The sequence below is a fragment of the Pocillopora verrucosa genome, chromosome 13, assembly GCF_036669915.1.
Source record: "Pocillopora verrucosa isolate sample1 chromosome 13, ASM3666991v2, whole genome shotgun sequence".
Classification (NCBI taxonomy): Eukaryota; Metazoa; Cnidaria; class Anthozoa; order Scleractinia; family Pocilloporidae; genus Pocillopora; species Pocillopora verrucosa.
Genome location: NC_089324.1, coordinates 16,615,430 through 16,676,922, shown reverse-complemented (window position 1 = coordinate 16,676,922; position 61,493 = coordinate 16,615,430). Strand labels below are relative to the sequence as shown.

Here is a 61,493-nt window from a genome sequence, read left to right as displayed (position 1 = left end):
TGTGAGTGCGACGATCGTCGAGATAGAACTAGAGTCTATCTTGCGACAATAATAGGAATGTGGTTTCCATATGATAGTAACGATTGCTGAATATTTCTGCAGCGATCTCAGCGATCATATCTTAAAAGCTTTTACAGTTTTTTTAAGCATTGTCTCGTTACCACCTCAATTTCAATACTAATTAGGCGGCGTGTGCGCGATTGTTTGCGGAGGCGGAGCTTAACATACCTTGATATTCTCGCGAGAAGTTTAAAATAGGTCACTTGTATTCTCGTGGGGGTCTCCAAAGGACAAATTTGGATAGAATGTTACGATGCTTAGCAAACGTTTTCGAAATTCGCGTTTTGCGACTACTTCCAAAGTTTGGAATCCCTTGAAAATTTCTATGACGCTTTCTAGAATGTCAAATAAAAATAACCATATGGTAAAAGAGAAATCTAGCAATTGAGTGAAGGTAAATTACGCCTGAAAGTGCGCTGAGATCGACTTCTCATACAAGCAGGATGCTAACATAGTCAATTTTCAAGGCAAATTTGCGACCTCTTCTGAAAGCGCAAGAACAAAGTGAGAATGATACACTATTCAATTGAACTTTCTTCTTTAAAAGCCATATGGTAAAAGTAGCATTTGAAAAGTAGTTTATCCGTAAACGAAGAGAACGTAAGCCTTCTTCGACATTTTCAGCCCTTTTCCTTTATTGTTTGACAATCATTTTCTAATTAGCTTTTAAATTTAGCGCCAGCGTCTCAATGAAAGTCCCGGATATGTCGCTGAATTCTGGGCGATGAGATGCTAGAGAAAAGCCATTTCTGCCTAGGCAATGTCTTGATATAACATTAAGCGCCCATTGGCTCTTTACGACTGGCGTCATCAGTTTCTATGCTTTGGGTCATTCCTTTGAGTCAATCATTGAGATTTGTTCGTGTCACCGCGTGTGGCCATTTACTCGTCACGCCCTGGACTTATGTATATCATGTGATAACTAGTCAAGAACTGTATTAGGGCTCATTTGGTTAAAGATTCTAACTGTATAAAACAGCCCATACAACAGATGTATTCCCACCAACCAGTTCACATAGTCTCATGTAAAAGATTCCTTAAAATGTCTCAATTATAACGTTACTTCATGGTCGCGTGACTTAAGAATCATTCCATACGTTCAACCAATCAGGAAGAGGATGCTTTTCTCGGAATCGCAGATGCTCGTCGCAAAATTTAACAGAATGCTCCGAGAGAAGGTGGCGTACTGTGATGTTTACGGCTTTTTCATCTTATTTTTTTCAATTTTCTTTACAAGCAATGAACCATGTGAGACTTATGTACGTACGAATTATTAATATTGTTGAATTTTTAATTAACTCTCGGACAAATGAAGCTTAACGCATTTAGCAAGCATGTGCTAATGTATGGAGTACAGTATTTGGTAATATGCTGATGCTTGTTATTGGAAAGAATTCTCACGACTCTAGTTTTAAAATCGAGCTGATCTTACCAGGAAAGTGCGTCAACTTGTCACAGAATAGGAATATGAGCGTTCTCAAAACAAATCTGAAACGGTAGGTTTTTATTCTGAATAGCTAATTTCGAAAGCGTACATAATATATCTGGTGGGTTAAATTTGTAATCTTTACTTTAATTCACTACTTTATCAACAAATCCTCGCTGCCACAAGACAGCAGCACTTCAAAAACTGAAAACTCGATGAATAGTTTGCTTAGTTGATAATACTGATGCCGTCCTCGCAACTTGTGGCATTCTGATAGTTACTAGCTTGCTCTCTACTGATGTTCGTGTTTCAACGCTCATGACAGCAAAAGAAAAGCGGTTTGCGCTTTTTTTCATTACTAAGGCTCAGATGTGTCATATATTTAATACTGTTGATGACAAAACAAAGTCTTCAGCGAAAAGCCAGCCATGATAAATATTAACAGATCATCCGCTAGACTGTGAAGTCTAAACTCCTTAAGAAGGCATTATAATTACGTGACCATTTGAAGTTCTTATATTTTCCATAACTTGAGTCCTTAGACGCGATTTTTATTCTTAACAATGTTTTGAGACAATCAGCTTGTCAAGAGTAGTTTTGAGCAAAAACGTTTCCACTGAAGTCTGGAAAGATCTTGCAGTCTTCTTCTTCTCACAAGAATTTGGTTTAAGCGTACTTGCTTCTCAACAAATTTTCTTATCATGAAAGCACAAGCACTGCTATGCTGTCCCTGACCAACGTTAGCTAATCAGTAAACAATTTTTCAGTTATTTCATTCTTTACTACAGCTTGAACAAGCGCCAAACATGATTACGAATTTGCTAGCTAACAGACCGAAGGACATTCGCTGCTTGGGTTAAAATGCTAATGACATCACGGCAAAACTGACTAATCAGCTTTAGGTACCAGACCATCTCGACTGACAAGTGAGACCTCAGGTGACTCGGAGGATGACTTCCACTCAATCGCTCTGACGAAGGGCTAACGCTCGAAACGTCAGCTTTTTTACCCTCTACGGTGGCTAATTTACGTTTTTGTTAACACTAAATTACCTGCTATACTCTCCCACCGACGCAGCATCACAGTTTCTTTAGAAACTTACCCCTTTATTCCGCTCAGGTTGTCTGTCACCTAAGTCATTGTCAAGTGTACTCTCACAAGGACTGTTAGACCAACGATCAATGACTAACGCATATGATAACTAGTCAAGAACTAATTATTGCCGGGATAATTCTTTTGCTTTTTCTTTTCCCATTTTTTTAAGTATTTAGGTTAAGTCTTCCATGCCTCTGGTAAAGTAACTTCCAAATTCAGAGAAAATGAAGAGAATCGTAACAGTGATAGGAAATAAAAGATCCTTCAGCGAAGAGGGTCATGATTCATTGAGATCAAAGAGACTGCGCATGTCTGTTGAAGGACAAGGATTCATCGAAAGAAATGAGGGTGGAACATGGCAGTCACGTGGGCTTTCCCCGGAGAGAAGACGAGAAATTGATAGAAATGGAAGAGAAAGTCATGGGGAGGCTGGACTTCAACAAAAAAAAGATCCTGAGCCTCTCAATTACATGGCATTGGATAAAATCTGCAATTCAAACTCTCCTGATGAAGGCATATTGGATCTCTTCAACAATTCTAAACGATTTGAGGCTCTGCTAAAGACAGAAACAATACGACCCGATCTGATGAAGCTTGTTATTCGAGCCATACACGTGTGCTGCTCACCAAATGATAAGAAAGAGATTGCTAACAAAATGCTACGTATGGTAATTAAAACAAATTTCCTGCAATTGCATCTTACCAAGTTTATCAGCCAAATGTCCGACGTCTCAGAGCTTGGTGACAATCGCCAGCTTGATAAACTGGTCTTGCTGTTAGCAGAGGTTTTCCTGGAGTTGTTGCAGAGATTTGAACAGAACATTATTCACCTCGTTCCCAGTGCCCAATTGAATGAGACGGTGGGAGATCTGAAGAGTAAGGGTCTCCTTGAAGACGCAGAGACGTTGGAGAAGAAGCTTCAACAGGTCAAGGAGTACAAAGATGAAATAAATCGCCGGAAAACAACTCACCCAGACGAGTCTCAGCTAACTCCACCCGAGGATTTTCGCAATATGAGCGTGATCCCAGGAGTAGCTGATTTAGAACCCCATAACAAGCCGTTTCTTCGTAAAAACGTTGTTGATGGAAGGTACTTAAACCAGGAGCACTATTTAGACGTGCAATTTCGACTTTTAAGAGAAGACTTCATCTTACCTCTTCGCAATGGAATAAAACAGCTTAAACGGGACCGCAGTCCCACGGCAGCAAATGACCCAAGCCACGACAAACGTACGCGAGACGTTCCTGTGTACCGCGACGTCACAATCTTATACCCCGTATGTAGTGGAAAGGGAATGGTTTACAGAATCCGGTTCGACTCGTTTCACCCGGATGTACGTCGCGTGAAATGGGAGAAGAAGAGCAAGCTTTTTAAGTTTGGCTCCCTCCTTTGCCTTTCAGCCGATGGATTTCGCAATCTTTTATTTGCGACCGTGGAGAATCGAGATTCACGCGACCTTTGTGTTGGCGAGCTTGAAGTGCGATTTGAAAAAGCTAATCTTGAAATTCTGAATCAATTCATCGAAGATAAAAAGAAATTTGATATGGTAGAATCCCCTGCGTTCTTCGAAGCCTACAGACACGTTTTAGAAGGCTTGCAAGGAATTAAGGACGGTGAACTTCCGTTTGCAGAGCATATCGTTCAATGCAACCAAGATGTGAAGCCACCTGCTTATGAAAACAAAACCAGTGGTTTTTTCGACATGAGTGGAATAATAGAAAAGGGAGTGGACTTGACAATATCCCAAGCAAGTAACACCATGGAAAGCATGGAAACTGAGTCAGTTTCCTGGGAAGACAATGTCATCTCCGATTATCGTGAATTAGTAAATCGTGATTGGGAGTCGAATACCGAAGATGCCGAGTGGAGTACGCCTGATCTTGAGTTGCTGTCCGAAGAAAATTCAGCTAGTTCGGGCCGCGATTTCGACTACGTTACCCCAGATGAGCTTTTAATTGATGATAACGAAGGTTCCAGTGAAGGAACTCCAGCAGACGACCGACCTGCTGGTGTCTTGAATATCTACGACTTGGAACTTAATCCAGAAGACCTGGGCTTTAATAGGTCGCAAATGAGCGCGTTCAAAATGGCACTGACCAAAAATTTTGCGGTCATACAAGGCCCACCAGGTACTGGGAAGACGTACGTTGGTCAGAAGATAGCGCGTGTTTTGCTACAAAGCAGCACCTTGCGGCAGAACGAAAATGAACCGTCGCCAATTTTGATGGTGTCTTACACGAATCACGCCTTGGACGATTTCTTGAGTGGTCTTCCGAGAGAAGGTAAGGAAGTAAACATTTTTGTAATCTGCGATCCTCTTCTTCTCTGAAAAAATGCCGAAATATAATATATCAACTCTTCTCGAATCTTTACGGCGGTAATTTAAAATTTAATAGAGAAGTCTCGATTGAAGGTCGAAAGTAATCTAGAATTGCATTGACTCTGTCTTAAAGCACAAAACCAATATAATCAGAAACCAATCCTAACTCATCATGACTCGGTCGTTTGCACCTTTAGATCTGTTGCAATTGTTTTCTTGAAGTTCCCATTGGTTCTTTGTGATCTTTACCTTTTTGATTAAATGTTGTTGATAATCTGATTTTTGTTTTGCAACACTCGAGGGGAGAGCGCCCCAATCAACAAGGAGTTTCTCTCTCCCCCCCTACCAGCCCTTTGATTTCTTTCAGAACTGATCACTTTACCCTCGCGCATTTTGATCGAGTGTTTTTTTGATAGGACTGTTGTTCTTCTAAATAGGAGATTGTTGCGAGAAAAATATATGTATTTTTACCTAGGCGTTTGATGAACGTGCATTAATGATGATAATTCTAAGACCTTGATCTGGAATGTCTGCTCCCAACAGGTATCGTGCGTGTTGGTGGACGCAGCAGTAAAACGTTGAAAGACTGCACCCTGAGGGACCGGCGCGAGCAAGCGGCTTCCAACAAGCTTACTCCATTAGAAATATACAGGGCAAGAAAAAACGCTCAATGGGAGATCAAAGAGCTAAACAAAGATGGATCCCTGGATCTCTGTGTTGCTGTCCTGAAGTACTCCAGAAGGAAGATTCTGGCCTTTCGCATACTGGAGAAGTTCATGTCACCTCGTCATGCCAAGTGGTTTACAGAGTCGCAAGAAAACAAGGATTCACTGTTGTGTAAATGGTTAGACTTGCAGTACGAAATCAAGCGGAAGGGTTCCAAGAGCAATGGACATGATATGGACAGGTACAAAGATTTTCATCTGCGGGAGTCAGCTCGGAATTTCTCGAACGAAGAGGATTACGAAGACATCGAGGAAGACGAAGAGGTGAAGCCATCAGAGGCGACTATCAGCACAACTGAAGACACTACTGCACCGCTTCAACTTCGCAGAAAACTTCTAAGGGAAGAAGCCATGAGTGAACGCGAAGAGAGAAATAGTCAGTACGACCTCTTAGGATTTTTGCGATTTCAACGATGGAACCTGTACAGGTCGTGGCTTCAAAAAGCAGAGAAATACTACATGGAGAAACTTCAGAGCAAACAGCCAGATTACGAAAGAGCATTGGCGCGTAAGTTTGAAGTGATGCTCGAGGAAGACTTTCATATTCTTCAAAATGCGAAGATCATTGGAATGACTACTACTTGTGCCGCCAAATACCGCCGCACACTTCAGCGGATTCGTCCTAAAATTGTAATTGTTGAGGAAGCCGCTGAAGTACTGGAGGCCCACACAATTACGTCACTGACCAAGGACTGTCAGCATTTGATTTTGATTGGTGATCACAAGCAACTCAGACCTAAGCCGGAAGTTTACGAATCAGCCAAGAAGTACCATCTGGATGTGTCCCTGTTTGAGCGAATGGTGAATGTGGGTCTTCAGTGTGAAACCCTCAACATACAGCATCGTATGAGACCTGAAATTGCCGCCTTGATGAAACATATCTATGACGATCTCGAGAATCACGAGTCGGTAGAGAAATATGAAGACATCAAAGGAATCAAGAAGAACATGTTCTTCATCAATCACAGTCATTTGGAGAATCCTTGTGAAGATTCCCACAGTCACGTGAATGACTACGAGGTTAAGTTTGTGGTGGCCTTGTGTCGTTATCTGTTACAGCAAGGTTATGAAGCCCATCAAATTACCCTTTTGACAACATATACGGGACAAATGTTTGCCATCAGAGACTGCATTCAAGAAAAAGGAATTGAAGAGCTCAACCAAGTGCGCCTGACAACAGTCGACAACTTTCAAGGTGAAGAAAACGACGTCATTCTTCTCTCGCTCGTGCGGAGCAACAAAGATGACCAGGCTGGCTTCATCAAGATGGAAAACCGTGCATGCGTGGCGCTCTCTCGTGCTAGAAAAGGCTTTTACTGTATTGCAAACTTCACCCTTCTCTGCAAACACAGTGAAGTCTGGAGCAAGATTATTGAGGATTTGAAAGCGAGTGATAGCTTTGGCGCGTCCTTACCCCTTATCTGTCAAAGCCACAATGAAGAGATCACAGCAGAAACAGCCGAAGATTTCGAAGAGAAATCTCCTAACGGGGGATGTCAGCGTCCTTGCGAAGTGCGCCTGGATTGCGGTCATGCCTGCAAACGATCATGTCACCCATATGATGTCGATCACTTGGAGTATCAGTGTGGAGAGCTGTGCGTCAAGAAAATCGTTGGCTGTGACCACACGTGTTCAAAGTTTTGCTGGCAGAAATGTGACACATTCTGTCAAAATGTGGTTGAGAAGACTCTGCCTTCCTGTGGGCATAAGACAACAGTGAGATGTGGCAAGGATTTGAACAAGGTCCAGTGCAAAGAACAATGCGAAAAAATTCTACCCTGTTCCCACCGCTGTCAGAGCCACTGTGGTCAACCTTGCACAAGAAACTGCCAAGAGCTCGTCAAGAGAACAGATTGGCCATGTGGACATGAAGTCAGTATTGCTTGCTCGGCAACACCGGCAGATTGCACAACCCTTTGTCAGGACGTTTTGGAATGCGGCCACCAGTGCCCTGGAACCTGTGGCCAGTGTCGCATGGGTCGAGTTCACGTGCGTTGCAAGAACAGGTACAAGCAAGTACTGGTTTGTTCTCATGAGTACACGTCATCATGCACAAAATCCTGCCCGCCATGTACGTTGCCGTGCGAAAACCGATGCAGCCATTCGGCTTGCAAAATGCGCCTTTGTGGGGAGGCGTGCAGTTATTGCACCCATAAGTGCGATTGGAATTGTCCCCATTTTAGATGTAACAAGTTATGTGGTGAATTGTGCGATCGCCCAAGATGTAATCAGCCCTGCAAAAAGTTCCTCAAGTGCGGAGGTGGGACTCATCGCTGCCGAGGCTTGTGCGGAGAGAAGTGCATTTGTGCCGTGTGTGACAAAAACAATGGCCGCTCAATCACCGAAATATTTTTCGGTGGAGAAGACGAAAAAGGTGCACGTTTCATTCAGCTTCCGGACTGCGAACATATCTTCGCAGTAGAAGATCTTGATCGGTAAGTATGGTCTACTATATTTGATTTTCTTTCACCCAACGCAGTAATTATTTGTAGACCTAACGAAGCTCAACGAAAGTAGAGCTTTATTTCGTGGAATTATGTGGTAATTAAGAGCCGCTACAAGGGCGGATTCTAAAATTCTGTAGCCTAAATATGATGAGAAGTTTTCTCAAGACAAGAGCATTTTGAATTAATTTATTGATTAGTAACGTGTGTTGCTAGAATTTTGGTGACCCACTAAAAGTGACAAAACCCACAGGTCTGATAAGGGAGGGAGGGGGCTGGTCCTGACCCCTGGACCCTCTTCCTGGATCTGCCATTGCGCCATTAGAACCAATACTGTCAGATCTTGGCCATGGGCTTTGGGAGTCTCAGTGTGTGGGGTTAGCTTAGACATGTTTTGTGGACAATTTTATCTCGTGTGAATTATGCAATGCCCTTAACAGTCTTCATTATCGTTATTTCATAGCTACATGGATACGTCCCATCTCGACGAAGAGAGCTGTGATGTGATTCAACTGAAAACCTGTCCTCTATGTAAGAGGGGGATCCGTAAGAGCCTGCGATACGGTAATATTATTAAACAGCAGTTGCTTGACATTGAAGAAGTCAAGGCCAAGGTCAACGGGAAACCAGTTGAGATTGAGGTTGCAAAGAAAGACTTGGAAACAAGTTTGAGAGCTTTGAAGCCGACACTTGAGTCGGAAGATGAAGAGAGAGACTGGGACATACTAATGAAACGTGTGACCAAATTGTCGAACATGTTTATGGCCACTGTCACCAAAAACCAGGTGATGCTGATGAAGAGATTTGCCGAGATAAACCGGAAGCTGAAGCATGGACTATTTATGAAGACCCAGAGCCAAATGAACGACGAAAGTCGTGTGGAAGGTACGTGCGCAAGTTTTTTTTTCTCATTTTCAGCGTGTGAATGAAATTACCGACAGTAGAGACTAAGATAAGCGCCTCTGTTTGGGGAAAATGGAATCCTCTGTGGTTTATTGTGAAAGTTCCCTTAACATCTTGGCTAACCCTCCACTGACATACTGACATTCCCCCCCCCTCCCCCCGCCACTGCTATAACATTTTCTTTCGCCCCTAGCATGGTATGTGATAAATTTTTATGAGGCACAGGTCTCATTTATCGCCTCGGAGGATGGGTGGCGGAGGATTTTGGTTCTGTCACAATAGAATTTACCTGATCCCCCCCTAAAAAGTAAAATAAAGGCTTTATACAGGCCCAAGTGGCCCATGGGGCCGGCGCTTAACTCCGGTTTCCTTTAACATGAAGCGGCTAGGAGTATTGCAACTCCTCCGTGGATGGGATGCCAGTCCATCGCAGGGTTACTCCCAGCACATTTGCTGGTACCCATTTGTACACCTGGGTGAAGAGAAGCACTGTGAGAGTAAAGTGTCTTGCCTAAGAACACAACACAAAAACCCCGGCCAGGGCTCGAACCCGGACCACTCGATCCGGAGTCGAGCGCACTAACCATGAGGCCACCGCGCCTCCACTAAGGCTCTGTAATATTCTTATAATTTGCACCCTCCTCATTGGCTGTTAATTAGCAATCAATTTTTCCGTGGTCCCCCCCTCCCCAGGTTATAGATAATGACTGATCGTTTAAACCTTTAACTCCCAAGATCTCATTAGTAATTCTCCTAACTGTCTGACATACAATTCTTATGGTGTCAACTTGGAGTATTTCGTATTTGATCAACTAGTAATCCCCTAAGTGATATTTTTCTTTATTCTCATCACTTCTATGCTTGGTATTGTGTTGATATTGTGAGGAGAAATTCTGTCTTGGTCACTCATGGAGGGTAAAAAGTTAAGGAGTTGCGATCTATCGATGATTTTTTTCTTTTAAACGTGAGCCTGCGAGTATTTCCCATAATAATCGTTCGCTTCCTTCAGGGTATCATTGCTTACTTTGGTGTCATTTGGTAGAGTTCTCTTTGCAAGAGGATCTGAAGTATTTGCAGAAACGTGCAAAGTCAGGGGAAGTCACGGAGCGAGAGCTGCAAGACATAAACCTGGAATGTACCAGGGTTAATCTGCGATTGGAGCTGTGTCTGCTGAAACACGACATCGCAAGCGGCAACTTGACTCCGGAGGAATCGCATGGCCAGATGATGAGAGATGTTCGCGATGAGTTATCCAGCGGTAAACTAATTCAAACTGAGAGATTAGACGAGCTGTTAGATATGCTGTCGGGAATCAGGTGTGTTACTTGACAGTGTCTTTTGTCTACGTCTACGGCCGCGCAAGATGCGAGCTAAAGTAAGAAAGGAGGAGAATTAAAGAGCGGCGGTCATATAATAAAATACTTATTGACCTATTGACGCTGCACTCGGTCTGTAAATTATGACATGCCCCTTCAAGCCGTATGGTCCTCTCACCTAGTCAATAATTATATATCACGTGCCGTTTGATCCGTGCACGTTCGAGTTGGGGGGAAAAACCATGATGAGCTGTCTCCTTGCCCACCATGCCTCACACTCTCAAGAAAAAAACTTTTATACCACTAAACAAACGGCCGAGATGCAAATAGCAAGATTTGAATCACTGCCTGTTACTATTTGCGATAACGTTTTCTTAAATCTCTCCATTATTCTCGGTGTCTTCACTTTTGATTACTTAATTTGTGAGCATCCAGGCTCAGAATTGCTACGCAAGTGATCTGTTCGGTCTTTCCGTTTTGAAGGAGACGCAAGAATTTTCTGTCATTTTAGGATTTTTATATTGAAGATAATAACGACGATGACGACTTTGATAGTAAAGGTAATACATTTTGTACTACTTACATTTTAGAAAAGCGTACCCATGTCTGTTACCGTTGACACCAGAAGAAAAACAACAGATCGTGACGGCCATGGGCCTCAAAAAAGGTCATTGGTACAAATGTCCCCAGGGACATATCTATGCCATTACTGAGTGTGGCGGCGCTATGGAGAAAAGCACGTGTCCTGATTGCGGAGCTGTGATTGGTGGAGAAAATCACCGACTAGTAGAAGACAACCAAGTGGCGACTGAGATGGATGGTGCGAGACACCCTGCCTGGTCCGAACAGGCGAACATGGAAAATTACATGATTATGGATGAGGCGTAAAAAAGGTTTAAAACTGAGTTTTTAACGTAATCAGAACCTCACTGACTATACTTTCAGTAGACTCCTTGGACAGTGTAGCGTGAGCGGCAGAGCTAAACCAATTAGGATTTTTTTCTCTCGCGTACCGCGTGCTTAGCAAAGGCTGAGCGGAATAGAGTTTTACTTCGATTTGCATGCAATAGTTTCAGCTTGTTAATTGTACGTTCAGTAGAAAATTTAGGTGGTGTGCCCTGAGAGGCAAAGTTTAACTATCGTGATTTGTTCTTTCGCGTATCGCTGGCTTAGCGAAGGATAAGCGGAATTAATGTTTACGCCGATTTGATTGCATAGCGTCAACTTAAGGAGCGATGCTAATGAATTTGAACTAAGACTTGTTTATTTGGAGTCAAGTTTCATTAGAAATGTATCTTTTTCAGGAAACCTGTGATTAAGCTTTATTTTTTTTACTGTGCATACGAAAGCATGGCAGCAAGCTGTTGGTCAACGGAAACGTACAACAAGCAACACTGGGGAATAACCGCTAAGACGCGCAGTGCGTTGTTACTTGGCGTCCAATCCTCCCGAAGGGGGGGGAGGTTACTTCCTAGTAATTTCGTTTTGGGGATTTGCCACTGGATGGGTCGCATGTTTACTGCTGGGTTGAGGATAAAAAAAGTTTCATTTTTATCAGAGTCGGGGTCGTACGTTTTTGCGGGATTTTGGGGTGAGAAAACTTTGGTTAGTAGGAAATTAGTAATGGAAAAATTTGCGATTGAAAAATGGATTAATATGGTGTCAATAATTGGCCACAAAGTTGGGGCAGGAGCACATAACTTGGACTCCTGAATGGGGTTAGGGGCTCTGAGAGGTCTGCGGCATATAACCAGCAAAAATGGACCTGAGTAATCCTCCGGGCGTCCAAAGCAGTACTTTTGCATTGAAACAAATTGGGAATACTTTTTCTGATCGCAAATAGCTTTCATGTAGAGGGTGACCGATTATTACATCTTAATTTGTACACTGCTTTCTTGGAGCTAGCTCAGTTTAAACCTAATCGAAACTCGAATAAACTAAGAGGGTAAAAGATCAAAATCAGTGTGGTGGGTGTAGACAAGAGAATATTCCCTTGGTGTAAATAATGTCAAAATACCGTTATCAGGAAAGATTGAATCATTTGATTCGTCTCCTCTACTAACTATGATTTGATTGGTTCTTGACACTAAAACATTAATTTTTTTGTTTTTCCCTGACGAGTTTTCTCGAGATTTCTGCTTTCCATTCCCCTTATTTACCCTTAAAGAAAAATTCCAAGAAAATCCCCTCTGAATATGGGATGAAAACCGCCACAAAAATGTAGTGGCGTTTGTCACGTTGGCTTATCTTGCGTGACTTATTTAATCAGTCCTCTCGGAATCCGTCAGTATATTTCGAAAAACAGTGTTAGTCGGTGATGAATAAATTGTATTTGCTTTCCCCGTTTTAGCTCTCTTTGTTGATATAAGAAAGGATCCTAATTACTTCTATAGAGATCCAGACCCTTTAACTCCGATGAGTGACCAAGACAGAAATTCTCCTTACTAAATCAACACAATATCAAAGAGGCAAGGGATGAGAATAAAGAAAAATATCAGTTATGGGATTATTTGTTGATTCGGTACCAAATTCTCAGAACTAACATCACAAGAACTGTATGGCAGACAGTAAGGAGAATTACTAATGAGATCTTGGTAGTTAAAGGGTTGATCCTATTAAAAAATGGGGTCATCCTTTTGAAAAAAACTGTTACGTTACACACTTAAGAAACGGTCTCTTAAGATCCTTTCGCTATAAATCGATCGATCATTTTTCTGTTGTTGTTTTTTTGACGCATTTCCCTCCAGAAACTACTTACCAACAAATCACTTCCTTTCTAAGCGTAATCCTTAGTTAATTGGTTTTGACTGACTCACGGATCACGTCACTGAAATTCGATTCGTTTTTGTGATCAACTCTGAACATTCAACCAATCACAAGGAAGATGCTTTTGCGAAATGTGAACCACAGATGCTGTCCTTATTTTCCATGTCTTTAGCAGAGAAAGATCTTTTCAACGACTCCAAGTGAAGCGAAGGTATGTGGAAATTGTGTATATATTATGAGGATAATTGATGACCGTACCGTGTTGAAAACAACTGATTCAGAACGGCCTTGAGTTTCATTAGTAGCCATTTAAAACGTAAGTATAGTTTTTGACCGATGTAAGGGAGAATTGTTTCGGTTTTGGTTTACTTTATCGTCACGTAGGCTATAATTTTATTACAAAGAATGAATTTAGAAGAATGAGAGCTTGAATGATGTAGCATTTTTTTCGTATATACAATTTCTGAATAACTTGGTACGGTTCTAGAGAAAAATGTTTTGCTTCTATATGCTAATGAGTGCCTTAAATTAGAAATGAATTGTAATATATCTTCAAGAGACAATGGGAAATTTACGTAGAGGGTCTGTGGAAATTCTTTTGAACAAAATCAAATTTATAATGCTTTGTTAATATGCAAATTTTTGGTGATCTCGTTTCTTAACAAAGTTTTTACTGTTCATGGTAAACTTATTAATTTTTTGCTCGAATTTTGTTGCGTCAGTTCGCAAAGTCTAGTGCAATAGATTCGCGAAACTTTCGCAGTTGTATAACATTACTTCTTGGTCGCGTGATTGAATCTCGCTTTTCTTACGTGACACAAGAGTCATTCCATGCGTTCGACCAATCAGGAAGAGGATGCTTTTCCCGGAATCGCTGATACGCTTCGCAGTGTTTCGCAGAATAATCTACTTCGAAAGATGGTAGCGCTCAAGTGACGTTTACATCTTTTCCGCCTCTTTTCCCCTGTTTTCGTGATAAGTGGTACACCAAATCTATTTCGAGAGAGTCTTGGGTATGTATTGATCATAAATATTGCTGAATATTTCAGAAAGTAGTACTAACTCTTAAACAATTGAAACTTAAGGCCTTCAGGATTCCCTGTAGCTCGATTAAATGCAAATATATGGACTTTTGTACTTGGCAATACGCTGATTCTTGTTATTGGAAAGAATTTCCACAACTTTAGTATAGAAATCGATCTGTTACTAAAAGAGAAGTACGTCGACTTCCCAAATGATCTGAGCGTTCTCAAGAAAACTTTCAAACGACATATTTTCATCCTGAATAATTAGATCGAAAAGTGTGTGGAATTCCAAAGTTACCTAGTAGGTTAAAAATGTAGTACTTACCTTTCTTGAAAGATTCTCGATGCTACAGAAAACAGCACTTCTGAACTTAGAGACTTCAGAATATTTCTTTGAGATGAAGACACACTCATTAAAAACGGTATTATATTTAATGTTCGGCTCTGTAGCGAGTGAATTTCTGGTATCTTCTGCGGTTTCTTTTCGCATGTTCATTTTTAGACCAAACAGAATCTTGCTATGGACACGACCATCTTAAAGCTATAAGTTTCCAGGGTTGTTCATCGAATCGGTAAATTCAAGTTGTTTAAGAATGATATGAATCAAGATCTAAAGCACTAGAGTGCATTAACTAGATTATGATAACTGACAACATGTAAATTTGCAATGTCTGTAGCATGCAATAGAAATAGACAAATTGGTAGATACTGCCTCCTTGTCGAGAAAGGTAGTGACCTAAAGTTCAGGCGTCCTATTCAACCGGCCATGTATGATTTGGAAATAGAGGCAGCGGAAGGGGGGGGGGCCCCGAAAGGCGAAATATTTTCCCCATCCCCACCCCTCTCCTTGTTTTTGATCGTCGCTCACCCCATTGGTAAAAATTTCTTTCTCTCCCCAGCTTACCATTGCTATTAACATCAAAGATGGCGGCCATAATTATCGCTGAAAAAATATTGAGTACTCGCTCGCCAAAATTACGCCTGCTTTGTAGGCTAGGAGGATAAGCAAACAAGACGCTCAGTAGGGTTCCCTTGGGATCAATTTTAGTGCCTTCAACGGATAGAGTAATTTTTACATTAGAAAACTTTTAAATAGATCTATCCAAGGAATACCAAGCCGTTGGGTAAAAAACATGAGCAGCTCATCATCCATAGCTTGTTAAAATACAGTTTTCTGTAGAAACGATTTTACTAACTCCTGGAGAGATCTCTAAACTACCTTAATCCTACAAAACTAAGTTCAGGTATACGAGTTTTTAGTCTTATTTTGTTACCCTCAAAAACACAAGCATTGATGCAAATGCTGCTGATCATCGTTAGATGATCAGTAACACTTCTCAAGGTTTATCTATTAGTTACTTTAATTTTGAAAGCTTCAAACACGACTACAAACTTACTAAATTTCTGGCCAACCGACCGACTGACTTTCAAGCGCAAAATTGACCAATCAAATGAACGAACCAGACTCCTTACACTCGACTGAAAGGTAGCTCTTCACTTGACTCTGATAGTGACTTCCGCTGAGGTTGTCGAAACAATAGTAACTGTAAGCAACAACAGTCCTTTTCAGGACTTCTCTAATCAGGAAAATCAAACTACAAGATCGACTACTTACTATCTTACCACCTCTTGTCACGAGAATTGTTGGTAACTCTTTCTTTCTTTCCCTTTTTTTCGAAAGAAGAAAAGAAGTCCTCAGTGATCTTAAGTATGTCAAACACTCGATGGCGCTGCTCCCCTAACTTCAAAATAGAACAAAAATGAAGAGAGCTGTTACAAGAGAAAGAAATCCGCGCGTCTCTTTCAGTGGACAAGGATTAATGGAAAGAAATGGCAGTAGAACACGTCATTCACATGAGTTTTCCCGGGAAAGAAGACCCGCATTTGATAGAAATGGGGCAGGAACACATGTACAACGAGGAAGAGATTCTAATCCTCTCAATTATAAGGCCTTAGAAAAAGTATGTGATTCAAACTCTCCTGACGAGGGAATTTTGGATCTTTTCAACAAATCAAAACGATTTGAAGCTCTACTGGAGGCAGAAGAAATACGACCCGATCTGATGAAGCTTGTTATTCGAGCTATTCACATGTGCTGCTCACCGAATGATAAAAAGGAGATTGCTAATAAACTTCTGCGCATGGTAATTAAAACAAATTTTTTACAGTTGCATCTAACCAAGTTTATCAGCCAGATGTCCGATGTCTCGGCGTTTAGTGACAATTACCAGCTTGATAGACTGGTCTTGCTGTTAGCAGAGGTTTTCCTGGAGTTGCTGCAGAGATTTGAACAAGACGTAATTCACTTCATTCCCAGTGCCCAACTGAATGAGACGGTGGGTAATCTGACGAGTAAGGGTCTCCTTGAAGACGCAGAGACGTTGGAGAAGAAACTTCATCAAGTCAAGGAGTACAAAGATGACATAAATCGCCGGAAAACAGTTCGCCAGAATCAATCTCATCGAACTCCACCCGAGGATTTTCGCAAAATGAGCGTGGTTCCCCAAGCCGCAGATTTAAGACCTTACAGCAAGCCTTTCCTTCGTGAAAACGTTGCAGATGGAAAGTACTTAGACCAGGATCATTATTTAGACGTGCAATTTCGACTTTTAAGAGAAGACTTCATCTTGCCTTTGCGCAATGGGATAGAACAACTTCAGAAGTCCTACAATCCGGGAGCAGGGAATGTAAACCACAACAAACGGGCGCGAAGCGTTCGCGTGTACCATGACGTCACATTAATGTATCCCGTATGCAGCGGAAAGGGTATGGTTTACAGAATCCGGTTCAACTCGTCTCACCCGGATGTAGTTCGCGTGAGATGGGAGAAGAGCAAGCTTCTTAAACTGGGCTCTCTCCTTTGTCTTTCATCAGATGAATTTCGCACTCTTTTATTTGCGATCGTGGAGAATCGAGATTCACGTGACCTCTGTGTTGGCGAGCTTGAAGTGCGATTTGAAGACGTCCAGTTCGAAAACCTGAATCGGTTTATTGAGGAAAAAAAGAAGTTTGATATGGTAGAATCCCCAGCGTTCTTTCAAGCCTACAGACATGTTTTGGAAGGTTTGCAAGAAATTGAGCCGGGTGGACTTCCATTTGAAGAACACATTGTACAATGCAATCAAGATGTGGAGCCACCTGCGTATGAAATTAAGACCGGTGGTTTGTTCGACATGAGTGGAATGACAGGAGAAGGAGTGGACTCAACGGCTTCTCAACCAAGTGCCGGTGATGACAGTTATGAAGCTTCCGAAAATGGCAGCCAAGTAACCAACCGACCCGCTCGTGTCGAGAATATTTACGACTTGGAACTCAATCCAGAAGATCTGGGCTTCAACGAGTCACAGATGAGCGCATTCAAAATGGCACTGACCAAAAAGTTCGCCGTCATTCAAGGACCGCCAGGGACTGGGAAGACGTACGTTGGTCACAAGATAGCACGTGTTCTTCTACAGAGCGCCCCTATGTGGCAGAAGGATAGTGAACCGTCACCAATTTTGATGGTGTCGTACACGAACCACGCCTTAGACGATTTCTTGGCCGGCCTACCGATGGAAGGTAAAGTTACAAAAGGGGGGCATCTTACATGTGTGAGAACTTTTGGGGCTAAAAGTCACTAACAAAGGGCCAAGGACTAAAACTGAGCTTTTCTAGAATCGTTATGTTTGCTCTGAAACACTTCTTGAGTGTTTGAGAGAACTTAGCCTACCCTTTTAACCAGTCAGATGCGATGCAGTGGTTTAGCAGTGTCGATAAGAGTACACACCACACTTAACCAAAGTCGATTTTTTTTATCACAATATGGACGTCAAAACGAGTCTTTCAGTTAGTGACCATTGCATGTCTCGTTGGCGCGAGCGACGTTGTCTGTACTCTTTTCGACAACGGCAAATTGGCCAATCAGATTACGACATTACTGCATACTGTGGTAAAAAAGTAAATACCTGTGTGTATATAAATGCGTTTAATTATATTTTTTCTGGAATGTATTACCCATAATAGGTATTGTGCGCGTTGGTGGACGTTGCAGTGAAAAGTTGGAGCGCTGTTCCCTGAAGGCTCGGCGGAATGAAGCTGCTGACAACAAGGAAACTCCATATACCATCTACAGTGCAAGAAGAAGTGCCCAAGACGAAATCAGAGAACTAAACAAAGAAGGATCCCTCGATCTTTGTGTTACTGTCCTAAAATTTTCCAGAAGAAGGATTCTCACCTTTCAAATTTTAATGAAATTCATGATGGTTCGTCATGTCAAATGGTTCAAAAAATTTCCACACAGCAACGATTATTTGTTATGTGAATGGTTGGGGCTGCACTTCGTTGCTAAGCGAAATGATACCAAGAACAGTGACTATGAAGCAAAAATGGAGAAAATTTTTCAGACGCAGGAGTCAGCTCGGAACTTCGAAGATAACGAGGAGGAAAGAGAAATCCAACCTTCAGATGTAACTATCAGTACAACTGAAGACATCCAAAAACCGGTTTTCCTTCGTAACCATCTTCTTCGAGAGGAAGTCATTAGTGGGCAGAAAAGTAATATTTACAACTTGTTGAAATTGTCGCTACCCGAACGATGGAATCTGTACAGATTGTGGCTTCAGAAAGCAGAGAAATACTACATGAGGAAACTTCAGAGCAAACAGCCAGATTACGAAAGAGCATTGGCGCGTAAGTTTGAAGTGATGCAAGAAGAAGACTTTCATGTTCTCCAAAGTGCGAAGATCATTGGAATGACCACCACTTGTGCCGCCAAATACCGCCGTATACTCCAGCGGATACGCCCTAAAATTGTACTTGTTGAAGAAGCCGCTGAAGTAATGGAGGCCCACATAATTACGTCACTGACCAAAGACTGTCAACACCTGATTTTGATTGGTGATCACAAGCAACTCAGACCTAAACCGGAAGTGTATGTCTTAGCCAAGAAGTACCATCTGGATGTGTCCCTGTTTGAGAGAATGGTGAATGTGGGACTTCAGTGTGAGACCCTCAACGTGCAGCATCGTATGAGACCTGAAATTGCCGCCTTGATGAAACACATTTATGACGATCTTGAGAATCACAAGACAGTGGAGGAATATAAGGATATCAGGGGAATGAAGAAGAACATGTTCTTTATCAACCACAGTCATTTAGAGAATCCCTGCGAAGATTCGTACAGCCATGTGAATGATCACGAAGCTAAGTTTGTGGTGGCCTTGTGTCGGTATCTGTTACAACAAGGTTATAAAGCCTATCAAATTACCCTTCTGACAACCTACACAGGACAAATGTTCGCCATCAGAGACTGCGTCCAAGTGAGACAAAGGGACGACCTCAGCCAAGTGCGTCTTACAACAGTCGACAACTTTCAAGGTGAAGAAAATGACATCATTCTTCTATCGCTCGTGCGTAGTAACAAAGAAGACGAGGCTGGGTTCATCAAGATGGAAAACCGTGCATGCGTGGCGCTTTCTCGTGCTAAAAAGGGATTTTACTGTATTGGAAACTTCACCCTTCTCTGCAAACACAGTGAAGTCTGGAACAAAATTGTCGACGATTTAAAAGCAAGTAATAGCTTTGGAGAGTCTTTAACTCTCATCTGTCAAAGCCACAATGAAGAGATCACAGCAGAAACAGCCGAAGATTTCGAAGGAAAAGCTCCTGAAGGGGGATGTCAGCGTCCCTGTGAAGTGCGCCTGAAATGCGGGCATGCATGCAAACGGTCGTGTCACCCAAATGATGTCGATCACTTGGAATATCGGTGTGGAGAGCCGTGCGTCAAGAAAATCGTTGGCTGTGACCACACGTGTTCAAAGCTTTGCTGGCAGGAATGCGACACATACTGTCAAGTGGTGGTGGAGAAGGCTTTACCATCCTGCGGGCATAAGGCAACCGTGAAATGCGGCGATGATTTGAAGAAAGTCCAGTGCCGAGTAACGTGCGATAAAAAGCTACCCTGTTTCCACCGCTGTCAGAGCTACTGTAGTCAACCTTGCACAAGAAAATGCCAAGAGCTTGTCAAGAGAAAAGATTGGCCTTGTGGTCATGAAGTTGAGATTGCTTGCTCGGCAACTCCGCTAGATTGCCCAGTCCTTTGTGGGACCGCTTTGGAATGTGGTCACCCGTGCCCCGGGAAGTGTGGCGAGTGTCGCATGGGTCGAGTTCATAAGCGCTGCAAACTGAAGTGTAGCCGTGTATTGGTCTGCTCTCATGTCTGCAAGGCGGGGTGCACAAGCTCCTGCCCGCCTTGCACGGTTTCTTGCGAAAACCGTTGCGTGCATTCGGAATGTCCTTACCAGTGTGGGGAGGCTTGCAAGCCTTGCGCTGAAAAGTGCGAATGGGAATGCTCTCATTTCAAGTGTAGCAAGTTGTGTGGTGAATTGTGCGATCGCCCAAGATGTGACAGGCCCTGCAAGAAGTTCCTCAAATGTGGAAAGAAGGGTCGTCGCCATCGCTGTCGAGGTTTGTGTGGAGAGCAATGTATTTGTGCTGTGTGCATGAAGAACGATGGCGACCCGATCACCCAAATTTTTTTAGGTAGAGAAGACAAATCTGGTGCACGTTTTATTCAGCTTCCGGACTGCAAACACATCTTCGCAGTAAAAGATCTTGATTAGTAAGTATGAAGCATTTGTTACCTTTTTGACAAAAATGCTGCATTATGACTTGGTAAGCCCCATTAAGCTTTGACAACATTATGGGATTTTGTTTTGGAACAAACCGGTGCTATTCTTGTCGAAACTGTTATGCTAAGCCCTGGATCTATGACTGAATTAAATTGATGAGGATTAGTGGGCTATAGTTCGGCGGCTCCCATTGAGTCTTTCAGAAACAGTAAAAGGAGGTCCGTAGTTCGGGTAGAAGTAATTGTAAAGCAAGACAGTATAGGAATGATTGAACCTCTTATTTGAAAATTATCTATTTCCTTAGCCCTAGAACTTAACTATATCTTTGTCTTGGATCAAAATGTTTCGTTAAATGTGAAAGTTATACAGACTGGTTCGTTAAATAGATGTTGAAATGAGTGGGTAGCAGAAACAGGCCGTTTCCTCATTACGAACTAGCACAACTACCTCTCAGCTCAGATGTCGATAGGTAAATGGGAGTATAAAGTTTAAATTTGTTTATCGAGCTTTGATTATAACGATTCCGAACAAGCAAGATTAGATAATAATGATATTTTTTACCGTAATTTTTTGTAGCTACATGGACATGCCCATTGACAGCGAAGATAATCGTCACATGATTCAACTGAAAACTTGTCCTCGTTGCAAGACTGCTATCCGAAGGAGCCAGCGATACGGTAATGTTATTAAACAGCAGCTGCTCGACATTGTGAAAGTGAAGGCCAAGGTCAACGGGAATCAGGATGAGATCGAAACCACGAGAGAAGATTTGAAAGAACGTTTGCAAGTTTTACGGTCGAAATTTGCAGCTGAGGAGGAGTGGAGCGTATTGATGAAACGTGTCAACAAAATATCCAACTCAGTAGTGGCAGCTGTAGTCACAAACCAGGTGATGCTGATGGAGCGATTTTTCGCGATAAACCGGAAGCTTAATGCAAAGCTTCCCAACAACAGGAGTCAATCAGAAGGTATGTTTACAAGCGTGTTTTTTCGTTTGGCGCGTTTTGAATCCTTGTATTTAAAAAGAAGCCAGGGAGACACGCCTCTGTTGCGGCAAATTAAGTTGCTGAAGCCGAATGTCTTGCAATACCCCCCCCCCCCCCCCCCCTCCCGACGGACTGACTACCTCGCTGACTGTAACACATCCTCTCTCAAGTAAAGGTGTAAAGGTGAAGGTTTTGAACTTTAAGCTTGAGTTAGTATTAAGATGTATAAGGAAACTGGGGTGGATATAGGGACGGGGGAGGGAGGGGGCGGGGTTTTCTTTTGACGGCGAAGGGATTGACTCGGTTTATCGATTATCCTACTCTGATTAAAGAAAAAAATGGAAGTAAACCCTTTTTGCATTATTTTGTTGCTAGGTTTGACTCTCCAGGAGGAGTTGGAGTATTTAAAAACACGTGCAATATCCGGAACAGTCTCGGAGAGAGAGCTGTGCGACATAAACTTGGAATTTACAAGGATTAATCTGCGATTCGAACTGTGTCTGTTGAAACACAACATTACAAAACTCAACTTGACGCTGATGGAATCGCATAGTAACCTTTTGAGAGATGTGCAGGATGAGCTGTCCAGCGGTAAACTTATACAAACCGAGAGGCTTGACGAACTACTAGAGATGTTATCGGGAATTAGGTGGGTATCAGATGATAACTTTCCTTTTTTAAGACAATCATATCAGACACAACGTGACCTTCTCCCAACCCAGGAGTTTTAAAAGACACTGAAAACTATCAGCAAAGCCCGACGAAATGGTTGGGGTAACTGAAATGAAGTATCTAAAACAAAAAAGAAGTTAGAAAATTTGCTATTCGCTTCTGTCTGTGAAAAATGTTATATTGAAGATAATAACGACGATGACGACTATGATAGTAAAGATAATACATTTTGTACTACTTACATTTTAGAAAAGCGTACCCATGTCTGTTACCGTTGACGCCAGAAGAAAAACAACAGATCGTGACGGCCATGGGCCTCAAAAAAGGTCATTGGTACAAATGTCCCCAGGGACATATCTATGCCATTACTGAGTGTGGCGGCGCTATGGAGAAAAGCACGTGTCCTGATTGCGGAGCTGTGATTGGTGGAGAAAATCACCGACTAGTAGAAGACAACCAAGTGGCGACTGAGATGGATGGTGCGAGATACCCTGCCTGGTCCGAACAGGCGAACATGGAAAATTACATGATCATGGATGAGGCGTAAAAAAGGTTTAAAACTGAGTTTTTAACGTAATCGGAACCTCACTGACTATACTTTCAGTAGACTCCTTGGACAGTGTAGCATGAGCGGCAGAGCTAAACCAATTAGGATTTTTTCTCTCGCGTACCGCGTGCTTAGCAAAGGCTGAGCGGAATAGAGTTTTACTTCGATTTGCATGCAATAGTGTCAGCTTGTTAATTATACATTCAATAGAAAATTTAGGTGGTGTGCCATGAGAGGCAAAGTTATCGTGATTTGTTCTTTCGCGTATCAGAGTCGGGGTCGTACATTTTTTCGGGATTTTGGGGGTGAGAAAACTTTGGTTAGTAGGAAATTAGTAATTTTCGATTGAAAAATGGATTAATATGGTGTCAATAATTGGCCACAAAGTTGGGGCAGGAGCAAATTACTTGGACTCTTGAATGGGGTTAGGGGCTCTGAGAGGTCTGCGGCATATAACCAGCAAAAATAGACCTGAGTAATCCTCCGGGCGTCCAAAGCAGTCCTTTTGCATTGAAACAAATTGGGAATACTTTTTCTGATCGCAAATAGCTTTCATATAGAGGGTGACTGATTATTACATCTTAATTTGTACACAGCTTTCTTGGAGCCAGCTCAGTTTAAACCTAATCGAAACTCGAATAAACTAAGAGGGTAAAAGATCAACATCAGCGTGGTGGGTGTAGACAAGAGAATATTCCCTTGGTGTAGATCATGTCAAAATACCGTTATCAGGAAAAATTGAATCATTTGATTGGTTCTCGACACTAAAACATTAATTTTTTGTTTTTCCCTGACGAGTTTTCTCGAGATTTCTGCTTTCCATTCCCCTTATTTACCCTTAAAGAAAAATTCCAAGAAAATCTCCTGAATATGGGATGAAAACCGCCACAAAAATGTAATGGCGTTTGTCACGTTGGCTTATCTTGCGTGACTTATTTAATCAGTCCTCTCGGAATCAGTCAGTATATTTCGAAAAACAGTGTTAGTCGGTGATGAATAAATTGTATTGGCTTTCCCCATTTTAGCTCTCTTTGTTGATATAAGAAAGGATCCTGATTACTTGTATGGAGAACAGACCCTTTAACTCCGATGAGTGACCAAGACAGAAATTCTCCTTACTAAATCAATACAATATCAAAGAGGCAAAGGATGAGAATAAAGAAAAATATCAGTTGTGGGATTATTTGTTGATTCGGTACCAAATTCTCAGAACTAACATCACAAGAATTGTATGGCAGACAGTAACGAGAATTACTAATGAGATCCTGGGAGTTAAAGGGTTAAGCTTATTAAAAAATGGGGTTATCCTTTTGGAGAAAAAAACTGTTACGTCACACACTTGAGAAACGGTCTCTTAGGATCCTTCCGATATAGATCGATCGATCATTTCTCTGTTGTGGTTTTTTTTGACGCATTTCCCTCCAGAAACTACTTACGAACAAACTACTTCCTTTCCACACATAATCCTTAATTAATTGGTTTTGACTGACTCACGGATCACGTCACTGAAATTCGATTCGTTTTTGTGATCAACTCTGAACATTCAACCAATCACAAGGAAGATGCTTTTCTCAGAATTGCTTCGAGGAAGGTTCTGCGAAATGTGAACCACAGCTGCTGTCCTTATTTTCCTTGTCTTTAGCGGAGAAAGTTCTTCTCAACGGCTCCAAGTGAAGTGAAGGTATGTAGAAATTGTATATATATTATGTGGATAATTGATGACGGTACCGTGTTGAAAACAACTGATTCAGGACGGCCTTGAGTTTCATTAGTAGCCATTTAAAACGTAAATATAGTTTTTGACCGATGTAAGGGAGAATTGTTTTGGTTTACTTTATCGTCACGTAGGCTATAATTTTATTACAAAGAATGAATTTAGAAGAATGAGAGCTTGAATGATATAACATTTTTTCGTTTATACAATTTCTGAATAACTTGTGTACGGTTCTGGAGAAAAATGTTTTGCTTCTATATGCTAATGAGTGCCTTAAATTAGAAATGAGTTGTAATATATCTTCAAGAGACAATGGGACATTTACGTAGTGGGTCTGTGGAAATTCTTTTGAACAAAATCAAATTTATAATGCTTTATAAATATGCAAATGTTTGGTGATCTCGTTTCTTAACAAAGTTTTTACCGTTCATGGTAAACTTATCAATTTTTTGCTCGAATTTTGTTGCGTCAGTTCGCAAAGTCTAGTGCAATAGATTCGCGAAACTTTCGCGGTTGTATAACATTACTTCTTGGTCGCGTGATTGAATCTCGCTTTTCTTACGTGACACAAGAATCATTCCATGCGTTCGACCAATCACGAAGAGGATGCTTTTCCCGGAATTCCTGATACGCTTCGCAGTGTTTCGCAGAATAATCTAGTCCGAAAGATGGTAGCGCTCAAGTGACGTTTACATCTTTTCCATCTTCTTTTTCCTTGTTTTCGTGATAAGTGGTGCACCAAATCTATTTCAAGGGAGTCTTGGGTATGTATTAATCATTAATATTCCTGAATATTTCAGAAAGTAGTACTAACTCTCAGCGACTGAAGCTTAAGGCCTTCAAGATTCCCGGAAATTCGATTACGTGCAAATACATGGACTTTTGTACTTGGTAATGCGCTGATTCTTGTTATTGGAAAGAATTTCCACAACTTTAGTAAAGAAATCGATCTGATAGTAAAAGAGAAGTACGTCGACTTCCCATAGGATCTGAGCGTTCTCAAGAAAACTTATATATAAAACAACATATTTCCATCCTGAATAATTAGATCGAAATGTTTGTGGAATTCCAAATTTACTTAGTAGGTTAAAGTTGAGATACTTACCTTTATCGAAAGATCCTCGATGCTACAGAAAACAGTACTTCTAAACTTGGAGACTTCAGAATATTTCACTGAGATGAAGACACACTCATTGAAAACGGTATTGATGTTTAATGTTCGGCTCTGTAGCGAGTGAATTTCTGGTATCTTCTGCGGTTTCTTTTCGCATGCTCGTTTTTAGACTGAACAGAATCTTTCTATGGACACGACCATCTTGAAGCTACAAGTTTCCGGGGTCGTTCATCTAATCGGTAAACTCAAGCTGTTTAAGAATGATATGAATCAAGGTCTAAAGCACCAGAGTGCATTAACTAGATTATGATAACTGATAACATGTAAATTTGCAATGTCTGTAGCGCGCAGTAGAAACAGACAAATTGGTAGCTGAAGTTCAGGCGTCTTATTAGGGCGAGTTAACTTTAAGAAGCTCGCGATCGCTTTTTTAACCGGCCATATATGATTTGGAATAGAGGCATCGGAAGGGGGAGGGGGGGGGGAGGGGTGAAAGGAGAAATATTTTCCCAATCCCCACCCCTCTCCTTGTTTTGATCGTCACTCACCCCCTTGGTAAAAATTTCTTTCTCTCCCCAGCTCACCACTGCCATTAAAATCAAAGATGGCGGCCATAATTGTCGCTGAAAAAATACTGAGTACTCGCTCGCCAAAATTACGCCTGCTCTGCAGGCTAGGAGGATAAGCAAACAAGACGCTTAGTAGGGTTCCCTTGGGATCAATATTGGAGTGCCTTCAACGGCTAAAGTAATTTTTACATTAGAGAGCCTTTAGATAGATCTATCTAAGGAATACCAAGCTGTTGGGTAAAAAAACATGAGCAGCTCATCACCCATAGCTTGTTAAAATACAGTTTTCTGTAGAAACGATTTTACCAACTCCTGGCGAGATGTCTAAATCACCTTAATCCTACAAAACTAAGTTCAGGTATACCAGTTTTTAGTCTTATTTTGTTACCCTCAAAAACACAAGCATTGATGCAAATGCTGCTGATCAACGTTAGCTGATCAATAACAATTCTCAAGGTTTATCAAATAGTTACTTTAACTTGGAAAGCTTCAAACACGACCACAAACTTGCTTAATGGCTGACCGACCGACCGACTGACTTTCAAGCGCAAAATTGACCGATCAAATTTACGAGCCAGACTCCTTACACTCCACTGAACGGCAGCTCTTCACTTGACTCTGATAGTGACTTCCGCTGAGGTTGTCGAAACAATAGTAACTGTAAGCAACAACAGTCCTTTTCAGGACTCCTCAAATCAGGAAAATCCGACTAACCCTAACCCTAACCACTTACTATCTTACCACCTTTTGTCACGAGAATTTTTGGTAACGTTTTCTTTCTTTCTGTTTTTTCGAAAGAAGAAAAGAAGTCCTCAGTGACCTTAGGTATGCCAAACACTCGATGGCACAGTTCCCCTAACTTCAAAATAGAACAAAAATGAAGAGAGCTGTTACAGGAGAAAGAAATCCGCGCGTCTCTTTCAATGGACAAGGATTAATGGAACGAAATGGCAGTAGAACTCGTCATTCACATGAGTTTTTTCGGGGAAGAAGACCCGCATTTGATAGAAATGGGGCAGGAACACATGTACAACGAGGAAGAGATTCTAATCCTCTCAATTATAAGGCCTTAGAAAAAGTATGTGATTCAAACTCTCCTGACGAGGGAATTTTGGATCTTTTCAACAAATCTAAACGATTTGAAGCTCTACTGAAGGCAGAAGAAATACGACCCGATCTGATGAAGCTTGTTATTCGAGCTATTCACATGTGCTGCTTACCGAATGATAAAAAGGAGATTGCTAATAAACTTCTGCGCATGGTAATTAAAACAAATTTTTTACAGTTGCATCTAACTAAGTTTATCAGCCAGATGTCCAATGTCTCGGCGTTTAGTGACAATTACCAGCCTGATAGACTGGTCTTGCTGTTAGCAGAGGTTTTCTTGGAGTTGCTGCAGAGATTTGAACAGGACGTAATTCACTTCATTCCCAGTGCCCAACTGAATGAGACGGTGGGTAATCTGAAGAGTAAGGGTCTCCTTGAAGACGCAGAGACGTTGGAGAAGAAACTTCATCAAGTCAAGGAGTACAAAGATGACATAAATCGCCGGAAAACAGTTCGCCAGAATCAATCTCATCGAACTCCACCCGAGGATTTTCGAAAAATGAGCGTGATTCCCCAAGCCGCAGATTTAAGACCTTACAGCAAGCCTTTCCTTCGTGAAAACGTTGTAGATGGAAAGTACTTAGACCAGGATCATTATTTAGACGTGCAATTTCGACTTTTAAGAGAAGACTTCATCCTGCCTTTGCGCAATGGAATAGAACAACTTCAAAAGTCTTACAATCCGGGAGCAGGGAACGTGAATCACAGCAAACGCGCGCGAAGCGTTCGCGTGTACCATGACGTCACAATAATGTATCCCGTATGCAGCGGAAAGGGTATGGTTTACAGAATCCGGTTCAACTCGTTTCACCCGGATGTAGTTCGCGTGAGATGGGAGAAGAGCAAGCTTCTCAAACTGGGCTCTCTCCTTTGTCTTTCATCAGATGATTTTCGCACTCTTCTATTTGCGACCGTGGAGAATCGAGATTCACGCGACCTCTGTGTTGGCGAGCTTGAAGTGCGATTTGAAGACGTCCAGTTCGAAAACCTGAATCGGTTTATTGAGGAAAAAAAGAAGTTTGATATGGTAGAATCCCCAGCGTTCTTTCAAGCCTACAGACATGTTTTGGAAGGTTTGCAAGAAATTGAGCCGGGTGGACTTCCATTTGAAGAACACATTGTACAATGCAATCAAGATGTGGAGTCACCTGCCTATGAAATTAACACCGGTGGTTTGTTCGACATGAGTGGAATGATAGGAGAAGGAGTGGACTCAACGGCTTCTCAACCAAGTGCCGGTGATGACAGTAATGAAGTTTCCGAAAATGGCAGCCAAGTAACCAACCGACCCGCTCGTGTCGAGAACATTTACGACTTGGAACTCAATCCAGAAGATCTGGGCTTCAACGAGTCACAGATGAGCGCATTCAAAATGGCACTGACCAAAAAGTTCGCCGTCATTCAAGGACCGCCAGGGACTGGGAAGACATACGTTGGTCACAAGATAGCACGTGTTCTTCTACAGAGCGCCCCTATGTGGCAGAAGGATAGTGAACCGTCACCAATTTTGATGGTGTCGTACACAAACCACGCCTTAGACGATTTCTTGGCCGGCCTACCGATGGAAGGTAAAGTTACAAAAGGGGGGCATCTTACATGTGTGAGAACTTTTGGGGCTCACTAACACTAACAAAGGGCCAAGGACTAAAACTGAGCTTTTCTAGAATCGTTATGTTTGCTCTGAAACACTTCTTGAGTGTTTGAGAGAACTTAGGCTACCCTTTTAACCAATCAGATGCAATGCAGTGGTTTAGCAGTGTCGATAAGAGTACACACCACACTTAACCAAAGTCGATTTTTTTTATCACAATATGGACGTCAAAACGAGTCTTTCAGTTAGTGACCATCGCATGTCTCGTTGGCGCGAGCGACGTTGTCTGTACTCTTTTCGACAACGGCAAATTGGCCAATCAGATTACGACATTACTGCATACTGTGGTAAAAAAGTAAATACCTGTGTGTATATAAATGCGTTTAATTATATTTTTTCTGGAATGTATTACCCATAATAGGTATTGTGCGCGTTGGTGGACGTTGCAGTGAAAAGTTGGAGCGCTGTTCCCTGAAGGCTCGGCGGAATGAAGCTGCTGACAACAAGGAAACTCCATATACAATCTACAGTGCTAGAAGAAGTGCCCAAGACGAAATCAGAGAACTAAACAAAGAAGGATCCCTCGATCTTTGTGTTACTGTCCTAAAATTTTCCAGAAGAAGGATTCTCACCTTTCAAATTTTAATGAAATTCATGATGGTTCGTCATGTCAAATGGTTCAACAAATTTCCACACAGCAACGATTATTTGTTATGTGAATGGTTGGGGCTGCACTTCGTTGCTAAGCGAAATGATACCAAGAACAGTGACTATGAAGCAAAAATGGAGAAAGTTTTTCAGACGCAGGAGTCAGCTCGGAACTTCGAAGATAACGAGGAGGAAAGAGAAATCCAACCTTCAGATGTAACTATCAGTACAACTGAAGACATCCAAAAACCGGTTTTCCTTCGTAACCATCTTCTTCGAGAGGAAGTCATTAGTGGGCAGAAAAGTAATATTTACAACTTGTTGAAATTGTCGCTACCCGAACGATGGAATATGTACAGGTTGTGGCTTCAGAAAGCAGAGAAATACTACATGAGGAAACTTCAGAGCAAACAGCCAGATTACGAAAGAGCATTGGCGCGTAAGTTTGAAGTGATGCAAGAAGAAGACTTTCATGTTCTCCAAAGTGCGAAGATCATTGGAATGACCACCACTTGTGCCGCCAAATACCGCCGTATACTCCAGCGGATACGCCCTAAAATTGTACTTGTTGAAGAAGCCGCTGAAGTAATGGAGGCCCACATAATTACGTCACTGACCAAAGACTGTCAACACCTGATTTTGATTGGTGATCACAAGCAACTCAGACCTAAACCGGAAGTGTATGTCTTAGCCAAGAAGTACCATCTGGATGTGTCCCTGTTTGAGAGAATGGTGAATGTGGGACTTCAGTGTGAGACCCTCAACGTGCAGCATCGTATGAGACCTGAAATTGCCGCCTTGATGAAACACATTTATGACGATCTTGAGAATCACAAGACAGTGGAGGAATATAAAGATATCAGGGGAATGAAGAAGAACATGTTCTTTATCAACCACAGTCATTTAGAGAATCCCTGCGAAGATTCGTACAGCCATGTGAATGATCACGAAGCTAAGTTTGTGGTGGCCTTGTGTCGGTATCTGTTACAACAAGGTTATAAAGCCCATCAAATTACCCTTCTGACAACCTACACAGGACAAATGTTCGCCATCAGAGACTGCGTCCAAGTGAGACAAAGGGACGACCTCAGCCAAGTGGGTCTTACAACAGTCGACAACTTTCAAGGTGAAGAAAATGACATCATTCTTCTATCGCTCGTGCGTAGTAACAAAGAAGACGAGGCTGGGTTCATCAAGATGGAAAACCGTGCATGCGTGGCGCTTTCTCGTGCTAAAAAGGGATTTTACTGTATTGGAAACTTCACCCTTCTCTGCAAACACAGTGAAGTCTGGAACAAAATTGTCGACGATTTAAAAGCAAGTAATAGCTTTGGAGAGTCTTTAACTCTCATCTGTCAAAGCCACAATGAAGAGATCACAGCAGAAACAGCCGAAGATTTCGAAGGAAAAGCTCCTGAAGGGGGATGTCAGCGTCCCTGTGAAGTGCGCCTGAAATGCGGGCATGCATGCAAACGGTCATGTCACCCAAATGATGTCGATCACTTGGAATATCGGTGTGGAGAGCCGTGCGTCAAGAAAATCGTTGGTTGTGACCACACGTGTTCAAAGCTTTGCTGTCAGAAATGCGACACATACTGTCAAGTGGTGGTGGAGAAGGCTTTACCATCCTGCGGGCATAAGGCAACCGTGAAATGCGGCGATGATTTGAAGAAAGTCCAGTGCCGAGTAACGTGCGATAAAACGCTACCCTGTTTCCACCGCTGTCAGAGCTACTGTAGTCAACCTTGCACAAGAAAATGCCAAGAGCTTGTCAAGAGAAAAGATTGGCCTTGTGGTCATGAAGTTGAGATTGCTTGCTCGGCAACTCCGCTAGATTGCCCAGTCCTTTGTGGGGCCGCTTTGGAATGTGGTCACCCGTGCCCCGGGAAGTGTGGCGAGTGTCGCATGGGTCGAGTTCATAAGCGCTGCAAACTGAAGTGTGGCCGTGAATTGGTGTGCTCTCATGTCTGCAAGGCGGGGTGCACAAGCTCTTGCCCGCCTTGCACGGTTTCTTGCGAAAACCGTTGCGTGCATTCGGAATGTCCTTACCAGTGTGGGGAGGCTTGCATGCCTTGCGCTGAAAAGTGCGAATGGGAATGCTCTCATTTCAAGTGTAGCAAGTTGTGTGGTGAATTGTGCGATCGCCCAAGATGTGACAGGCCCTGCAAGAAGCTCCTCAAATGTGGAAAGAACCGTCGTCGCCATCGCTGTCGAGGTTTGTGTGGAGAGCAATGTATTTGTGCTGTGTGTATGACGAACGATGGCGACCCGATCACCCAAATTTTTTTAGGTAGAGAAGACAAATCTGGTGCACGTTTCATTCAGCTTCCGGACTGCAAACACATCTTCGCAGTAAAAGATCTTGATTAGTAAGTATGAAGCATTTGTTACCTTTTTGCCAAAAATGCTGCATTATGACTTGGTAAGCCCCATTAAGCTTTGACAACATTATGGGATTTCGTTTTGGAACAAACCGGTGCTATTCTTGTCAAAACTGTTATGCTAAGCCCTGGATCTATGACTGAATTAAATTGATGAGGATTAGTGGGCTATAGTTCGGCGGCTCCCATTGAGTCTTTCAGAAACAGTAAAAGGAGGTCCGTAGTTCGGGTAGAAGTAATTGTAAAGCAAGACAGTATAGGAATGATTGAACCTCTTATTTGAAAATTATCTATTTCCTTAGCCCTAGAACTAAACTATATCTTTGTCTTGGATCAAAATGTTTCGTTAAATGTGAAAGTTATACAGACTGGTTCGTTAAATAGATGTTGAAATGAGTGGGTAGCAGAAACAGGCCGTTTCCTCATTACGAACTAGCACAACTACCTCTCAGCTCAGATGTCGATAGGTAAATGGGAGTATAAAGTTTAAATTTGTTTATCGAGCTTTGATTATAACGATTCCGAACAAGCAAGATTAGATAATAATGATATTTTTTACCGTAATTTTTTGTAGCTACATGGACATGCCCATTGACAGCGAAGATAATCGTCACATGATTAAACTGAAAACTTGTCCTCGTTGCAGGACTGCTATCCGAAGGAGCCAGCGATACGGTAATGTTATTAAACAGCAGCTGCTCGATATTGTGAAAGTGAAGGCCAAGGTCAACGGGAATCAGGATGAGATCGAAACCACGAGAGAAGATTTGAAAGGACGTTTGCAAGTTTTACGGCCGAAATTTGCAGCTGAGGAGGAGTGGAGCGTATTGATGAAACGTGTCAACAAAATATCCAACTCAGTAGTGGCAGCTGTAGTCACAAACCAGGTGATGCTGATAGAGCGATTTTTCGCGATAAACCAGAAGCTTAATGCAAAGCTTCCCAACAACAGGAGTCAATCAGAAGGTATATTTACAAGCGTGTTTTTTCGTTTGGCGCGTTTTGAATCCTTGTATTTAAAAAGAAGCCAGGGAGACACGCCTCTGTTGCGGCAAATTAAGTTGCTGAAGCCGAATGTCTTGCAATACCCCACCCCCCCCCCCCCCTCCCGACGGACTGACTACCTCGCTGACTGTAACACATCCTCTCTCAAGTAAAGGTGAAGGTTTTGAACTTTAAGCTTGAGTTAGTATTAAGATGTATAAGGAAACTGGGGTGGATATAGGGACGGGGGAGGGAGGGGGCGGGGTTTTCTTTTGACGGCGAAGGGATTGACTCGGTTTATCGATTATCCTACTCTGATTAAAGAAAAAAATGGAAGTAAACCCTTTTTGCATTATTTTGTTGCTAGGTTTGACTCTCCAGGAGGAGTTGGAGTATTTAAAAACACGTGCAATATCCGGAACAGTCTCGGAGAGAGAGCTGTGCGACATAAACTTGGAATTTACAAGGATTAATCTGCGATTCGAACTGTGTCTGTTGAAACACAACATTACAAAACTCAACTTGACGCTGATGGAATCGCATAGTAACCTTTTGAGAGATGTGCAGGATGAGCTGTCCAGCGGTAAACTTATACAAACCGAGAGGCTTGACGAACTACTAGAGATGTTATCGGGAATTAGGTGGGTATCAGATGATAACTTTCGTTTTTAAGACAATCATATCAGACACAACGTGACCTTCTCCCAACCCAGGAGTTTTTAAAGACACTGAAAACTATCAGCAAAGCCCGACGAAATGGTTGGGGTAACTGAAATGAAGTATCTAAAACAAAAAAGAAGTTAGAAAATTTGCTATTCGCTTCTGTCTGTGAAAAATGTTATATTGAAGATAATAACGACGATGACGACTATGATAGTAAAGATAATACATTTTGTACTACTTACATTTTAGAAAAGCGTACCCATGTCTGTTACCGTTGACGCCAGAAGAAAAACAACAGATCGTGACGGCCATGGGCCTCAAACAAGGTCATTGGTACAAATGTCCCCAGGGACATATCTATGCCATTACTGAGTGTGGCGGCGCTATGGAGAAAAGCACGTGTCCTGATTGCGGAGCTGTGATTGGTGGAGAAAATCACCGACTAGTAGAAGACAACCAAGTGGCGACTGAGATGGATGGTGCGAGATACCCTGCCTGGTCCGAACAGGCGAACATGGAAAATTACATGATCATGGATGAGGCGTAAAAAGGTTTAAAACTGAGTTTTTAACGTAATCGGAACCTCACTGACTATACTTTCAGTAGACTCCTTGGACAGTGTAGCATGAGCGGCAGAGCTAAACCAATTAGGATTTTTTCTCTCGCGTACCGCGTGCTTAGCAAAGGCTGAGCGGAATAGAGTTTTACTTCGATTTGCATGCAATAGTTTCAGCTTGTTAATTGTACGTTCAATAGAAAATTTAGGTGGTGTGCCATGAGAGGCAAAGTTTAACTATCGTGATTTGTTCTTTCGCGTATCGCTGGCTTAGCGAAGGATAAGCGGAATTAATTTTTACGCCGATTTGATTGCATAGCGTCAAGTTAAGGTGCGAGGCTAATGAATTTGAACTAAGACTTGTTTATTTGGAGTCAAGTTTCATTAGAAATGTATCTTTTTCAGGAAACCTGTGATTAAGCTTTACTTTTTTTTTCTGTGCATACGAAAGCATGTCAGCAAGCTGTTGGTCAACGGAAACGTACAACAAGCAACACTGGAGAAAAACCGCTAAGACGCGCAGTGAGATTTCTGCTTTCCATTCCCCTTATTTGCCCTTAAAGAAAAATTCCAAGAAAATCCCCTCTGAATATGGGATGAAAACCGCCACAAAAGTGTAGTGGCGTTTGTCACGTTGGCTTATCTTGCGTGACTTAATTAATCAGTCCTCTCGGAATCCGTCAGTATATTTTCTATGATTTCATATATAGTTCAGTGTTAGTCGGTGATGAATAAGTTGTATTTGCTTTCCCCGTTTTAGCTCTCTTGTTGATATAAGAAATGTCAGTGTATCCGTCAGTATATTTCGAAAAACAGTGTTAGTCGGTGATGAATAAGTTGTATTTGCTTTCCCCGTTTTAGCTCTCTAATTGACATAAGAAATGTCAGTATATCCGTCAGTGATGAATAAGTTGTATTTGCTTTCCCCGTTTTAGCTCTCTTGTTGATATAAGAAATGATCCTGATTACTTCTATGGAGATCCAGACCCTTTAACTCCGACGAGTGACCAAGACAGAAATTCTCCTTACCAAATCAATACAATATCAAAGAGACAAAGGATGAGAATAAAGAAAAATATCAGTTATGGGATTATTTGTTGATTCGGTACCAAATTCTCAGAACTAACATCACAAGAACTGTATGGCAGACAGTAACCAGAATTACTAATGAGATCCTGGGAGTTAAAGGGTTAAGCTTATTAAAAAATTGGGGTTATCCTTTTGAAAAAAAAAACTGTTACGTCACACACTTGAGAAACGGTCTCTTAGGATCCTTCCGCTATAGATCGATCGATCATTTCTCTGTTGTCGTTTTTTTTGACGCATTTCCCTCCAGAAACTACTTACCAACAAATCACTTCCTTTCTACGCGTAATCCTTAGTTAATTGGTTTTGACTGACTCACGGATCACGTCACTGAAATTCGATTCGTTTTTGTGATCAACTCTGAACATTCAACCAATCACAAGGAAGATGCTTTTCTCAGAATTGCTTCGAGGAAGGTTCTGCGAAGTGTGAACCACAGCTGCTGTCCTTATTTTCCTTGTCTTTAGCGGAGAAAGTTCTTCTCAACGGCTCCAAGTGAAGTGAAGGTATGTAGAAATTGTGTATATATTATGTGGATAATTGATGACGGTACCGTGTTGAAAACAACTGATTCAGGACGGCCTTGAGTTTCATTAGTAGCCATTTAAAACGTAAGTATAGTTTTTGACCGATGTAAGGGAGAATTGTTTCGGTTTTGGTTTACTTTATCGTCACGTAGGCTATAATTTTATTACAAAGAATGAATTTAGAAGAATGAGAGCTTGAATGATACAACATTTTTTCGTATATACAATTTCTGAATAACTTGTGTACGGTTCTGGAGAAAAATGTTTTGCTTCTATATGCTAATGATTGCCTTAAATTAGAAATGAATTGTAATATATCTTCAAGAGACAATGGGACATTTAGGTAGTGGGTCTGTGGAAATTCTTTTGAACAAAATCAAATTTATAATGCTTTATAAATATGCAAATTTTTGGTGATCTCGTTTCTTAACAAAGTTTGTACCGTTCATGGTAAACTTATCAATTTTTTGCTAGAATTTTGTTGCGTCAGTTCGCAAAGTCTAGCGAATAGATTCGCGAAACTTTCGCCGTTGTATAACATTACTTCTTGGTCGCGTGATTGAATCTCGCTTTTCTTATGTGACACAAGAATCATTCCATGCGTTCGACCAATCACGAAGAGGATGCTTTTCCCGGAATTCCTGCTTCGCAGTGTTTCGCAGAATAATCTAGTCCGAAAGATGGTAGCGCTCAAGTGACGTTTACATCTTTTCCATCTTCTTTTTCCCTGTTTTCGTGATAAGTGGTGCACCAAATCTATTTCAAGGGAGTCTTGGGTATGTATTAATCATTAATATTCCTGAATATTACAGAAAGTAGTACTAACTCTCAGCGACTGAAGCTTAAGGCCTTCAAGATTCCCGGAAATTCGATTATGTGCAAATACATGGACTTTTGTACTTGGTAATGCGCTGATTCTTGTTATTGGAAAGAATTTCCACAACTTTAGTAAAGAAATCGATCTGATAGTAAAAGAGAAGTACGTCGACTTCCCACAGGATCTGAGCGTTCTCAAGAAAACTTTAAAACAACATATTTTCATCCTGAATAATTAGATCGAAACGTGTGTGGAATTCCAAAGTTACTTAGTAGGTTAAAGTTGAAATACTTACCTTTATCGAAAGATCCTCGATGCTACAGAAAACAGTACTTCTAAACTATTTTATCACTGAGATGAAGACACACTCATTGAAAACGGTATTGATGTTTAATGTTCGGCTCTGTAGCGAGTGAATTTCTGGTATCTTCTGCGGTTTCTATTCGCATACTCGTTTTTAGACTGAACAGAATCTTTCTATGGACACGACCATCTTGAAGCTATAAGTTTCCGGGGTCGTTCATCTAATCGGTAAACTCAAGCTGTTTAAGAATGATATGAATCAAGGTCTAAAGCACCAGAGTGCATTAACTAGATTATGATAACTGATAACATGTAAATTTGCAATGTCTGTAGCGCGCAGTAGAAACAGACAAATTGGTAGCTGAAGTTCAGGCGTCTTATTAGGGCGAGTTAACTTTAAGAAGCTCGCGATCGCTTATTTGACCGGCCATATATGATTTGGAAATAGAGGCATCGGAAGGGGGGGGAGGGGCGAAAGGAAAAATATTTTCCCCATCCTCACCCCTCTCCTTGTTTTGATCGTCACTCACCCCCTTGGTAAAAATTTCTTTCTCTCCCCAGCTCACCACTGCCATTAAAATCAAAGATGGCGGCCATAATTGTCGCTGAAAAAATACTGAGTACTCGCTCGCCAAAATTACGCCTGCTCCGCAGGCTAGGAGGATAAGCAAACAAGACGCTTAGTAGAGTTCCCTTGGGATCAATATTAGAGTGCCTTCAACGGCTAAAGTAATTTTTACATTAGAGAGCCTTTAGATAGATCTATCTAAGGAATACCAAGCTGTTGGGTAAAAAAACACGAGCAGCTCATCACCCATAGCTTGTTAAAATACAGTTTTCTGTAGAAACGATTTTACCAACTCCTGGAGAGATCTCTAAACCACCTTAATCCTACAAAACTAAGTTCAGGTATACGAGTTTTAGTCTTATTTTGTTACCCTCAAAAACACAAGCATTGATGCAAATGCTGCTGATCAACGTTAGCTGATCAAAAACAATTCTCAAGGTTTATCAAATAGTTACTTTAACTTGGAAAGCTTCAAAAACGACCACAAACTTGCTTAATGGCTGACCGACCGACCGACTGACTTTCAAGCGCAAAATTGACCAATCAAATTTACGAGCCAGACTCCTTACACTCCACTGAAAGGTAGCTCTTCACTTGACTCTGATAGTGACTTCCGCTGAGGTTGTCGAAACAATAGTAACTGTAAGCAACAACAGTCCTTTTCAGGACTCCTCAAATCAGGAAAATCCGACTAACCCTAACCCTAACCACTTACTATCTTACCACCTTTTGTCACGACAATTTTTGTTAACGTTTTCTTTCTTTCCGTTTTTTCGAAAGAAGAAAAGAAGTCCTCAGTGACCTTAGGTATGCCAAACACTCGATGGCACAGTTCCCCTAACTTCAAAATAGAACAAAAATGAAGAGAGCTGTTACAGGAGAAAGAAATCCGCGCGTCTCTTTCAATGGACAAGGATTAATGGAACGAAATGGCAGTAGAACTCGTCATTCACATGACTTTACCCGGGGAAGAAGACCCGCATTTGATAGAAATGGGGCAGGAACACATGTACAACGAGGAAGAGATTCTAATCCTCTCAATTATAGGGCCTTAGAAAAAGTATGTGATTCAAACTCTCCTGACGAGGGAATTTTGGATCTTTTCAACAAATCTAAACGATTTGAAGCTCTACTGGAGGCAAAAGAAATACGACCCGATCTGATGAAGCTTGTTATTCGAGCTATTCACATGTGCTGCTCACCGAATGATAAAAAGGAGATTGCTAATAAACTTCTGCGCATGGTAATTAAAACAAATTTTTTACAGTTGCATCTAACTAAGTTTATCAGCCAGATGTCCAATGTCTCGGCGTTTAGTGACAATTACGAGCCCGATAGACTGGTCGTGCTGTTAGCAGAGGTTTTCTTGGAGTTGCTGCAGAGATTTGAACAGGACGTAATTCACTTCATTCCAAATGCCCAACTGAATGAGACGGTGGGTAATCTGAAGAGTAAGGGTCTCCTTGAAGACGCAGAGAGGTTGGAGAAGAAAATTCATCAAGTCAAGGAGTACAAAGATGGCATAAATCGCCGGAAAACAGTTCGCCAGAATCAATCTCATCGAACTCCACCCGAGGATTTTCGTAAAATGAGCGTGATTCCCCAAGCTGCAGATTTAAGACCTTACAGCAAGCCTTTCCTTCGTGAAAACGTTGTAGATGGAAAGTACTTAGACCAGGATCATTATTTAGACGTGCAATTTCGACTTTTAAGAGAAGACTTCATCCTGCCATTGCGCAATGGAATAGAACAACTTCAAAAGTCCTACAATCCGGGAGCAGGGAACGTGAATCACAGCAAACGCGCGCGAAGCGTTCGCGTGTACCATGACGTCACAATAATGTATCCCGTATGCAGCGGAAAGGGTATGGTTTACAGAATCCGGTTCAACTCGTTTCACCCGGATGTAGTTCGCGTGAGATGGGAGAAGAGCAAGCTTCTCAAACTGGGCTCTCTCCTTTGTCTTTCATCAGATGATTTTCGCACTCTTCTATTTGCGACCGTGGAGAATCGAGATTCACGCGACCTCTGTGTTGGCGAGCTTGAAGTGCGATTTGAAGACGTCCAGTTCGAAAACCTGAATCGTTTTATTGAGGAAAAAAAGAAGTCTGATATGGTAGAATCCCCAGCGTTCTTTCAAGCCTACAGACATGTTTTGGAAGGTTTGCAAGAAATTGAGCCGGGTGGACTTCCATTTGAAGAACACATTGTACAATGCAATCAAGATGTGGAGCCACCTGCGTATGAAATTAACACCGGTGGTTTGTTCGACATGAGTGGAATGATAGGAGAAGGAGTGGACTCAACGGCTTCTCAACCAAGTGCCGGTGATGACAGTAATGAAGTTTCCGAAAATGGCAGCCAAGTAACCAACCGACCCGCTCGTGTCGAGAATATTTACGACTTGGAACTCAATCCAGAAGATCTGGGCTTCAACGAGTCACAGATGAGCGCATTCAAAATGGCACTGACCAAAAAGTTCGCCGTCATTCAAGGACCGCCAGGGACTGGGAAGACATACGTTGGTCACAAGATAGCACGTGTTCTTCTACAGAGCGCCCCTATGTGGCAGAAGGATAGTGAACCGTCACCAATTTTGATGGTGTCGTACACAAACCACGCCTTAGACGATTTCTTGGCCGGCCTACCGATGGAAGGTAAAGTTACAAAAGGGGGGCATCTTACATGTGTGAGAACTTTTGGGGCTCACTAACACTAACAAAGGGCCAAGGACTAAAACTGAGCTTTTCTAGAATCGTTACGTTTGCTCTGAAACACTTCTTGAGTGTTTGAGAGAACTTAGGCTACCCTTTTAACCAATCAGATGCCATGCAAAGGTTTAGCAGTGTCGATAAGAGTACACACCACACTTAACCAAAGTCGATTTTTTTTATCACAATATGGACGTCAAAACGAGTCTTTCAGTTAGTGACCATTGCATGTCTCGTTGGCGCGAGCGACGTTGTCTGTACTCTTTTCGACAACGGCAAATTGGCCAATCAGATTACGACATTACTGCATACTGTGGTAAAAAAGTAAATATCTGTGTGTATATAAATGCGTTTAATCATATTTTTCTGGAATGTATTACCTATAATAGGTATTGTGCGCGTTGGTGGACGTTGCAGTGAAAAGTTGGAGCGCTGCTCCCTAAAGGCTCGGCGGAATGAAGCTGCTGACAACAAGGAAACTCCATATACAATCTACAGTGCAAGAAGAAGTGCCCAAGACGAAATCAGAGAACTAAACAGAGAAGGATCCTTCGATCTTTGTGTTACTGTCCTAAAATTTTCCAGAAGAAGGATTCTCACCTTTCAAATTTTAATGAAATTCATGATGGTTCGTCATGTCAAATGGTTCAACAAATCTCCAGACAGCAACGATTATTTGTTATGTGAATGGTTGGGGCTGCACTTCGTTGCTAAGCGAAATGATACCAAGAACAGTGACTATGAAGCAAAAATGGAGAAAGTTTTTCAGACGCAGGAGTCAGCTCGGAACTTCGAAGATAACGAGGAGGAAAGAGAAATCCAACCTTCAGATGTAACTATCAGTACAACTGAAGACATCGAAAAACCAGTTTTCCTTCGTAACCATCTTCTTCGAGAAGAAATCATTAGTGAGCAGAAAAGTAATATTTACAACTTGTTGAAATTGTCGCTACCCGAACGATGGAATCTGTACAGGTTGTGGCTTCAGAAGGCAGAGAAATACTACATGAGGAAACTTCAGAGCAAACAGCCAGATTACGAAAGAGCATTGGCGCGTAAGTTTGAAGTGATGCAAGAAGAAGACTTTCATGTTCTCCAAAGTGCGAAGATCATTGGAATGACCACCACTTGTGCCGCCAAATACCGCCGTATACTCCAGCGGATACGCCCTAAAATTGTACTTGTTGAAGAAGCTGCTGAAGTAATGGAGGCCCACATAATTACGTCACTGACCAAAGACTGTCAACACCTGATTTTGATTGGTGATCACAAGCAACTCAGACCTAAACCGGAAGTGTATGTCTTAGCCAAGAAGTACCATCTGGATGTGTCCCTGTTTGAGAGAATGGTGAATGTGGGACTTCAGTGTGAGACCCTCAACGTACAACATCGTATGAGACCTGAAATTGCCGCCTTGATGAAACACATTTATGACGATCTTGAGAATCACAAGACAGTGGAGAAATATAAAGATATCAAAGGAATAAAGAAGAACATGTTCTTTATCAACCACAGTCATTTAGAGAATCCCTGCGAAGATTCGTACAGCCACGTGAATAATCACGAAGCTAAGTTTGTGGTGGCCTTGTGTCGGTATCTGTTACAACAAGGTTATAAAGCCCATCAAATTACCCTTCTGACAACCTACACAGGACAAATGTTCGCCATCAGAGACTGCGTCCAAGTGAGACAAAGGGACGACCTCAGCCAAGTGCGTCTTACAACAGTTGACAACTTTCAAGGTGAAGAAAATGACATCATTCTTCTATCGCTCGTGCGCAGTAACGAAGAAGACGAGGCTGGGTTCATCAAGATGGAAAACCGTGCATGCGTGGCGCTTTCTCGTGCTAAAAAGGGCTTTTACTGTATTGGAAACTTCACCTTTCTCTGCAAACACAGTGAAGTCTGGAACAAAATTGTCCACGATTTAAAAGCAAGTAGTAGCTTTGGAGAGTCTTTAACTCTCATCTGTCAAAGCCACAATGAAGAGATCACAGCAGAAACAGCCGAAGATTTCGAAGGAAAAGCTCCTGAAGGGGGATGTCAGCGTCCCTGTGAAGTGCGCCTGAAATGCGGGCATGCATGCAAACGGTCATGTCACCCAAATGATGTCGATCACTTGGAATATCGGTGCGGAGAGCCGTGCGTCAAGAAAATCGTTGGCTGTGACCACACGTGTTCAAAGCTTTGCTGTCAGAAATGCGACACATACTGTCAAGTGGTGGTGGAGAAGGCTTTACCATCCTGTGGGCATAAGACAACCGTGAAATGCGGAGATGATTTGAAGAAGGTCCAGTGCCGAGTGACGTGCGATAAAAAGCTACCCTGTTTCCACCGCTGTCAGAGCTACTGTAGTCAACCTTGCACAAGAAAATGCCAAGAGCTTGTCAAGAGAAAAGATTGGCCTTGTGGTCATGAAGTTGAGATTGCTTGCTCGGCAACTCCGGCAGATTGCTTAGTCCTTTGTGGTGCCACTTTGGAATGTGGTCACCCGTGCCCCGGGAAGTGTGGCGAGTGTCGCATGGGTCGAGTTCATAAGCGCTGCAAACTGAAGTGTAGCCGTGTATTGGTCTGCTCTCATGTCTGCAAGGCAGGGTGCACAAGCTCTTGCCCGCCTTGCACGGTATCTTGCGAAAACCGTTGCGTGCATTCGAAATGTGATTTCCAGTGTGGGGAGGCTTGCAAGCCTTGCGCTGAAAAGTGCAAGTGGGAATGCTTTCATTTCAAGTGTAGCAAGTTGTGTGGTGAATTGTGCGATCGCCCAAGATGTGACAGGCCCTGCAAGAAGTTCCTCAAATGTGAAAAGAAGAAGCGTCGCCGCCATCGCTGTCGAGGTTTGTGTGGAGAGCAATGTATTTGTGCTGTGTGCATGAAGAACGATGGCGACCCGATCACCCAAATTTTTTTAGGTGGAGAAGACGAATCTGGTGCACGTTTCATTCAGCTTCCGGACTGCAAACACATCTTCGCAGTAAAAGATCTTGATTAGTAAGTATGAAGCATTTGTTAGCTTTTTTCCGAAAATGCTGCATTATGACTTGGCAAGCCCCATTAAGCTTTGACAACATTATGGGATTTTGTTTTGGAACAAACCGGTGCTATTCTTGTCAAAACTGTTATGCTAAGCCCTTGATCTATGACTGAATTAAATTGATGAGGATTAGTGGGCTATAGTTCGGCAGCTCCCATTGAGTCTTTCAGAGACAGTAAAAGGAGGTCCGTAGTTCGGGTAGAAGTCATTGTAAAGCAGGACAGTATAGGAATGATTGAACCTCTTATTTGAAAATGATCTATATTACTTTCCTTAGTCCTAGAACTTAACTATATCTTTGTCTTGGATCAAAATGTTTCATTAAATGTGAAAGTTATACAGACCGGTTCGTTAAATAGATGTTGAAATGAGTGGGTAGCAGAAACAGGCCGTTTCCTCATTACGAACTAGCACAACTACCTCTCAGCTCAGATGTCGATAGGTAAATGAGAGTATAAAGTTTAAATTTGTTTATCGAGCTTTGATTATAACGATTCCGAACAAGCAAGATTAAATAATAATGATATTCTTTACCGTAATTTTTTGTAGCTACATGGACATGCCTATTAACAGCGAAGATAACCGTCACGTGATTCAACTGAAAACTTGTCCTCGTTGCATGACTGCTATCCGAAGGAGCCAGCGATACGGTAATGTTATTAAACAGCAGCTGCTCGACATTGAGAAAGTGAAGGCCAAGGTCAACGGGAATCAGGATGAGATCGAAACTACGAGAGAAGATTTGAAAAGACGTTTGCAAGTTTTACGGCCGAAATTTGCAGCTAAGGAGGAGTGGAGCATATTGATGAAACGTGTCAACAAAATATCCAACTCAGTAGTAGCAGCTGTAGTCACAAACCAGGTGATGCTGATGGAGCGATTTCTCACGATAGACCGGAAGCTTAAAGCAAAGCTTCCCAACAACAGGAGTCAATCAGAAGGTATGTTTACAAGCGTGTTTTTTCGTTTGGCGCGTTTTGAATCCTTGTATTTAAAAAATGTCTGAGAGACAGGCCTCTGTTGTGGCCAATTAAGTTGCTGAAACCAAATGTCTTGCAATACCCCACCCCCACCCCCCCTCCCGACGGACCGACTACCTCGCTGACTGTAACACATCCTCTCTCAAGTAAAGGTGAAGGTTTGAACTTTAAGCTTGAGTTAGTATTAAGATGTATAAGGAAACTGGGATAGATATAGGGGCGGGGGAGGGAGGGGACGGAGCTTTTCTTTTGACGGCGAAGGGATTGACTCGGTTTATCGATTATCCTACTCTGATCAAAGAAAAAGATGGAAGTAAACCCTTTTTGCATTATTTGGTTACTAGGTTTGACTCTCCAGGAGGAATTGGAGCATTTAAAAACACGTGCAATATCCGGAACAGTTTCGGAGAGAGAGCTGTGCGACATAAACTTGGAATGTACGAGGATTAATCTGCGATTCGAACTGTGTCTGCTGAAACACAACATTACAAAACTCAACCTGACGCTGATGGAATCGCATGGTAACCTTTTGAGAGATGTGCAGGATGAGCTGTCCAGTGGTAAACTTATACAAACCGAGAGGCTTGACGAATTACTAGAGATGTTATCGGAAATTAGGTGGGTTATCAGATGATAACTTTCGTTTTTAAGATAATCATATCATACACAACGTGACCTTCTCCCAACCCAGGAGTTTTAAAAGACACCGAAAAACTATCAGCAAAGCCCGACGAAATGGTTGGGGTAACTGTAATGAAGTATCTAAAACAAAAAAGTTAGAAAATTTGCTATTCGCTTCTGTCTGTGAAAAATTTTATCTATATTAGATAGATTTAGAACCACATTTACGAGCGAGTCATTTGCCTTTTGCCGTTTTCGTACTTTTTTTCTAAATCTTTCTATTATTCTGAGGGTCTTCACTTTTGGTTACTTTACCTGTGGACAGCGTAATCCCAAGTGGGATTCCTGTGGGGGCAATTCGTTTCGGCTGCCTTTTGTGAAGGAAACAAAATCTTGAAATTTGTGACTTTTAAGGCACAGTAGGGTCGTAAAAACTGAAACAGTAACGGCGATGTCGATGGAGATAGTGTAAAACAAATTAGTTTCCTCTTTGTTTATTATAGGAAGGATTACCCAAGTCTTTGGCCGATAACGCCAGAAGAGAGACAACAAATCGTATCTGCCATGGGCTTTAAACAAGGTCATTGGTTCAAATGTCCAAACGGTCATCCCTACACTATAGGTGAGTGTGGTGGCGCCATGCAGAAAAGCACGTGCAATGAATGCGGAGCTGTGATTGGTGGAGCACATCACAGACTGGAAGACGGAAACCAATTAGCTCCTGAGATGGATGGTGCGAGACACGCGGCCTGGTCAGAACAAGCGAACATGGAAAATTACAGGATCGTGGATGAGGCGTAAAAAGGTTTAAAACTGAGTTTAAAATGTAATCAGCAGCTTATTAATTATACATTCAGTAGACTAGGCGGTGTAACATGAGGGGCAAAGCTAAAATAATTGTCATTTGTTGCTGTACGTCTCGCGTGCATGGTTTAGACCAAACGTCAGAGAATTTTATAAAAGTTTAATTGTAGCGGATAGTTTGATTTCATCTGCATATAAAAGTAGGGCGCGGACTGTAAGTGAACCAAAACGAGCACCACAGAACGCTGGAAAAGAAGCACTAAGCAGAAAGCGAATGGCGCGTCGTTACGAATGACGAACACAACAATCAAACGTCGGGCATGCGCGAAGGGATCAATTCTGGCCTGTCGCGCGCCAAATTCCCGCGCAAAATATCAAAGGATAAGTATATGTAATCACATGAGGCCAAGTACTATTAAGGATTAATTGCACGAGAGTTTTCAAAATTTTCCAAAATTGCCCGAGTCGCGAAGCGACGAGGGCAATTTGGAAAATTTTGAAAACTCAAGTGCAATTAATCCTTAATAGTACGAGGTCTCATGGGATTACTTGTTTATCAATAAAGGGCAAAATTTATACGAAGGAAAATCACGCGCGCAGTCTATTTTTAACAAATTTCAAGATAACGAATGGTTGCTATGCAACGGATTAGCCAATCATTAACAGGTAATCATGCCCTCTCTTGATTACTAAAAATGCCCTCGATTAAGAAAAAATGCGCTCTCTCTCAACCAATCAGCGCTCAGTAATTTTGCCCTTTATTGATAAACATAAGAAACAACCCCTCTCTCGCTGAAACAGTGAAAGAAAACTGAAGCGTTCATAGAAATCTCTAAAAAGAACCGAAAGTAGAGAAAAGGAAAATTCAAGGCACAAAACTTATGGAAGTACGGGTATTCTGTTATTTTTGCCATTCTGTTTTGAGCTTTACCAAAAATTATTAGCTTATAAAACACCATGACTAACTGCCTTGTGTCGTTGTTAGTCGTAACTTGCGTGAGACAACTTTGCTCTGACAGCCTGAAAGCACGTTACCTAGTCGTTGCCATATTCGCCCATGCGCAGACGTTTGACGGCTTGGTTGTTGTTACGCGGCGTGTAATGCATTTTTTTTCGAATCGGAAAAATAGGGTTAGGGTTCAGCGTTTTCTATAAGTTTCTGCTTACCATTTGCCACATCCGCCCTTAGAGAAAATTTCAAAAAAAATCCCCAGCGATTATTAGAAGAAAAGAATATTCTTGGCTTTTATTTCCTTAAAAAATTGGATATTGCGTTAGAAAGAGCATGCTAGGCGGGCTATTGTGTGGAAGTTTCAAAGTCAGCTCTTTTCGAGAAAATTCTCTCCGAATATTGAAACAAGTTGATTTTTTCGCTGAAAAAAATGGACCAATTAAACTAGATTTAGAAACGCTTACCTAAGAAATCTAATAAAACAAGGGACTTCATGTTCATGGGCATTACTATGTTTTGGGCCCCACTCAAATTCATTTTAGCCCAAGCCGCTGGGCAGGTGTGAAAAGGATTCTTAGAAGAGCTGAAAACATATTCATTCCCAAAATATTAACTTGATTCCTATCATAATCATTCTTATTGTCGCTTTAGAGGGCATTGAGAAAATAAAAACTGGAAAAAAATGACCACAAAGCAGTCTCAACAATTGCACATGCGTGTGAACGAGCCAAATTCTCTTTAGACACTGGTGTCCGATTTTGGACGCTAGTGTCCGATTATAGACACCAATGTTTGGTTGTAGACATGCACCACTGTTTCATTTTAGACACTATCGTTGGATTTTAGACACTGGTGTCTGATTTTGGACTCTAGTGTGCGATTTTAGACACTAGAGTACAATTTTAGGCACTAGTGTCTGATGTTGTCCAATTTGGGACGCGAGTGTCTGAGCTGAGACACCGTTGTTCGATATCAGACACTAGTGTTAGTTATAATAATAATTCCGCGAAGTAAACTGCCACAAAGACCCAGTAGTACCAGTCACGTTCGATTTTGTTGCGTGACATCTCCTATCAATCACGAATATGTCTTGTCTCGAAATCAGAATATTTTGCGAAATAGTATTAGCCAGTGGTCAAAAAGGGATCCTTGTTTTCCCACCTCTATAACCCTTTTGTTCTCGTAAGAAGTGATTCTGATTACTTCTAAGGAGATCCAGGTAATGAAAATTAAATTTAACGGCGCATGCAGAATACCTACGGCCAACTTGTGCATAAACTACTTGATCTAGAGATGAAACATGGTTGTGAACTTATAATTATTGGTCTTGAAGCAATGTAGGGTTTCTCTTATCTCCGGAAAATCAAAATCATCCATCTAACCCACAGACTAATAATCACAAGTAAAATCTACAAAGTAGTATCCTGCGCTTATTAAATTGCTGTTTGCAAAATTCGTCAATTTAGACACTGCAATCCAAATCGCTCTTCCTGCACAGCCAAATTCCACTACTCTCCATTACTATGTCACGTTTCGCCTCGCATTTGCTCAATAAAATTTGCACCGTAACATGATGATCTTCGTTTACAGAGTTTTCTCGCACTGGCATCTGATAACAAACCTTGAGGTTTCCGGCCTCGGAACGGAAATACCTCTGAACGCATTTTATGTGACTGCAAGTTTTTTTTGACTGATTGATATTAAAGACATGTGGCAATAAATTCCACAAATTTCTTTAGTCAGGAAAGCACAGGATTATTTTCGTCCGCTTCTCATCGATCCAGCCGCCAATGTTTACACGGTTCTTGTTTTACATCAGATAAAAAAAATCAAAGCAATTAACAATATTAGCTTTGTGCCTGAACTCGATAAATTTTTGTTCACTTGGAAGGTGATATTTCAAGCAACAATGCTTGAAAATATAGTATAAATCTCTAAAAAAGCCTCTCGATCGTTTTATGCGCGGTTACTACTCCAATCTGGTTTCGCGCTCGGTAGAGTTCGGGACAACTCATTACCACAGTGAGTGATTGAGCCAGTGACTCATTTGCTCATCGGAGTCCCCATAGAGACTCGTTTGCACGAGTCAAAAACTGATGCTTCGGAGAGTCGTGAAAAGGTCACGCTAGATTCTTTCACAGCTGATCCATCGTGTTTTTATTGTTGTTGCATAGACACTACTAACGAGTAAACTCCTCTCTTCCCACATATAACCCTTGGTGTAATGGTTCTAACTGAAATTGAAATTCGATTCGTTTGCGTGTCAACTCTGAACATTCAACCAATCACGAGGAAGACGCTTTTCTCGGAATTGATATGATGTCTCGAAGAAGCTTCCGCGAAGAGTAAACACTAAGTAATGTTTTCATTTTCTATGTCTGTTACGGAGGAAGTTCTTTTCAACAGCTCTTAAAAAGGTCAAGGTATGTAGAAATAGTATTTATGTATGCGGAAAATTGATTGTAGTGTGGTGTAGAAAACAACTGGTGCAGCAAAGTTACAATTCAGCGCAGAGGAGCCTTGAAATTACATCGTGCAGTTACGTTGGATAACATTGATTTTATCCACAGGAAAACCTGCACGTTTTTGGCAGTGTTTAGAGCTGTAGTCTAAACATAGAGATCTAGCTACGAGAAAATCGAAAAGCAGTTTCCTTTTCATGTAACTGTGTGACAAATATATAATGCTTACAAGCTTGAAATGAGGATGATTTGTTCAAGAATTATGTAAGAGTGAATTGATCGAGTACCAAAGGTTTACATTTGTTACCATTAACATCGGCTGTGCAGATTTAAAGAAAGGCATTTGAGGCTGATAACGAGCAACTAGTTTGTTGCTTAGCTGTGATGTAGCCCTAGTGATCTATGAAGAGAGATTTTCGGTCAATTATGCGTTATCAGCAGCGAGAGTTTCATTGGTATGGGAAGCCATTTTTGCCCTCGTACATTACGCATATTTTTTTCGCTGAGGTAACTAAACCTAGCTTTTAGAAAACCGATTTAATGCTCAAGGGAAGGAGAGTTAGATAATATTAACATAATGTCGTTGGGTAAGTTATTTTCCATCTAAAATTCAGATTATGTACGGTGTATGGAATGTTAGAAAGGAGAGCTTTCTGCGGGTAAACAAAAGCGAAGAAATCATGTTTTCAAGGTTTTTATGTTGTTTTCGATAATTATCGAAGGTCAATGTGCGTTGTGGTGAATTCCGAAACATTTCCTTTGAGAATTTCACATTTCGTCATTTCAAATTTTTCTACATATCTTCCACGAACAGTTTGGCAATTTCTTCCATGGTAATGCTAATATTTTAAACTGAAATCATTTTGTCGACAGCGACGTTTAAACAAAGTTGGCCAACAATGAACCAAGACATCGCTCACGATAGAAAATATTCATATGACTAGAAACTGTAATATGGGGCGAAACCGCAAGAGACGATACGGTGAAGCTGCTACTTTTGGCAGAACAAACCGAACGTCCGATTTTGAGGAAGGAAGGCGACGTAGTGAGAGCGATAAATGGTCATATGACTCACAAGCTTTCTCGCCTAAACGACGACGCCTAACAGATACGAGGGGAGGGGAGAGTCAAGAGGAGGCGGTACCTTTAGGATACAAGGCCTTGGAGGAAATATGGAAAGCAGATTCAGATGAAAATAGGATATTGGAACTAGACCTCAGATCTGAAAGATTCAAAGCGTTGCTAAGTTCCAAGACAAAAATAAATCCAGGTGTCATGAGGCTTACCATCTGTGTACTCCATCAGCTTTGTTGTTCCCGTAATATACTCTTATGTCATGTTGAAGAGTTGTTACGTTTGGTGATAGAAAGCAATTTCATGTGTTCACGACTGTCTGGTTTCATCAGCCGAATGATGTTTTATGCAGGAAAAGAATTTGATAAGTTCCAATCATCCGATCTGATCTTCAGTTTGGCGGAAGTATTTCTCCACTTCCTGCAGAGATTTGGACGCGAAGTAGCTCACGAAATTCCTGTGTTTGCGCTCGAAGACACCGTGATGCAACTAAAAGCAAAAAGGCGTTTACACGACGTAGGTACACTGGAAAAGAAAGTTTCCCAAGTCAAAGAACTGCGACAAGGAGTCATTAATCAAGAAATGATGCCTAACTGGGACGAAGAAGAGGAGTTGGAAGTCGAGCCCCCGCAGAGTTTTCGAGAACTCAGTGTTTTCCCAAAAGCCTCAGATCTTAGCATTTCACATAATCCCTTTCTTCGTGTCAATGTTGTCGACCAGCGCGGCTACAGAGATCTGGAACATTACTTAGATGTTCAGTTTCGGCTTGTTCGAGAAGACTTTATCATACCACTGCGGGAAGCTATCATGGAGCTTCGGAGGGACAGCGGCGGCCTAGCAGCTAGTGGCAGCAAGGACAAAGAACGCGCCAAAGACGTGTACTTCTACCGAGACGTCACTGTGTTGTATCCCGTATGTAATGCAAAAGGAAAGGTCTACAGGATCCGGTTTAACGCATTTCACCACACTGTGAGGAAAGTCCCTTGGGACAGATGTAAGCGTTTCAAGAATGGTTCCCTCTTGTGTTTAGCACCGGATGACTTTTACACGCCTTTTTTTGCCACAGTCGAGGGTCGAAATCCCAAAGAACTTTGCCTGGGTGAGCTTGATGTGCGATTTGAAGGTGTGGATCTCGAAACATTAAATGAATGGATCGATTCCAAGACGAAATTTGACATGGTCGAATCCAAAGCCTTCTTTGAAGCGTACAGATATGTGTTAGAAGGTATGAAAGAAATATATCCTGGAGACTTGCCATTTGAAAAGCACATTGTGAAGTGTAAGAGTGTCATTGGTGCTCCAGATCACAAGCATCAAACGAACTTCGACTACAACATGAGTGGAATATTACAAGATGAAATAGATGGTAGCAGTGAGTTGCGCCCGTTTGTTGAATATGACATTATCAGAGACAGAAACTCTGGATTTGTGCAGCACCGTCTGACTTCGAGCGAAGATGTGCTTTACAGTGACGAGGAAGACATGTCCACTGATAGCCAAGATCTTGTGAACGCTTTCGAATTGCAGTACTACCGAGACAGCCTGGGTTTTAACGACTCACAGCTGCGAGCATTTCAACTGGCGCTGACCAAAAAGTTTGCTGTCATTCAAGGGCCGCCAGGGACTGGGAAGACATATGTGGGTTTGAAAATCGCGCGTGTTCTTTTGGAGACAGCTTCCCTCTGGGAAGGAGAGGATGAGCCGACACCAATTTTAATGGTGTCTTACACGAATCACGCCCTGGATCAGTTCCTGGAAGGACTTCTGCCAATGCAAGGTAAGATTTACCTAATCCCACCCTTAAGGCTCTTTAAAATTCTTATGACACCCTTCCCCCGGCCCCCCCCCCCCCCGCCTCATTTGCATTTAATTAGCGGTCAATTTTCCATAGTCCCCCTTTACACTCTGTTATTGACGACTGATGACTGATCCCCCTAATCCTCCCCTGACCAACCACCACCCTCAGGTGAAAAAGGGACGACTGGTCCCTAAAGCGATCTGAAATTCTCAATTTTGCATTTGTCTTCCTCATAGGGATTGTTCGTGTCGGTGGGCGGTCTAAAAGTGAAAAACTTGAACCCAATATGCTCCACTTCGTTCGCGAGCAAGCTCGTGAAAACAAGGAAATTCCTGGCAGAATTACAAGAGCGAGAACAAAGACTAACAAGAAAATTAGAGCGCTGAAGGAGGATGGAGCTCTAGACCTGTCAATACTGGTGATGAAGCTTGCAAGAAGAGGAGTCCTGTCCTTTCATTTGATACATCAGTTCATGTTAGAACGCCACGCCCGGTGGTTTGAGAGACAATTCGACAACCATAATAAACGGAACGCGAACGAATTCTTCTGTAAATGGCTTGATGTGGAGAAACACGTGGATGCAAAAGACCTCAAGGACACAGATACTTGTGATTTCCATGACGAAGATTTTCAAAGGCAAGTTTCGTTCCGCACCTTTGCCGATGAAGACGATGCTCAAGAGGAAAGTGACTTCCGCATCGCAACCAAGCCCTCAGATGTGCTGATATGCGAAATCAACGACTCTAAAAGATCCTTGCAACTACAAAGAAACCTCCAAGCTGTAGAGGTTATGCCTGAGAACGAAGAAAAGCGCCTATTCCTCTCACAAGGGTTATCGCAACAACAGCGCTGGAATCTATACAGGCTATGGCTCCAGAGAGCTGAGAAAAACTATTTAAAACAAATACAAGACAAACAACCCGAATTAGAAAAATTTCAGGCTCGCTTGAACGAGTTGCGGGAGGAGGAGAACGCAATCGTTCTCAAGAATGCACGTGTCATTGGCATGACAACCACCTGCGCCGGCAAAAACCGCCGTATTCTTCAGCGGATTCGCCCCAAAATTGTTTTAGTTGAAGAAGCCGCTGAAGTACTCGAGGCTCACATTATTACTTCATTGACTCCAGGCTGTCAGCATTTGATTTTAATTGATGATCATCAGCAGCTAAGACCCAACCCCGCAGTCTATGATTTGGCCAAGAGGTTCAAGCTGGATGTGTCCCTGTTTGAGCGAATGGTGAAGGTTGGAATGCAGTGCGAGATGCTAAACGTACAGCATCGTATGAGACCTGAAATCGCTGCCCTGATGAAACACATTTATGACGATCTAGAGAATGACGAGTCGGTGGAGAAATATGAAGATATCAAAGGAATGAAGAAGAACATGTTCTTCATCAGCCACAATTACACGGAAGTGTCGTGTTATCAGTCGCACAGCCACGTGAATGAGCACGAAGCCAAGTTTTTGGTCGCGCTATGTCGATATTTACTGCAGCAAGGTTACAAAGCCGATCAAATTACCCTGCTGACAACCTACATGGGACAAATGTTTGCCATCCGAGAATCTCTCAAAGCTGAAAAAGATCAATCCTTGAGAGGTGTCCGTGTGACAACAGTTGACAACTTTCAAGGTGAAGAAAACGACATTATCCTTCTGTCACTCGTGCGCAGTAACAAAGATAAGAAAGTCGGATTTCTGAAGATTGTTAACCGCGCATGCGTGGCTCTCTCTCGTGCAAAGAAAGGTTTCTACTGCATCGGAAACTTTGACCTCCTTTCCACTCACAGTGACATCTGGCGGAAGATTGTAACAGATCTCAGAGCGAATGGAAGAATTTGCAGCAATTTACAGCTGGTTTGCCAGATTCACCACACAGAAGTCCGCGTCAAACTCGCCAGCGATTTTAAGAAAAAGGTTCCTAATGGGGGATGCCAGCGTGAGTGTAACGTGCGGTTGGAGTGCGGTCACACATGTAAACAGCTCTGTCATCCTGATGATGTTGAACACGAGAACTACAGATGTATAGAGCCATGCCGTAATACCATCAACGGCTGCTCTCACAAGTGCCCCAAGCTTTGTTTCGAAGCGTGTAAAACGAATTGTGCGGTTCCGGTGCGGAAAATGCTACCACTTTGTGGGCATTTCAATACCATGAGGTGTGGTCAGGATGAGAAAAGGGTGAAGTGCAAGGAAAACTGCGAAAAGAAGCTCCCGCAGTGTGGTCACCAGTGCCAAAACTTATGTGGAGAACCCTGCACGAAAAACTGCAAAAAAAGCGTTAAGAGGCGGGATTGGCCATGTGGACATGATGTGACAGTCGCGTGTTCTGCTAAGCCCAACGAATGCCTAGTACCCTGCTCCTCCATATTGGAATGTGGTCACCAGTGTTCTGGAACCTGTGGAGAATGTCGAATGGGTCGAATTCATAAGCGGTGCAACCAAAGGTGTGATCGTCTGTTAGTGTGTTCGCACAAGTGTAGAGAATCTTGCATCGCAGCGTGTCCACCGTGTTCAAGGCAATGTGAAAACCGATGCGTGCATAACTACTGCGCGAAACAGTGTGGTGAGCTGTGCGTGCCGTGCAGTGAAGAATGCACGTGGAAATGTCCGCATCACAAGTGCTCTAAGCTTTGTGGAGAGTTATGCAACAGGCCAAGGTGCAACGTACGGTGCAACAAAATCATCAAATGCGGAAGACGTCGTCATATCTGCCACGGTTTATGTGGAGAGCAGTGTGTTTGTGTCTCCTGTGACAAGAATGACGGGTCTTCCATTACTGAAATTTTCTTTGGTGAGGAAGACCAAGACGATGCACGTTTCATCAAACTATCAGACTGTAAACACATATTTGAAGTAACAGGACTTGACAAGTAAGTTGATTCCAATTTGTGTTAAAGTATTTGAAAATACAGCGAAAACAGTCAGCGGCTTATTTTACTTAAGAAACTTAAGAAACCCATAAGATTCCAATAGGAATAGAGGATGGACAGTAATGATAAGAAAATGGATCCATTACTCAAAATCGCCGTGTCAGCGGTGTGGTCGACTATGGCGTTAAGTAAACTTGGAAGACAATCCACACTGAATCTACGAAGTACTTAGTGCCACAAATATATATACCGCTGACAAAAAGCCTTAGATGGACTCAAAACGTTTTCATTTTACCTGGAAAAGGAGACAAATTCAGGAAATGGTACATTCTATATCACACTCTTTTCTGCAGGTACATGGACGACGAAGAAAGTGGCGCGATTAAACTCAAGTCCTGTCCTCGCTGTCTCACCCCCATTCGTACGAGCCTACGATACAGCAACGTTATTAAACAGCAGCTATGCGACATAGAGAAAGTGAAGATACGTGCTTGCGGTCATCCGAACGAGATGAAACACACCAGGAAGAAATTACAAGCACGTCTTACAGGCTTAAAAACGATTTTTGCCGACAAGATGGAGGAGTGGAAAAGACTGGAGAGCAGTTTGAAAGGAATGACCAGAGTAACAGTGGCAGTTACAGAAAACCGGGTGATGTTTATGGAGAAGTTTTGCGTAATAAGACAGAAGTTGGATCAATGTTTTCTGTGCCATGCACCTCGAAACTTGAGCACTGACATCGTTATGACAGGTAAGTACGAAATTATGAAGGTTTCTTATCAACCTTTGTATACGCCGGTGGAGTCTTACAGCTAATGTCATTACGGCAGAGGTTATCAATAGGTATTAAAGAAGCGCATTTTGATCAACGTTGGTACCGGACCAACTGTGGACCTACCCCTAAACTAACCCAACATTAACCCTGACTTGTTATCAGTTGACTGTTGTTCGGCTAGGGGAGGGGTAGGTGCGTAGGTGCTCTGATACTGACTTTGATCTCCAGGTTCTCACAAATCGAATTTGACTTGACATTGTCGATACTTCTATTGACTGTGGCTCTCGATCAATCAGCACGAAGGAATTCAAGTAGCAGTCCGTTTGAGATCCAGCCCACTCGGACCATCGGACTTCACTATAGGAAATTTTTCTGACTGTTTCTAAAACCGACGTAGCAGTGGAAAGTGCCTTAGAAAATCTCGCAGGGAACGGAAAATTTATTCCCGTTATCTATTTGCTAAAAAATTATAGAATTTTGGAGGAGAAGTTACATTTTAATCCCTTAGGGTCACTTGCATTTACATGGAAAATTTCGGCGTCCCTGTATGAGTTTCTTATTTTTGTTTCCATGAATAGCTATGGCAGTGCAGAAGGACTTAGAGTATCTGAGGAAACGCTTCATGTCTCAGGGAGTCACAGAGAGGGAACTGCATGATATAAAAGTTGAATTCACTCGACAAAACCTCCAACTTGAGCTGTGTTTGTTGTGGCACAACGCCAGGAGCCTGGGCTTAAACCTTAAGAGGAATTACCGTAAAACTATGACGTCGATACAAGATGAACTGTCCAGCGGCAGAATTGTGAAGGAAGAGAGACTTGATATGTACCTGGGAAAGTTGGGTGATATCAGGTGACTTAACCTTTTTTTTATGTGTTGAAGTGCGTACTACTTCATTGGATGACTGCAAGGGTCAGGCCGGTTCGTCAGCCGGTATACCTAGCAGTTTTGTGCGTCTTCGAATGAGAAGTGAATAGGAGTCGCGGAGTAGATGGTGGAGATTTTCTCCTCTTCATGCTCTTGTGGCTTTGAATGAGATTTAGATGAGAATAAATGCTCTAAAAGCAAACTGAAATCAAAACTTCCCCCCTTTTAAGCGTCAAAGTCATATTTTTGGTCCTGAACTCTTGTTCGACTTGCTTATATCTAGAGTAATTGACAAAATGGGTGGATAACTTTCTCTGAGGAAATTATCATTATTCATCTCTTGAGAGGGGGCTAGAGGATTTTAGTTGTGTTATAATAAACCTCACCTGATCCCCTATAAGGTTCTGTAATATTTTCCTAATCCCCCTCTCTGGCAGTTAATTAGCAGACAGTTCTCTATAGTCCCCCCCTTATAATCTCTTGGCGGCGACTGATATCCCCTCTGTTTCCCTGGAGAACCATGTGACCCTCCAAAATTTTCCACTCCCCCTTCCCCTCCCCAAGGCAATAAATAATGATTGATCTCTGCGACTGTTTCTCCCAGTTACACCTCTGCTTTGCTTAGCTGCCATTTTGTCAATTTAGTTGATTTTCAGGTGCGCAAATCTTTCTGTAAAGTTCGTCGTTCTTTCTGGACCTTTGCACTTCCCAGAATACACGTCCAATTTTTTTACCCCGGAGTTTTCCAAGTTGTTTTCAGTATCTCTTGAGACGTGTGGTTGTCTCATTGAAGTGGATGATGTGCTGCTCCTTTTAATTTTAGGCGCGCCCACCCAGCTCTCTCGCCGTTGACACCTGAGGAAAAAACTCAGATCGTAGCAGCCATGAACTTCAAAACGGGTCATTGGTTTAAATGTCCCAATGGACACGCCTATGTCGTTGGTGAGTGCGGTGGCCCCATACACAGAACCACATGTCCTGATTGCAGAGCTGTGATTGGTGGTTCAAATCACAGTCTGGAGGAAGGAAACCAATTGGCTTGGGAGATGGATGGTGCGAGGCGCAAGGCATGTAGACATTGTTAATGAAACATTGAATGGTTTTACCATGAACTTTAACTTAAGCCCACATTGTACATGTGTATTTTTTTTCTACTCTACTGCAGTCCTTGAGAAGGTGTAATATTACCTTGATTAACAAGATGCAGAACTAAAATAATTTGTGGCGATTCGCGCTAAGCGAGAAATTTATTTGCTGCGCACCTTGTGGAAAAAATATTCTGAGTTTAGAGCTCGAGTGGGCTAATTTTTAGTTTGCCACACTTTTTTTTACATTAAATTTTCTGTTTCATTGTTACCAGCTATTAAAAAGCTCCTTTTTCTCAAGTTCCTTTGCGCATGTCAGGTTTTCTGGCGGCGTCCTCCGTTGTTTTGTCTCATGGCTGGTTAATCTTTGATTAGTTGTGATCAGTGTATTATTACTGTTGCTTGCCTTTCATAAGCCCTCGAAACTTTTAAATCGATTGATTTGATACCAGCAGATAATTTAAAGTTGAAGAGTATTAACTCAACAGTAGACTAGTTATGATTTATTTTCTAAAGTAACACTCAACACAGACCAAGAGAGCAATTTTCAATTGAGAGTCGAAAGTAGAGCGGAATTTGTTTGTTTTTGCCTTTTTTTTTTTTTTGCTCTGTCATTGGTCCCGAAAACTCGAGTCACTCTCTCAACTAATCAGATGCAAAACTAAAACCAATCACGACTTGGTCACCCGCGTTTTCTCGCGCTTCAGGCAGTTTGATTGTTTTAGTTTTGAGATCTCATTGGTTCTTAAAGTTATTTTCCTTCCTTTTGATTTGCCCCTGTGATTACTTTGATTTTCTCAATCGAAAAACGCTCTATAGACAGCTTGAGCAAAAGGAATCGTACGATTGAGTACCGCTCATGAATTCCTTTTTTTTTTTTTGGAGGGGAGGGGGGGGGGGGGTTTGAGGTCCGTTTCTCGAAAATAGTGGTAGCTTAACTAGCGCGAAACTATACTTGAAAATCCAAATGTATAAAGTAGAACTTTATCATCTCAAACATATCCGATATGTTTGGTTTCTTAATATTTTCATTTCTGAATTTTAATACTATAAATACCACGATCTTGTTTGTTGAGTCGTAAAGAAAATAACAGCAACAAAACAGCAACAAAAAAGCAAAAAACAACCCGCCTTTTGGGGACTGGGTACTACTGAGAAACGCCTCCCCTGGTGTTACATCGAGCATATACCGTGATCATATTCATTTATACTCTTGTTATTTTTATGATTTTTATTTTTTGATAAGAAAAAGAATGAGTCGGCTTCATTCCTAGGTAGACAGTAATCTCGTTTTAGTCTTGATTTGTAACAACTTAAGATTATAAACTGGTTATTATCTCTTGGTAGCAACTGTAGTTCGTGTTAGGATGGCTAGATTTACTTCTGTACAGCTATCACGTGTATTTCTGATTTAAATTTTAAAGAGTTCTTACTACAAGATATGTATTGCAAAGATGAAGGTGGGCTCCATGATTGAATTAGTAACAGATCAGAGTTGGAGCAATTTTCAATTGGGTGTCGAATATAATTGGGATTTCATTGCTTTTTGCTTTTTCTTGCTTTTTTATTGGTTTAAAATACTCGTGCTACAATCTCAACCAATCAGGAGCAGTTCTAAAAACAGTGGTGACTTGGTCACGTGTGTTTTCCCGCGCTCGTGTGCGTTTGCTGTTTTTTACTCTAAGGTCTTATTGGCTTTCTGAGATATTTCCTTCGTTGTGATTGGTCGTTGAGGTAAATTAGGTTTTGGTTTTACTGCTTTCAATTTAAAAATGCTCTTAAGGACTTAATGGAAAATTAGGAGCCAGATGGAAGCTGTAGGTGGTATTCTTAGAATTGAATGAATTAGTATGAGGACAGTTTGTTCGGTTTACTCGCAAGTATAGAGGAACAGCATAAGTTACTTCCGCTGACCCAGTTCAGTCGAGAAAGTCAACTCTGTAACGAAGTCTCCAGAAATTAATAGAACATTGATTTACCACAACGCTATTGCATAAGCTGAGCTAGAAACTTCTCCATATTCAGGAACATTAGCGTCTAGAATGTTCTTGCTGCTAAAAATAGTGTTTCAGAAATAAGTATGATGTAATCGGCTACTATAAATAAGGTTCGAGATCGTAAGGTTTTCAGAAGTTTAAGATAAATAATAAAGTGTTTAAAAAGGAAAACAAGAATCGTCTCCTGGCTTCGTGACACAGTCTTCTCAAAAGTAGATGGCACTTTTTGTTAAAAACATTTTCCACGTTCTTTCCTCTTCTAACTTTCCTCTCTTCAATTCCTTAACGCCTCAACTTTTGGTCTCAATTTTATTGTTTCCCTTGATTAGCGGGCAGCTCAAAAAGGCGTAGATTGAGTGCATCTCCAGAAAATCCCCTCTGAACATGAAAACATTAAAATTTTTGTTTATGAGAAAAAATCTAGATTTAATCTAGATGTATTCTAGGGTTAGAGTTAAGCCTAAGGTCCCCAAAGGCTCATTAACGAATTTCTTTTTCAATATTTGTGCATTTATATCTCAGTTAAAAGAAGGAATTCCGGAACAATTCATAGCCTGTAAGAAAAAAAAAATCCCTACTGAATATTAAAACAATAAAATTTTATTAATGACTTTGAACACTCGGTTTTGCTCGTGGTTCTTCCAAGTTACTAAAAGCTCATTAACCAATTTCTGTTGTTACAATATTCAAGCGTTTATATCTTTGTGAAATAGAGGAATTCCCAGTCAATTTATAATGCGTTAGAAAGAAATTGAGTAGGTGTGACTTGTGTGTACGTTTCAAAGTTGTAATCATTTTACGGGCCGAAAATATCCCTTCTGAATATTGAAACAATAGAATTTTGTTAATGAGTTTTAAAACTCAGTTTTTCTCGAAGTTCTTCCAAGGAACCAAAAGGCTCATTAACCAATTTCTATTGTTTAAATATTCATGTGTTTATATCTCAGTGACAAAGAGGAATTCCGAGAAAATTTTCAATTTTGTAGAAGGAGCTTGGTTAGCTCTGGCTTGTGTGCAAGTGTCAAAGTTACAGTCCTTTCATGGAGCGAGAAAATCCCCTTTGAATATTGAAAGAATAGAATTTTGTTAATGAGTTTGAAAGCTCGGTTTAGCTCGTGGTTCTTCCAAGTTGCCAAAAGCTCATTAACCAATTCCTATTGTTTTAATATTCATGCATTTACATCTCAGTGAAAAAAAGGAATTCCAGGAAAAGTGTAAATTCGTTAGAAAGAGCGTAATTAGCTGTGTATTGTTTGTAAGTGTCAAAGCATGATCTCTTTTGTGTGCCGAGAAACCCCTTCTGAATATTGAAACAATAGAATTTTGTTAACGAGTTTGAAAACTCAGTTTTTCTCGAGGTTCTTCCAAGTAACCAAAAGGCTCATTAACCAATTTCTATTGTCTAAATATTCATGAGTTTATATCTTGGTGAAAAATTGGAATTCCGGGAAACGTTTCAATTTTATAGAAGGAGCTTGATTAGCTGTGGCTTGTGTGTAAGTTTCAATATGAAAGCCCTTTTATCAACCGAGAAAATCCCCCTTGAGTGCGAAAGCTTGGTTTTTTTCGTGGTTCTTCCAAATTTCCAAAAGCTCATTAAACAATTTCTATTGTTTAATTATTCATGCATTTATATCTCAGTGAAAAAAAGAAATTCCGGGAAAACTTTTAATTCATCAGAAAGAGCTTGATTCGGTGTGTATTTTGTGTAGTGTCAAAGTTACAGCTCTCTTGTGTGCCGAAAAAATCCCTTCTGAATATTGAAACAATAAAATTTTGTTAATGAGCTTGAAAACACAATTTTGCTTGTGGTTCTTCCAAGGTACCAAAAGCTCATTAACCAGTTTCTATTATTTTAACATTCATGCCTTCATATCTCTGTGAAAAAGAGGAATTCCTGAACATAATATAGCTCGTTAAAAAGAGTGCAATTAGCTGTGTTG

General features: G+C 41.6%; 5 protein-coding genes across 6 annotated transcripts; all 5 read left to right on the top strand.

The window, feature by feature from the left end:
- Positions 1-2,833: 2,833 nt before the first annotated feature.
- On the top strand, positions 2,834-12,637 carry LOC131794470 (NFX1-type zinc finger-containing protein 1-like). The gene is made up of 6 exons (XM_066160264.1): positions 2,834-4,864; positions 5,446-8,062; positions 8,535-8,956; positions 10,017-10,290; positions 10,881-11,183; positions 11,595-12,637. The coding sequence occupies exons 1-5, from the start codon at positions 2,890-2,892 to the stop codon at positions 11,176-11,178; spliced, it is 5,586 nt and encodes a 1,861-aa protein (XP_066016361.1). The 5' UTR covers positions 2,834-2,889; the 3' UTR covers positions 11,179-11,183; positions 11,595-12,637.
- A 1,320-nt stretch (positions 12,638-13,957) lies between these two features.
- Positions 13,958-23,877, top strand: LOC136277715 (NFX1-type zinc finger-containing protein 1-like). Of its 2 annotated transcripts, none has more exons than XM_066160265.1 (6): positions 13,958-14,069; positions 15,763-17,639; positions 18,084-20,679; positions 21,266-21,657; positions 22,051-22,324; positions 22,597-23,877. In XM_066160265.1, the coding sequence occupies exons 2-6, from the start codon at positions 15,842-15,844 to the stop codon at positions 22,892-22,894; spliced, it is 5,358 nt and encodes a 1,785-aa protein (XP_066016362.1). In that variant the 5' UTR covers positions 13,958-14,069; positions 15,763-15,841; the 3' UTR covers positions 22,895-23,877. The 2 variants fall into 2 exon arrangements, with proteins under 2 accessions (XP_066016362.1, XP_066016363.1); XM_066160266.1 differs by having other exon boundaries at positions 13,974-14,069; positions 15,766-17,639.
- Positions 23,878-27,152: 3,275 nt separating this feature from the next.
- On the top strand, positions 27,153-34,630 carry LOC136277765 (NFX1-type zinc finger-containing protein 1-like). The gene is made up of 5 exons (XM_066160435.1): positions 27,153-28,966; positions 29,411-32,006; positions 32,593-32,984; positions 33,370-33,643; positions 33,915-34,630. Exons 1-5 carry the CDS (start codon positions 27,169-27,171, stop codon positions 34,210-34,212), a joined length of 5,358 nt encoding a protein of 1,785 aa, XP_066016532.1. The 5' UTR covers positions 27,153-27,168; the 3' UTR covers positions 34,213-34,630.
- Positions 34,631-36,500: 1,870 nt separating this feature from the next.
- On the top strand, positions 36,501-46,327 carry LOC131795436 (NFX1-type zinc finger-containing protein 1-like). Its single transcript, XM_059113006.2, has 6 exons — positions 36,501-36,610; positions 38,303-40,179; positions 40,623-43,221; positions 43,814-44,205; positions 44,589-44,862; positions 45,369-46,327. Exons 2-6 carry the CDS (start codon positions 38,382-38,384, stop codon positions 45,664-45,666), a joined length of 5,361 nt encoding a protein of 1,786 aa, XP_058968989.2. The 5' UTR covers positions 36,501-36,610; positions 38,303-38,381; the 3' UTR covers positions 45,667-46,327.
- Positions 46,328-48,943: 2,616 nt separating this feature from the next.
- LOC131795427 (NFX1-type zinc finger-containing protein 1) lies at positions 48,944-59,747 on the top strand. The gene is made up of 6 exons (XM_059112993.2): positions 48,944-49,044; positions 49,957-51,934; positions 52,192-54,826; positions 55,180-55,577; positions 56,180-56,453; positions 57,292-59,747. Exons 2-6 carry the CDS (start codon positions 50,020-50,022, stop codon positions 57,551-57,553), a joined length of 5,484 nt encoding a protein of 1,827 aa, XP_058968976.2. The 5' UTR covers positions 48,944-49,044; positions 49,957-50,019; the 3' UTR covers positions 57,554-59,747.
- Positions 59,748-61,493: the final 1,746 nt, after the last annotated feature.

Bases quoted from the DNA above. Each gene is read 5' to 3' on its own strand.
- LOC131794470 (XM_066160264.1), top strand. From the start codon at position 2,890: ATGTCTGTTGAAGGACAAGGATTCATCGAAAGAAATGAGGGTGGAACA. The intron at 4,865-5,445 runs GTAAGGAAGTAA...TGCTCCCAACAG, and splicing joins GAGTGGTCTTCCGAGAGAAG to GTATCGTGCGTGTTGGTGGA. The intron at 10,291-10,880 runs GTGTGTTACTTG...CTTACATTTTAG, and splicing joins GATATGCTGTCGGGAATCAG to AAAAGCGTACCCATGTCTGT.
- LOC131795436 (XM_059113006.2), top strand. From the start codon at position 38,382: ATGAAGAGAGCTGTTACAGGAGAAAGAAATCCGCGCGTCTCTTTCAAT. The intron at 40,180-40,622 runs GTAAAGTTACAA...TACCTATAATAG, and splicing joins GGCCGGCCTACCGATGGAAG to GTATTGTGCGCGTTGGTGGA. The intron at 44,206-44,588 runs GTATGTTTACAA...TTTGGTTACTAG, and splicing joins CAACAGGAGTCAATCAGAAG to GTTTGACTCTCCAGGAGGAA.
- LOC131795427 (XM_059112993.2), top strand. From the start codon at position 50,020: ATGACTAGAAACTGTAATATGGGGCGAAACCGCAAGAGACGATACGGT. The intron at 51,935-52,191 runs GTAAGATTTACC...TCTTCCTCATAG, and splicing joins AGGACTTCTGCCAATGCAAG to GGATTGTTCGTGTCGGTGGG. The intron at 55,578-56,179 runs GTAAGTACGAAA...TTCCATGAATAG, and splicing joins CACTGACATCGTTATGACAG to CTATGGCAGTGCAGAAGGAC.
- LOC136277715 (XM_066160265.1), top strand. From the start codon at position 15,842: ATGAAGAGAGCTGTTACAAGAGAAAGAAATCCGCGCGTCTCTTTCAGT. The intron at 17,640-18,083 runs GTAAAGTTACAA...TACCCATAATAG, and splicing joins GGCCGGCCTACCGATGGAAG to GTATTGTGCGCGTTGGTGGA. The intron at 20,680-21,265 runs GTAAGTATGAAG...AATTTTTTGTAG, and splicing joins GCAGTAAAAGATCTTGATTA to CTACATGGACATGCCCATTG.
- LOC136277765 (XM_066160435.1), top strand. From the start codon at position 27,169: ATGAAGAGAGCTGTTACAGGAGAAAGAAATCCGCGCGTCTCTTTCAAT. The intron at 32,985-33,369 runs GTATATTTACAA...TTTTGTTGCTAG, and splicing joins CAACAGGAGTCAATCAGAAG to GTTTGACTCTCCAGGAGGAG. The intron at 33,644-33,914 runs GTGGGTATCAGA...CTTACATTTTAG, and splicing joins GAGATGTTATCGGGAATTAG to AAAAGCGTACCCATGTCTGT.